The following is a 60,895-nucleotide window of genomic DNA, read 5'->3' on the forward strand; positions in this document are numbered from 1 at the left end:
CCTTTTTTACACGGAACCAGGACAATTAATAAACAGGAATTTAAAATAATTAATAGTCATACCTGGCTGGGGTTCATCTGAGAATGTGCAATGATTAAGGAGAAGAAGGAGGAAAGAAGGAAAGAAAGCAAAAGGTCATGCTTAAATCAATTGATAATCAATATAAATACAAATTCTAGCTTCATGTGAGCTTTTAGATTCTTTTTATGATTTTTGAAGTTAGAAATTTAAAAAAATATTAAGGTCTGAATCACACTTAATCTGATCTTAAAGCATACCATGCTTTGGTGAGTGTTTAGGAACACAAAGCTCATTCCCATATTGCTATATAACAAACTATATTGAAGACAGCAGAAGTCACGTTTGAATTCAGAGCACAAGACTGGACATAGCTAATGAATTAATCAGTCATCATCACAATCTCCTTTCACTGCAAGCAAGTTCTAATTAGTAAACTGTCCTCTAATTTCAGTGTTCTTACAATTTCTGCTAGAAACATTGCTGCACAAAACACAGCATGCTGAATATTCCCTTTCTTTCTGAAGCCATAGCACATAGTAGGCTGTATTAGATGCTTGAACAGAAACTTACTGCACAACGGGGATTCATCTGCTCCATTAGGACAATCAGCAGAATTATCACATACTTTGCTCAGATTCACACAGATACTGTGACCTGGACATTGCCACTGCCAGCTGGGGCACTGGAAGGGTTGAGTAGGACAATCTCTCTCATCACTCATATCCCTGCAGTCATTATCACCATCACAGATCCAGACTCGATAGACACAGTTGCCATTATCACAGCGGAAAAGAGATGGAGGACAGGTCCTCGCAGGACATCTATGATGTTCATCTGAGCCATCTGCACAGTCAAGATGGCCATCACATTCCCAGGCAGCAGGAACACAATTGCCATCTGATTGACACTGGAATTCATCTTGGTGGCACATCCCTGGTGGTCTTGTAGCTGAAACAGTGACATTCAACAGTTCAGAAGCTGTTTCAACTTCAGAGAAGCAAAACCACTATATTCAGGTCACCTCCTGCCTGAGTGGTCACAGTATGACTAAGAACCATGTTATTTTAGGTCAAGCCATAGAAGCAAAATGAAATTACTTTCTGAAATTAGTCTTCATGGCCCTGCACTACAATGTTTTAACTAACTTAAATGTAAAAAATGACTCAAGGAAAGGTTTCCATCTGACACTCATGGATATAAGGTTTTCAGTTTTCTAGATGAATAGACTTCTTCATTTTACTTTTAAACCCTGCGAGTAAGATACCAAGTAAGAAAAAAAACTAAAATGTTAGAACCAATAGGAACACAAATTCGACTCTTTGCCAGAAAAATCTACTCCTGAACTGGAACTTCCTGCGTTTGAAATTTCTGCTCAGAAACTATTTCTAGACAAGAAATTTGATATCTTAAGGACAGTAGTGCCAATTATTTGATAGAGCTGATAAAGGAAATTTTCAAGAAGCATCACCTAATAACTGAAGCCTTTCTTTCAGCATAAATATACTTACGGCAGTCAGTCTCATCTGAGTGATCATTACAGTCAAAAACACCATCACACTGGTAGTAAGTGCTGATACACTGGTCCCCACTTAGACATTTAAACTCTGTAGCACTGCAGTTATATACTGCAAAATTTAAAAAAAAAAAAAAAAAATCTATGTTATTTATGTTACCAAGTTAGACTGCACCAAAGTTTTCTACACGCGCTCAAGTCAGATATGCTATCACGAGTCCAAGTTCTACTGAAGACCATGATTTCCCTGCAACACAGAAAATGCAGTGGCCCCGGAATCTACAGAAAAAAAAAGAGGAAACTCATTTCAGCCCTATGCAACCAGCATAGAGATCAAAGGGGTTACTAAAATGCTAAAACAACGTCACAAACAGGGGCAATTTACATATAGGTTTCTTATGCATTTTGTTGTCTTGGAGCTGGTAATATGAGGTCACTAAAGACCCCTCAGGGGGCAAGAGTGAGGAAACCATAAAGAGATGTTCAACAAAGAAAGTTACACTTACTGCAATCACGCTCATCAGCACCATCTACACAGTCTTTGTCTCCATCACAGACATAGAATGGGTCAATACAGCGATGGTCTGGACACTGAAATTGCCTGGGTTCACATGTACCTGTGAAAGCTATTAGTAATTACAATAAATAAAGATGTTATTTTCTCTCTTCTGAAATCAGTGTAATACTGAGACAGTAGAAAGACACTACCGCTAGCTTGCAGTGTGTAATGCAGCTACTAGTAATCACATACGTTACAAGCACTAATACTTCAGTATCTTGTGTTTATTCATATGTAGACTTGGACTCAAGTAAAATAAGCAGAAGCTTCCACTCAGTAGTAAATGATGCCAAAGAAAGTGTATGGAAAAATTACTGTCTTACTTCTGGCAAAAACTTCCAGACTGGATTAGTTAACTACACCACTAGTCATTACTGAGATTGCTCATGAAGTAAGTGCTAAGGACACCTAAGCTTTAGCTGGTTTTTGCTGCAAATTGCAGTGGATGACATTATGATGATGACATTATCAGCACTATGATTACAACTATCACAGTTGCCGCTTTCCATTTATTTTTTTTTAATTACTTTTCTGCATGTTACTTGGCTCTCGTAGTTCAAATTAGATGAGTTTTCCACATCTCACAAACTGCAAAATATTAGTCTAACTTAGATACTAGTTTTTTCTTCCCAATTTCATTTATCATCCTTACACCAACAGACATATCTATGTAGACATACACAGTTGTTTAAAAAACAACAGACAGTTGTGCTACTCACTGCAGTTTTTTTCATCTGACCCATCACCACAGTCATTATCAGTATCACACAGCCAGATCCTAGGAATACATCTTCCATTATCACAGGTGAACAGGGTTTCAGGGCATGAAGCGGGCCCTTGTGTAGGACAATGCAATTCATCACTGACATCAAAACAGTCATTATGTTTATCACAACGCCAGCGACCTGGGATACACTGACCACTAGCACAGATAAAAGCTGATGAAGCACAAGTATTGTCTAAAGAAAAAACAAAACATCAGGATCGTGTTACAAAAATGTCCAAAACTTGACTTCTTTGTCAGAGTATTCAATACATTTAGTATATTTACTGAATATCTAAAGTATGCATCAAATTCTAGAATGCACATTGCTTAAAATGGAAATATCTGTCATGCTATCATGTTGGAGAACTGAACAGAATACTTTGAAGCTTGTTTAAACTGCAAGAATCCATAAAAAACTAAATATTTAAGCACTTGAAAACAATCTAGAGAACAAGAAAAATAAGTTCCCCAAGCAGCCATTTGCTTTATACCTCCCTTTTCCACAAAAGACATTCTAGTCATTCTAAAATAGCCCTCTAATACGAAAGAGCTTATACCTTAGTCATACTAGTTATTCCTGTGCATTAAAGGAGCACATTTTACTAGTGTGTCCTGTTTCCTAGTTTGTGACTTAAAAGAAAGAATTAACTCTAAAGAAGCACCAAGTATGTCATAAAAGCCAAGAACTCTTTAATATCTTATCAACTATAATTATCTCACCATTCTATTTGATCAAAATATTTTGTTCAAGATATTGCAGTAAAACCAAGAAATGAATCAGTGCTTTTCATTTCACTTCACTGTAAAAGTCCAGATGTAACCAAAAGTTCAGAAGTGCCCAAATATAACAAAAATCATATAAGTTCTATTAAAATGTTAAATGAAATAAAAAGTGCCACTCTAATCTTAGAGGAAGGTTAAATAATACATATGATTTTATTTTTTTTCTCATGGTGCTATTTTTCAAACATTTTAATCTTTATTAAGGTGGTTTGTCCCCCCCCGCCAGCACCAAAATAAGACAAGCAAGTGATATTCCAGTATCTTTCAAAATTTACCAAAAAATAAGTACAAAGAAAGCTTTTTCTCCCTTAGAAGATAAGTTTTTGTTATTCTGTAAATCAAGTTTTGAGAACTACTGAGATATGAATATTTTTGTGCATTCTTTAGGTGGCCAGTGTTGAATCTGGTATACCCATGAGTTAGCTGAATCATTTCCCAAGTAATTAATCTCCCAGGTCGATTTCAGGATTTTATGCACAAATGCAACTCTAAAAAACTGGGGCTTATTCCAACGAAATCAGACTGACCCATCAAACTTTCTGAACTGCAAACAATAAATACTAACGGTAAATTACAGGGCTTACTTACTTAAAGAACCACAGTTTTGCTCATCACTGTTATCGTGGCAATCATCAACACCATCACACTGATAGTATCGAGGCACACATCTTCCATTACCACAGGCAAATGAGTAGGAGCCACACTGCAAAGTAGGTGGCTCACTGGACGGATCTTCAACACATGTCAGCTGATTTGAAGCCAGCTTCATGCCGTAAGGACAACCACAAACTCTTTGAAAATTTGGTACTGGGAAGCAGAAATGGCTGCAGTCTCCATTTGGATTTGTTCCTCTATTACAGTAGTTAGAGCCTTAAAATGTGATAAAGATCAAAGTATATGCTTATAACAGCTTGGGAACTATTAAAAGCACACAGTATAAAAGAATGTTTTGGAAAAAAAAATGCTGCACCAGATCCTTGTTTTGCATATACTACAAAACAGGGTCAAGTTCACTGACAGTAAGAGTAGTAATACGTCATAATAAGTCCCAAATTCCATATACTCTTCGTTGAAACAAATGTTTATGGAAGCAAAGAATATACTATCATGCTTCTGCCAATTTTCTGTCAATTTTCAGCAACTGACTGAAAACAAGTGTACTACCACAAATGAGAACTTTTGTTTGAGCAAGGCTGGGATTGGCTGACCCAATCTTTGTACACCGAATAGGTGGTGAGCACAATTTGATCATATGTTCAGTGAATGAACATATGATCATTGCATTGAGTTTTATGAAATTAACTACAATACAAAATCCTTAGTTCAGATCATACAATTGCACAGAATTCAGCAGTGAGAAGGAGAAAAATGAGATATTTATGCACATGATTACTTTAAGAATAGTAGTTTAATTAATAAATATTTACCCAACTCCTCAAAACAAACAGTTCACTTTAACACTTCTACCATAAAAAGGTAAATACAAGGTTCTAATTGGTGATACAATTATACAAAACACAATGGAATAATTTTACAAGGTTATTATATAAAGTAACAGAAGTAGCTGAAGAAAATTACACTGTGTAATTTCAAGTGCCTGTGCTGGCTCCCCTGCATGCCAGTTACAATTCAGTAAAGCCATTTCCACAACTGAGAGTGGAAACCTTCCGTGCTGGTATTTTGTCTGATTCCTGATTTCTTATCTTCAATCTGTACAACAAAAGAGCTCACCTATTTGGGAATGAGCGTCATATGCTTTAACGTGCATAATGTTACTAATGCCTCTTCTAATAATCGTCATTTCCCCTCCATCAGACTTCCTCACTCGAACTATTCCACCAAGTCTCCAGTCGGTGAAATAGGCATAACCTATTTTGATAGACATTTAACATATAACAATCACAGAGCAACATGACATAAAAAAAGCAAGCATCGTGAGAAAAAAAAATGCAAGGTTTTTTTATGTAAATTTAATAACTTTTCATAACTGTTTCAGGAAAAAGACAAAAGGACATTAACACAGTCAAAGCAATTCCTTCAGTCATAGGCAGGCATAACTTCAAAGAACAAGCCCTCTCAGATTTCACTTAAGTTGAAATACAACAGACTCAATCGACATTTCAAATTCCAAGACAATTTTAAAAGTAATTCATTAAGACAACTTTCAAGAAAATTTTGGAATGTTTTTGAAAATATATTTTACACAAAATCAAAAGGGGTTAGATGCTGACATCCTTCTTCACACATAACATAAATCTAGTGATAAACTCTACACATAATTAATAAATTAATGAAATTGCTGATCATCTCTAGAGAGTTGATTTACTTTGTCTGTCCAGCATGAGTAGCCCACCTTGGAAGCTATAATTAGCACATCTGCCTTGTTGCACTAAAGGAGCTACCTGATCTGACTCAATTTAAACGCAAATATACATAGAGACAGTCCTAAAAACAAGCCAGAAGTACTATTTTTTTTCAATAGAAACTTTCAATAGTGCTTTTTATAGGAAAAGCAGTATTACAAGGGCCACGTTACTTTATCTCAAATATTTACAGATCGTATGAAAAAAATATGTGATAATTATAGATAATATTTTTTAATGCCAGTCTTACCTCCAAAAATAGTAAGGCCAAATGGGTGAGTCATCTGAGTAATACGCTCAAGAGTCCGTCTGTCCAGCCCGTCAAAGGTGCTGTGCTCAATTTTATCAAAAAAGGCATCCACCCAGTACAGCCTTAGAGAACTAGAAATAACAAAAATGTCATATCTCTTCAAATGATATTACATCCATTAGGAAGCACTAATATTTTCTCAAATAATAATCTTAAACCTGACAAGAGGCTATTAGGGTGTGTGAGGAGAGACTCTGAGAAAAATCGTACATTTTACAGGCTTTTCAACAAATTGAAAAATGAAGTGCCAGTTCTCACAGTCTGCCACAAGTACTATATTTTTAATCCCTAACAGTTTAAAGGAAGAAACACAGTTTCTCAAAAAGCTTCTCTGCCTTCTGTGTTGTCCTTACCTCCAATCAATGGCTAGGCCATTAGGCCAGCCTAGCGTTGTGTTCACAATTGGCAAGGCGTGTGATCCATCACTCCAGGCCCTCATGATTTTCGCAGGACGGAACCAATCTGTCCAGAATATATACCTGAAAGGATACGTGTCAGAAGACACATAAACCCAATGCTATAACCTAACCAAACAGAGCAAAGGTTTCAACAGCATTGACACTTTTCTTTGTACCACATCTTCACACACCTTAAAAAAAAACACTATTTTGTGCTGACCCTCTCTCTCCTGAATTGGTAGTGGTACCAAGAATTAACGTTTATCCTGTGTACAACAGCTTCCACAATCTTTGAAAGCGTTTGTCCTTTTAGTCATAAAATATCTGCAACTTTATTAGAATTGTTAAGGATTTCATTTAAGTACTGTCAGGGAAGAAGAATCAAGCAAAAATCCATCTCCCATGTAAACTTACAAGTAAGCATAAATATTACAAAGAATTTTCACCTGATCCTTCTGACTCATGCCTATGGTCAAAGAATTGAAGCTATTGTTAAATAACTTCACAAAGCAGCAAACAAGGATTCCCAAAGATTCAAGTTCAACACTATTCTTAAGAGATTACTTCCAAAATAGTATATTTGCTTACTAAACAAGAAAATTCAATATGCAAGAATTAGGAATTAGTGAAATGCTGTTTTGGTATGGCCAAATAACTAAAAGCTTTGAATGTGAAGTTAAGTATTTTCACCAAAGAAAAGCAGAGCTTCATTTTACGTACGCAGAATCACATATTGTAAGGTCTATATCAAATACAGCCAGTAGTAGCTAGTGTTTCAAATAAAGAAATTCAGAAGAAAAAATAAAAAACTAAGGCTAGCATTCTAGAATTAAAAGTATATTAAAAATAGTTTAGAAAACTTTGTCATTAATTAGATACATAAAATGGCTTAGAAACATAATAAGAAACATTTAAAATCAATTAGAAACATAGAATGGCTTAGGTTGGAAGGGACCCTAGAGATCATCTAATCCAATCTCCCTGTCATGAGTAGGGATGCTTATCTTTCAAGTAAAAGAAATAGCTTTCTGAGTGATACAATGAAAAAAAACTTCTTCTGACTGTTTATCAACACAGAGGCATCACAGAAAAAATGAACTGGTGCTTTTAAGATGCTTTTTTCATGTGGCATCTTTACCACCTTGCCCTTTCCTCTTTATTCCTAAGGCAGAATAAAACAAAAATTCAAGAGAACTGAAAAGAGATGGCATTTTGAAAGAGAACACACATCCAAACAGAAATCCAGAAAGAAATGTAAATCTAATCTCACCAACTCTGGTTAAATCATAATTTTTTTTGTATCGTTTCAAGTGAGAATCAAAGCTAAACTTACCCAATAACAGGATGAACCACTATTGATCGAGGATTATTTAAATTCTGAACAATAGCTCTCCTAGATTTATCTGCCAGCCTCATCACACTAATGCTCCTGTATTGAGGGTCTGTCCAGTATAGGTTCTTTGAGATCCAGTCAAAGGCCAAATCTTCAACACTTTCCACTCTATTAGCTGTCAGAATTTCTCTTCCTAGAAGAGAAACATTACACATGTAATGACTGTAAATGTTTAGGAACAGAGGATTTAACACAAATGCAATATTCTGTTCACAAAACTAGTGGATTCCCTTGGTAAAAATTCTACCTTTGTGCTACTTAATATAAACACCACTAACCAAGGGGAGGGGGTGCCCTTTGTACCAGGCGAGGAGCACAAACCCAAAAAAAGGAAAAATAAAGACAAAATGAGAGTAATCTGTCACCAAGTTTACACTGAGAGGAGTTCTATGAATGAAGGTCAGTGCAGGAAGAACATTTTGCTCAACAGCCAGTCCTTACCTCTTTGTTGCACAGATGGTTAGCTGCAGCCTACCATTTCTCTGACCCAAGGCAGCAAGCAAACTCGGAAGACTATATGCCGAGCTAATAAATCTTTGATCAATATTACAAAATGGAGAGAAACATTTTTCACTACCACAAATAGGACTTCCAAAAATCTCACAACCATAATGTCCCTTTTCTATACTACAGTATCATAATAAACATCCTGCTCTCCAGATAGGGAAATAAAAAAGTTGAACTCAATTTCATACTACAGAAAGGCATATGAATCTGCATAAGCAGACTGGGGATGACAAATACTAGTAGTAAGAAATGCTACAAATAGTTCATTCCCAAACACGTTCAGCACATTTGTCAAAGAACAGGAGACTTCAGTGAGCTTATTTTGAGTTGAACACACATTTTTGCAGAAATGTTTTTGAGATTACTAGAGTGACATTGAGATTTTTCCATATATCTCACAGTGTGACTTTTTGTGCTTATTCTTATATATATAGATATATATATTCTACTCTCCTTACCACAATTACTCTACAATCCCTGCAAATGATTCTCACCTGAACCATCGGTTTTCTGTTTATAGATCATGTCTTTACTTGTGTCTGAAAAAAAAATGGTGTCATCCTGAGCACAGAAGTCAATTCCAACAAAGTATGAAGGGCTCCCTGTTACAGGTATGATCACATCTTCCTGGGTGGAGAGATTGAATGGGATCCCTCGCACTGCCAGCTGGGATGAAAACAGCAGGAACTGCTGCACAGCTGCAAAAGAAAAGATCAGATACAGTCTTTACTTATTCAAAATACAACTGTAAAGATTTTCCTTTGGCAAGGCCAATATCTTGATAATAGAAAAAAAGGAGAAAACAGGAACTTAAATAAACACAGACCTAAAAGATGAAGAGGAAAAACCCAAAATATTGGGTGATGTGGTCAAGTATTCCTTTTGCATTGTTATTATGGTCCTAATACACCCTTACAGAAAATATTATCCCTATGGAAGCAGAAATCATCTTCTATGCTCACCTCTTTACAATCATCTATAAAACAAAAAATTATCTCACAGGCTTTGTGGAGTCACCATATAATCAGATCATGTCTGAGCTAGGCACACAAACATATGTTCAAATAGCAAAACTGCAGACATCACATGTGACTTAATTTGCCCATAGATACACATAGTAAACTTCTCATCGATCACAATTCTGCAGTCAAAGAAGCAGCAGATGGTTGATGGAAGCCCACAGGTCCAAAACTGAATCTTTTCTTCTTGTCATATGTGTTCAAAGGGAGAAGACCAACCTAATCTGCATATTACTGCACAGTAAAGCAGGCTTACCTGTTTCAAATAATGCAAAATCTGCAGATTAGCAAGGATCTGTGCTTGATTTCAGGATTAAGATCTTAAATCATACATCTGTCAACACATATTACATATCTAACTCTCCCAAAATGCTCATAAAAGGTGATGAGTTTAAATTGATGTGGATTGAAATTATTACATTTAAAGCAGCCAACAAGGGCTATGATGGAAAAACATTAAGTCCTTGGCATATTGAACCCACAAAGCTATTGAAGAGAGGAAAGATGTTCTAGACATAACTCTAGAGCTAATGGAATTATTTCCAGCAACCACAAGGCATTTTCTTACCAACACAACGTCGCCCATCTACATGTAGATCAAAGCCCAGTATGCATCTACAGCGATAACCTAGTCCATCATTATCTGTTTTGTGGCTGAGAACACAGATCTGTTCACACCCTCCATTATTACTTCCACAAGGATTTCTTACTGGAAAATAACACAGACAGGATTATAACTTCACCTACTAACTTAATGTTATCATTATCTTGATTTTTCAGGTTTTCAACATCCACAATAAATCAAGAGGACTCTGTGGGAATTACATCACATGGAAATCATACACCACCAGTTCTAGCCTGGAATACACCAAAATCACATCAGAGCTAACCAGCATTCAGTGAATTCAGCTCTATACAGAGATACTTAGCACCCAGCACTGAGGCCATAATCTGGGCTATAGTTTTCTGCATATAGATCTACTTCGGAATTATTTCTCACAGAATTCATTCACACCAGTAGCCTTTTGCAACTGCACCCTTATTGCAGTGTTGGGGAAGAAAAGTCCCAAACACCAATACTGCTTGTAAGCACAAGTTTCACTCTTCCAAATGTCAGTAAATTTAATAAATCCCTCCACTCTTTAATGTTGCATTTGACAGTCCATTAGCTACAGGAGCTGGATGAAACCACTGTATGATAAAAACCAGTCCAGTTTTACAATACAAATTTATGTATGGTAATTATTAGTTCTTTACAGCAAAGTAACAGTGTCTTATAATTTTTGCCAACTTTTGGTAAGATAGTTCCTAAACCTCTTTTAATAATATACTTACTGTCTTACCATATGGCTGCCTGGCAGCGTGGTAAACTGTCACTCCATAAGGTCTCAGTGAAGACTGGTAGATCACTTGAGGGTTAGATTCTGAAAATTTGTTAGCTTTCACCACTGCCATTTTCGTCCAATCCGTGAAATACACATTGTGTTCAAATAAAGTGATTCCATATGGATGAGGAATCAGTAAGCCTCCATGAGCTACTGTTCTCCTGTTATAAAGATGGGGTTTAGATTATTTACAAAATATTATCTAGAAAATAACTTATGAACAGAGGAAAGGATACAAGTTTATCAATTCATTCACTGGCTTTTGCTTCTATGTAGAAGCTGTCAAAGTACAAACGAAGAAGACCAAATAAACTGAAGAGATGAAGCTAAACATACAGGGTAGATAAACATAAGAAATATAGCAGTGAAAACAGAGCAATCAAAAGTGTTTAGCAATTTCCAAGAAAATACAGTGAGTAAAGATGATGACTCACAGATGTAGGAAAACATTCATAATTACTAAAAGAAAATTAGAGAAACAGGACAAACAGAGTAAATCAAAGACCTCTGTAGCAAACTGAAATATTCAATAAAACCCAGTTGTAAAAAATATGTTTGCAACACCCAGTGGCCAAAAATAAAATCCTATATATGCAGTAAACAAACCAACCAAACTTTCTTTGGCTTGAACTAATCACCCAACTGAGAAAACCAAATGTTAATAAATTTTACGTATTCTATGCAAGATATCGTGACAATATTTTTCCGTATAAATATTAGGAGATAAAGAGAGATATTGAAGACCTCACACAATACCTAACAATAACACTAAAATACTGTTTTCATGGAGTCACGAAGAAAGATCTACAAAATCAAATTACTTCTACAGGTCTACTCTTAACAGTTTCTCAAATGATTTAGGTTCAGGCAAGGGGTGACATAAGTGGACAATAAGCTGGATTTTAACATTCTTAGCAGACTATGCCATTGTCTCTTGCCTATTTGCACATCTACAGGATTTTTGCTGGTTCTGTAAGTGATAAGCTTTTATCTCCAAAAACCAGAGATTTTACTGAACATATTTTTGTCTTACAAAACCCTGATAAAGGAGTAAAGATCAGGATTATTTTTATAATTTTCTAAGTGAAAAAATACATGGAGCAATAAACCTGTCAAATGAGCAGAGGACTGTTTTTCAAGTGAATATGTGCCATGATAAAGGGGACAATTTTTTTTGCTTATATTTTAGTAACATAGACTAATCACAGATGCAGAGATAAGCAGGCATCTAAACACTATAGTGTAAGACACATTCCCATAAAAACTCCAGGACTTCTTTCTTGCATGCATATAGTTTCCCAGCATGACAATAGAGTGAGTGATGATTTCATTTCTGACACTTAATGCCCATTACACAAAGTGGTGCTTTGGAGTAGAATATTTCAAATAAATTTATTCATGTAAAAGATGCAAGGAAATTATGATGGAAGATAAAGTACATAATTCAAAAGAATAAAAAGCAAATACTATAAAAACGTGTACTATAATGGCAGACTATTAAAAAAGAGCATTATAAAAGAAGTGCAATAGGCATTTAAGGTAGAAAAAGGATAAAAAATGATGGAGCAATTAAGGATTGTCTAGAAGCAGCATTACACCATAGATATCAGGTGCATCAGATTTATTCTTCTTTGAACTAGATAGAAAACACACAGTTGTATCTGTAACCTCCAAGGATTAATATTTCTCCTACCTTTGAAGGCCATCATAAGTTACAGTCTCAATGTAATCAAACCGGCTGTCAACCCAGTAAAGTCTCTTTGATACAATATCCAGAGTTATTCCAGCAGGCCACCCTAATTTTGTTTTTATTAAATCCTGACGATTTGTGCCATCCATGAAGGCCCTTTCCACTTTAGGATCACCAGACAGACTATCCCAATCTGAGAAGAACAAATAACTATAGAGAAAAAAAAAAAAAGAAAGAAAAATGTCCCATGTTTGAGATTTTACAAAACCCCAGCATTTTACATGGAATTTAAAACTAACACACTTTTAGTAAAGAGATTGATTCTCAGCTGGCATACTATGAAAACACATCTTATATCTCCTACCCAAGAACTAATGTGCTTTTTTTTTTATAGAATGAATCTAGAAAGAAACATGCTTTCATCCAAAAGACCTCAGAAATACTGAGTCTCCTTAGTAAAATACAGACCTAAGTGTACTGCTGGAAGTAAACCAGTGACAAATACATGCACAGTGAAAGCAGCATCCATCACTACAAATTGCATGAAATTCCTCTTCCCATTCTCTGAGGATGTGAGGTTACGTGGCTCATGTGCATTTTTGAAGCCTGATAGGGTGGGAGAGACTAGCTTCCTTGGCTTCACTCCACTTTTTTTCAGATAGTAGGTGGTCTGTGGGTGGTATCACAACAAAAACTTTCAGGACAACGTCTAGTCTTCTACAGGGTAATTCCACAGATCCCCTGTTTTCAGAGCTGATCATGCACATTCAACTAGCCATAAAACAGATTATGCACATGGCAATAAAAGTAACGCACAGCTCCCTCCAGCAATTTAATCTGTAGAACAGATTAGGATAGAATGCAAATGTTTAAAACATTTTATATCTGAGTCTAACATGACCACCCTAACTATTTCTTAGTTCTTTTCTCTTTGGGAATAAAGGAACTTTTGACATCTTTACCAGTACCTGACATGTATCACTTACCCAACAGTTGGATCAAGTGCTATTCCTCTAGGATTTCCAAGATTTTCAGCAATAAGAGTCACACGGTTTGTTCCGTCCAAGTTAACCATATCTATTCTGTTCACACTGGTCTCCACCACATATAATTTATTGTTAACCCAATCCACAGCTAGATTTTCAGGTGTGTCAACTGAAACATTTAAAACTTCTTGAAAATCAGAGCCATCAATATTAATCGAAAAAACCTGAAAACAATACAAATATTGTCAGCACCCACATGATGTTTTGTTAATCCCATGACACATAGCACTTATCATTTATCACACTGAGCACAGATCCACAACAAGCCACTAGATACAACCTAGTTACCTACTACACTACTCCTTAATTTAGGATATTTTGAAAAAATTCAGAAAACAATGGAAAAAAAAACTACAGGAAGCTTGCCTTCAACTAGCATCTCTGCAAAATGGACAAGGTAATGGACTAAACAGCCTTGTGCCTTAAAAAACATGACAAATTACTGGATTAAACACACACCCCACACATCCAAAAAAACCAAACCAACCAAACAAAAAAAAGTAAAAGGAAAATTCATCTTGCTTTCCTGGAATCTAGCAAACCCCATTATTTTAATTAATTGAAGACAAGTGAACATGAATTAGCAAAGCTCTCATCAGTGACAAGAAGCAAGAGGGGGAGCTCTTACTGCACCAACCACTACGGGGAAATTGCACATTGAGGAAAGAGAAAACTTTGTCCTGACTGAGAGGAGAAGGCTCCTTTATTTAAAGCTAATTTTGACAGCACTACAGTCAAGAAGAAATAGTGTTGTTATCTTACAAGCAAGCTCACAGCTACATGAAGCAAACAATATAAACGCAATCATTTTATATCTACAGTAATTCAGTGATTATAACACTGGGTTATATGAAAAGCTAGGAATCATTATAACTTTTTTTAAACAACAGCATGAGGTTCGGAATGTATTAAGAAGAAAATACAGACTATAACAAGTAAATATATACAAGAAATATATAAGCTGAAATAGTTGTATCATTATACATATTCTTCAGGTCCAGGTAAGAATAAGCAAGCAAACCATTTAACTGTCTATTCTGTTCTTTGGAAACCTTGCTGACAGAATTGCTTATAGGTATTAGCTTATCAAGCAGTACACTAAGTGAGAGAAAGATGACAGAACAACCTACAATTTTCTGGTTTAGCTCACATCTTAATCTTAATAAAAAAAAAAAAAAAAAAAAAAAACCCAACAAAAACACCACAACCAAACCCAAATCCCCTAATAATACTTTTATTTTAAGACATCAGGTGGAAAAATGCATCATTTAACAAAATTCTTAATATTATTGTTTTCATCTGGGTGTTCTAGCTAGAACATAAATTAATTAATTCTAATTGATTCATTAGGATTTAACTATTTTGGGACAGATAAAAAAGGCAGTCCTGGTCTTCTGGGCTGTGCAGTGAAAAAAAATCTATTATCTTTTGTTCATAACTTTTACAGAGATAGCATAAATCTCTTGTTTCATGAAAGCTCAGATCTGACTCTGACTTAATTCAATGGCAGTAATGGGAACCTACTGCAGTGAAAATAAACATGCCAAAACTGTGAAAAGGGAAAAAATTGTGCATACAAATCCTGTCGTAGTTGACAACCACACAGCATGCTTTCCAATAGAACCACCGTGCCACTGTAGTAGAAACTACAGTTTTCAGCTTAGGTGTAGGTTCAGAATAACTGACAGTGACACCAAATTGATTCCCTACATGGTGTCAGCAGTAGGCAGCCACAGATTCCCCTCCACTCTGCATGACAGTCAACACGGGGATGAAGACTGTGGAGTTTCAGCATTTGACGTAGGAATTCTTTTGTTACAGTAAGTTATGCACAGAGAAAAGGAACAAGGGTGAATTCTAACTAGTTTTTAAATTCACTCGGGTTTACTGTATCTTAAAGCTAAAATATTTCTGCTTTAAAAAAAAAGTAAGAAAATACTGGCTTATTACACAAAATACTGTCAATATTTGTTATCCAAGCTCAATTACAGTGCCATTTGAAGTATATGAAGAAATCTGATTTTTATCATCTTGGAAGGCACACGGCTTTTACATTTTTAAGTGATCATGTTTCAAAAAATTACCAAGAAAAATGCGTTCAGTTTTGAAAGTATGTCTACTATTTCTCTTAATTAGTTTTTTGGACTCCACCTCAAGTAAAATCAAAGTTGCTCAAGACATTCCCATATAATAGGATTCTTTGTTTAATATGTCACATGTAATAGTATAGCTTGAAAAATGCAGTTATTAACATAAAACATTTCAAGGAGCTTTTTTGTTAGGAAACAAAAATACAGCCAGGTGCTGCTCTCAGAAATTAAGGCCTATCAACACTTTCTGACTCTTGCAGTTCTCCACTTGCATACACACAAAAATTCATCCTTCCTGAAATTTCTACCCACCTTATCTTGCACTGTATCAGTCCAAAAGATTCTGTGCAGGTAAAAGTGAAAGTCCACTCCAACTGCAACCCCACGATTCTGCGACCACACCAAAGTACGAAAACTTCTTCCATACAGATCCCCGATGAGTATATCACGGCCATTGGAAAAAATAATTGATGCAACACCAGCTGAAAGCAGGAGTGACAAATATATGATTACTATTTCAAAAGGACATTAAAATACATACATACTGGTTCATACACACTGGACACAGAGGTTTAAATAGATGATCAGATTACAGTCTGTATAAATGTTTCTATGTGAGTAGTTATCTTCCTTTTGATTTGCCTTTGGTTTCTAATCTTGGAAGAAAACAGGCAGTTATATATATGTATTTAGAACTCTACCAGGTAAAACCTTTACAAAATCCCTGTGCATATAAACTCCGAAAGACTACTCTTCTATTTCTTTGATTTAGCTCCCTTAATCAAAGTATAAACTTTAAGATTCTCATGCCCCATGAGATTCAGATATCGCTTGATTCTAGCAGGAATATCTGAATATCTGAGGCAGGCCATGTTTCTTATCCTTTTATGTACTGTTCTATCCTATCCACCTTCCTTATTCTCTCACCTCATCCGATCTTTGCTGTATCTTACAATAGAAGAGAGACTCCAGCAAGTCTTTGAAGGAAAGCACATTGTCGAAGTAGGTAACTGTTGAAAGGCTTGGTGCAACTCTTGCAAGAATAGTTCAAATCCAATTCTGCCTACACAAACTCCTCCCATTAAAGTAAAAATTAAGCCTGAGAAACTGATTTAGAGCAATTCCCACATTAATAACATAGATCATCAACATTTTACAAACAAGTCACTGGCCCAAAAATCACACTCATTTGAATGAAACGCTTCTTGTGAAAGACACAGAATTTTTCTGGAAACAAAACAATCTTTCCCAGAACTGGCGTATGCATGTCTTAATACAGTCAAGCACGTTTCATTAGCTCAAAGAATTCCTTATTTTAGGAATACTTAGAAAATTGCAAGATAACTGCTCTGTAGATGTTGCTGAAGAAAGGAGGAAGGGGGAGGGAACTGGGCAGTTCATGCTTTTCAATTCTTAGCAAAACCGCTAATCACCTGTACTAAGCAGGGACTCCCATTCCCACCGAGTTCCTGCAGGCAGGAACACCTGCCTCACACAAAAGCCAGTTTGGCTATTACTTCTCCACAAAGACGGGCTTCCCAGGGCCTGCTTTCCTAACAGAGGAGGTGGTGAACAACCAGGCACAGCTGATGACTGTCGATGGGGACCCTCACTCTGCAAGGCAAGCATTCTGGCAGAGTTCAGACTCTGGGACACTAGAAAGCAGGAGCATGGTTCCTCTCACAGGCGAGTGTTTGAGTTCACTAGTTAGCAAAACAATTTTCTTGCATGGCACAGTCCTTCTAGAAAAAGTGGCGCTTCCCGATTTCTTGATCCCACTGAGTTCCACAGACAGCAGGTTAGGAAACAGTCTCCCACAGGAGCAAGACTCTGTTAAAGAGGGCTCTGGCAATGACTTCCTGACTCTGTATTAGTCAAGAAGGCTGTGAAGGTGCTGCAGCCTAGAAGACACTGTTTTGAGGAGAAGCAAACCTGATATGGCAGCCAGCTTCACCAGTCTACAGGTGTCAGCAGGTGCAGAATCTCCTGACACTTGCTGATATTCTGAATGCTGTCCTAAACATAAGTCCTTAAGCCAGAGTTCAGTTAAAAATTGAACAATTGTATGGCACAGCCATGCAGACCGCCCTATCTTTTCTAGCTCCACCTATTTGTCCAACAACAGTGATAGACTCACACTGCTGCACACTAACCTGAAGTGTTGGCCCGACAATGCCGATGGTGCTCTAGGAAATAACCTTCCACACAGTGGCACTGGTGATGTCCCACACGATCCTCACACAGCTGGTCACAGACACCCCACATTTTGCAGTCATCAAAATCTGTCAAATGAATAAAGCATACATGTATATACAATGCTTCGCATAAAAGGGATGTCATCGGATCTGTGAAGCTGCAAGTCTGTCCTCTCTACTTGCTTTGTATCTGACAGAATATGTCTCTGCAGTACTTTCCCTGCAACAGATCTGAACACCTTGCACACATACTTAGCTGGATTTAAGCCCAATCTGAAGGAGAACCCTGCCTTCACGTTAGTGCAGTGCTCAAGCTAAGATGCCTTGGCAGAAGGCAGTGTTTATTAGCTCAGACTTGGTACCTTGGCTAACAGGTAACCTGATGTCCAATTAAAAGTTGGCTGTTCACCAGAACTAGCCAGCAACAAGTACAAACACTCTAACATGCAAAATGCCACATAAGTAGAGTCTGCAGCTAGGACAACCCTGCAAGTTCTCTCAGATGTGCTCTATAAGCAATTTCCAGGCTTGCTATAGAATCTTTTACTTCCAAAATCATGAAATATTTAACAAGCCATCTTTTAAAACCAAGGATTTTTAAATTCTGATTTTCTTAAGAAAACAAAAAAAAACAACCAAACAAAACAAAACAACAACAACAACAACAACAACAACAACAACAACAAAAAAAACACCAGACCTTAACACTGGTATTTCATCCTATCTGTGGTCATTTAAAACCCAGGAGATTCCTTGACATTAATGAACACAGGGCTTTGATATATAGAAGTCTGACCTCCTTCACTTGCAAATCTGAGGAGAATCAGTATATCAGCATCACTGGAAACTTTTAATTCCATGGTTAAACCAAAAAAGGAGAAAATGTGATCTCAAATATTCTTCCTACTGGAATCTTTGGTTTTAAACATTTATTAACACATAAGTGAAAATAAAATATTTCCTAGACAGTATATTTTAATACTGAAAAAAATGTTGTTCTCAGTAGCTTTCTAGCTTCCATATGTGTTAAAAACCTTCAGTATATAATGAGCCAGAAGCAAACAAACAAAAGACAAATTGAAAAGGTTATGGTTTCAAAAAGTAATACACTTTGCTAACACTACAGTTTCATTCTTCTGGTCTTAAATCAATAACATTCATTTAAACTAAGATCTGGAATTATACACTACTTACTGTGAACCATTCGCTCATGACAAATCTTGCTCCCACTATAAATTACATGCCTAGATCTCAACAAACCAAAATACACTGACTCAGATTTACAAGCTAGCATCAAATAGCTAGGTTTATGGGGCAGTCAAAGAACAAGAGAAAATTCACTGAGACTGCACCAGGTTTGTGAATGTGTCCTTCATATATTTCCCACATGAATGTGGAAGAGTGGAGTAAATTTTGTGCCTGGAATCGGTGCACTGATTCCTCCTTGCTATTAAGAGTAACCATGCTGTTACTGCAGCTCATACAGCCATAGGCCATGCAGTAGTCTTGAAATGACAGAGATCTCATTAGAGACTAAGCACCTGGAATACTTCTAAGAGCACAAACACAATAGCCTGGGTTGAAAAACCATGACAGATATTTACCTTGTTTCTTTTATTAGACAGCGATTCATGATTCCAGAGTTATCTATTTCCGGTTACCAAGATAAATTACATGTACTACCAAGAGTTTCTGCTACCATGTTAAAGCAGCTATAAAACAGAAATGCAACATCAAAACATCTCACTTTTAGATTCCTGCAAATACTCCTCAATTTCATGTAAATAATTTGTATACTGAACTGTCATAGGAGATACAGCCATTCCATGGTGCAAATACAAAGCACCCTTTTAAAGGGCAGTGTTCTACTGCCTTCATAAAGAGCCACTTTCTAAAAAGTATTGAACACTTCACTATCATTACTGGTTTTTCCAGGCATACAAAAACACGTACCCCTGGAGCAGAAACAAACTCTCCCTATCTAACTGCTGAGAGACCTGTAAAAAAGCTTGATAATAAAACAGCCATCAAAAAGTAAATCTTTTTAAAAATAATCATGCCCTCCTATGTCTTTAGAGGTGTTATTTAAAGAGATCTTTATGTCTCTGGTTTGTTTGTGTCACCATGCTGCCATTGTACTGCTTCTATTTTCATTCTCTTGCTGACTTTTGATATTTTCTATGTGCCAGTACATCCACCCATTTGGAAATTACTTGTCTTCCTGGAATCCAAACATTCCCAATGAGCTATGAGACTGCACTATACATCTGCAATCTCTATACTTCACTTACCAATACAAGTACGACTGTCATTGCCACTTATTGTATATCCTGCAGGGCAATAACACATCCCTCCTGATGGAGAAGAATGACAGCGATACTGGCAACTCAGAGCGGCACAGTGTGATATGTCTAAAAGTGAAATAAAATAGTTCAGAAATACAATTACACATATTACCAGAAAAATAATTTTTTGCCTTACTAGCAGTTACAAAGCTATTCTTTTCTATGACGAGTCTACAGTTTCAGGAACAGATGCTTAAAACAACTCTACACAACAAATTGTCCAGAGTTCCATGAAATAACATACGCTTACGTACTCACAGGTGTAGTGGTTTAGCCCCAGCTGTGAGCTGGGCACCACGGTGCCGCTCACTCACCCCCCAAGTCCCCACATGGGACGGAGAAAAGGAAGGAAAAAAAAAAATACAAACCCCTGTGGGTTGAGATAAGGAGAATTTACTACAAGAATGCAAAAGGAACAACAAACAACAGCAGTAACAATGGGTATAACAGCATATAACAAATTGCACAAAGGAAACAGATCACCACATGGGCTCTGGACAGCAAAACTGCGGCTGCACGCCCTGGGCCAGGAAACCCCTGGCCAGGAACCCGCCTCTGCCCCCAGACTGCTCAGCCCCAGACCACCTGGCCCGGCCCTGCTGCTCCAGGCATGGTGTCAGCATGGCAGCGAATAACCTCCTGGCTGGTCCTGGGACTTTATCCCCTTCCACAGCATGTGGGAGTTTTGATTGGGCAGGGCCAGCTCAACTGGCAGAACCTCTTGTGTTGACCAACCAGGTGGCCTTTCCCAAGTTTGTGTCCCAGTGCTTAAAAGTTCCTCCCCTCAAAGCTTTCAAAGTAATTTTTAGCAGTCCATTGTATCTTTCAATCTTCCAAGTGGCCGGTGCGTGACAGGGGATGTGACAGGCCCACTCGATGCCGTGGCCCAGGTGTCTATGAGGCTGTTTCAGAAGTGAGTCCCATTGCCTGACTCGATTCTCTCTGGGGTGCTGTGTTGCCACAGGACTTGCTACTCAAGGCCCAGGATGGTGTTCCGGGCGGTGGCATGGGGCACTGGGTAGGTTTCCAGCCACCCAGTGGTTGCTTCCACCATTGTGAGGACGTGGTACTTGCCTTGGTGGGTCTGTGGCAGTGTGATGTAGTCAACCTGCCAGTATATTTACATTTCAGCCATTGTCCTCCATACCACTGGGGCTTTAACCTCTTGGCTTGCTTGATAGCAGCGCATTTCTCACATTTGTGCATGACCTCTGTCATAGTGTTCATGGTCAAATTCACCCCTCAGTCTCGAACCTGTCTGTATGTTGTGCCTCTCCCTTGGTGGCCTGAGGTGTCATGAGCCCACCAAGCTATAAATAATTCACCCTTACCTTAATTCACCAGTCCAAGTCCACCTGAGCCACTCGAATCTTGGCAGCCTGACCCACACACTGTTTTTTGCAATGTTCTTCTGTGGCCCAACTCTTGGGTATGCGGGCATCCACATGACGTACCTTCACAGCTAGATTCTCTACCTGAGCAGCAATATCCTGCCACAATCCAGCAGCCCAGATGGGTTTACCTCTGTGCTGCCAGTTGCTCCACTTCCACTGCTGTAACCACCCCCACAGGGCGTTCGCCACCATCCATGAGTTGGCGTAGAGGTAGAGCATTCTTCCGCTTTGCAATATCTAAAGCTGGTTGGATGCTTTCACCTCTGCAGACTGGCTCGATTCACCCTGTCCTTCAGTAGCTTCAGCGACTCCCTGTGTGGGACTCCACGCAGCAGCCTTCCACCTCCAATGTTTCCCCACAATGCCACAGGACCCATCACTGAACAGGGCACATTGCTTCTCGTCCTCTGGCAGTTTGTTATGTGGTGGGGCCTCCTCAGCATGTGTCACCTCCTGCTCTGGTGACATCCCAAAATCTTTGCCCTCTGGCCAGTATGTGATCACCTCTAGGATTCCTGGTTGGTTGGGGTTCCCTATTCTAGCCCATTGTGTTATCGGGGCAACCTGTTTACTCCATGTGGCATCAGTTGCATGGTGTGTGGAGGAGACCCTCCCTTTGAACATCCAACCCAGTCCTGGCAGTCGGGGTGCCAGGAGGAGTTGTGCTTCAATGCTGACCACCTCTGAGGCAGCTTGAACTCCTTCATATGCTGCCAGTATCTTTTTTTTTTCCGGTTGGAGCGTAGTTGACCTCGGATCCTTTGTATCTGTGATTCCAAAACCCCAGAGGTCGGCATCGGTTCTCCTTGGGTGCTCTCTGCCAAAGGCTCCAGGTAGGACCATTCTCCCCAGCTGCACTGTAGAGAATGTTTTTAATATCTTGTCCTGCCCAGACTGACCCGAGGGCTACTGCATGCACAATCCCCCATTTAATTTGTTCAAAGACTTGCTGCAGCTCAGGGCCCCATTTGAAATTGTTCTTCTTCCGAGTCACTTGGTAGAGAGGACTCACAATCAGACTGTAGTCTGGGATGTGCATTCTCCAGAAACCCACAGCACCCAAGAAAGCCTGTGTTTCCTTTTTTCAGGTTGGTGGGGATATGGCTGATATCTTATTGATTACATCCATTGGGACCTGGCAATGCTCATCTTGCCATTTTACTCCCAAAAACTAGATCTCTCATGCAGGTCCCTTAACCTTACTCTGTTTTATGGCAAAACCAGCATTCAGAAGGATTTTGATTATTTTCTTCCTTTTCTTGAAGACTTCTTCTGCTGTGTTGCTCCACACGATGATGCCATCAATATACTGCAGGTGTTCTGGTGCTCCACCCTTCTCCAGTGCAGTATGGATCAGGCCATGGCAGATGGCGGGGCTGTTTCCACTCCTGCAGCAGTCGATTCCAGGTGTACTGGATGCCCCTTCAAGTGAAAGCACACTGTGGCCTGCACTCTGGTGCTACAGGAATGGAGAAAAACGCATTAGCAATGTCAGTCATGGCGTACCACTTAGCTACCTTTGACTCCAGTTCGTACTGAAGCTCCAGCAAGTCTGGCACGGCAGCACTCATTGCTGGTGTCACTTCATTCAGGCCACAGTAGTCCATTGTCAGTCTCCATTCTCCATTAGGCTTTTGCACTGGCCATATGGGGCTGTTGAAGGATGAGCGAGTTTTGCTGATCACCCCCTGGCTCTCTAGCTGGCGAATCAAGTTCTGAATGGCAATCAGGGAACCTCAGCTAGTGTGATACTTATGCCAGTGCACCATTGTGGTAGGGACTGGCAGCTGCTGCTCTTCCACCAGCATCAACCCCACCACAGAAGGGTCCTCTGAGAGTCTGGGCAAGGTGGGCAACTGCTCAAGTTCCTCCAAGGCAGCGATACCAAAGGCCCACCGGTACCCTTTTGGGTCCTTGAAATAGCCTCTCCTGAGGTAGTCTATGCCAAGGATGCACAGGGCCTCGGGGCCAGTCACAATGAGGTGTTGATGTCACTCCTTCCCAGCCAAGCTCACTTCAGCTTCCAGTACAGTGAGCGCCAGGGATCCCCCTGTCACCCCGGCAATACAGAGCAGTTCGGGCCCACTACAGCAGGATGGCATCAGGGTACACTGTGCACAAGTATCGACTAGAGCTTTGTACTCCTGTGGGTCTGACATGCTGGGCCATTGGATCCACACAGTGCAGTAAATCCGATCGTCCCTCTTCTTCACCCAGCTGGATTAGAGGACTCCTCTAATCCTCATCGTAGTCACTCATTTCTTGTAAAAATGACTTCAAGGTCTCCTCAAGAGGGTCAGATATAAGACCAGCTCTTCTGTCATGTCTGGAGAGTTTCCCACTAGATACTGGAGTGATATTTTTCTTGGATGACTCCCCTTTCACAACTGCTTTCCCCCGTAATTCATGTAACACGTGCAGCTAGGGTTGAAGTGGGTTTTCCATCCCACCTCCTCATGTCCTCTCCATGGTCACATACGTAGAACCACAGGGTGCCACGTGGGGTGTACTTTCCATATTCTCTTTCTTTTGGGCAGGGAAGCATCTGCTTCCAAATGCTAAGACATGGGTCCATATAGGGGGAGAGTAAGAAAGGTCGTCTTCAATTTTCTAGCTCTTCCAGGCCAGTTCCTTCACAGAGGAAATGTAGGTCTGTAGGGAGAGGCTTCCTTCATATTGCTGGAGCTGGCCAGCCAATTCATCCACCCTTTATGCCTGGCCATTCTCCCAGGACACTACCATGAAGGAGCTGACATATGATGGTGGTGCACCTTGCAGGAACTTCCGCCACATGGGTGTTGCGCATAGGACTTCATCTGGATCTCTGGGCAACTGCTCATCATACTAGTCATTGTAAATCATCTCTAGCACAGCCACTTCTCTCAGGTACTGCATGCCTCTCTCCATTGTGGTCCACTTAACAGCTAAGCATGTGACATCTTCCTTGAAGGGGTACCTTTCCTTTACACCTGACAGGAGTCACCTCCAAAGGCTGAGGGTTTGTGTCTGTTTCCCAACTGCCTTATCAATGACCCCTTCTCTAGACGGGGATCCCAGCTGCTTGGCCTCCTTCCCCTCGAGTTCCCCACTGCCAGCCCCACTGGTCCAGCATCGGAGCAGCCAGGTGAGGAGCTGCTTGCCAGGCAGACAGCTGAAATCCTTTCGTATGTCTCGCAGCTCACTCAGGGACAGGGATCGGGTGACCACCTCTGGCTCTTCATCCTGTTCCTGCAATGGCCCTGGTTCATCATCATCCGTCATTATGTGGGCTGATTTCTTTGTGTATTTCTTCTTCTGTATTAGGGCAACTGATACAGGCACGGGTTGGTTCTGCAGGTCAGCTGTGGCATCTGCTGGACTGTTTTCAGGTAGAGAGACCTCCTCTTCCCTCTGAGGGCACTGAATATGTTGAGAAGCACTCTGTTGGGCAAGGCCCCAACACATCGCTGTCACTTGCATTTCTCAGGGATTGCCAGATTTGCCAACACACTTTTTGTAGTTGCCTTACCAGTTTGTCAGGACTCTGCACTTGTTCGGGGTGAAATTCCAGAACAGTGGGGGTGACCACTGGCCTAGGCGCTTGCCGATACTCTCCCACACACCCTGCCACTCATAGCTATCCAGCCCTGGGACAGATCTCTGCGTGATGTTCTTAGAGATGAATTGTGTAACTCTAAACAAAACTTGGCAAACATTCAAAACACAAAGCACTGAGATCATACTGACCTGGAAGTCCCAAGGATAGCCAAAACTCTCAAAACCTGAGGTGGTCTTCTCGCCCGTCTCACCCACAGATTGGGTGAGATCACTGAAAAATGACAAGGCTGCGTACACGTACACATTTAACTGCATAGCCAGTGACACAATCATATCATAAGTTGCTATCACCCAGTAGCACAGGACAAGATGCCTGACCCACTTCCCAGAGATGGCAAACACCATCCCAGAGAACACAGACAGGATATAGGGATTAACACCATGCAAGCAAGTCAGTTAACGTTGTGGATAGACACTATTTAACTTATGCCAAAAGAGGAAAATAAAATTTGTATAACAAGATTGTTATAACAAGAGATTTTCAGAGCAGAGTTAAAGGATAATCATCAATCTTATGTGAACCATCATTCCTGAGAGGGAATCAATGTTCATATGAGTGACCTTAACGGGAACTATGCATGTCCATTGCTGCCAACAGAGAAAACCCAGTATACCACTAACTGGAGAACCAGACAACCTAGGTCAAAAGACATTTTGGAAAACTCTAATCCAAGTGACTTCGCCAAGGTTTCGGATAAGTTAAACTCAGTCTTGTGTTCCACTCAGTACAAATCATTCCTTTCTACTTATGAAAAGGCAAAAGACAGATATTTAAACTAAAAATGCAATCAGCACACTGTTCCCGGCCTTCTTGAACACATTTTAGGGTATGGAGATTAAGCTAAAATCCTTATTTGTGAAACTTCACATACAGATTTACAAAAGGAATGCCTCTTCACAGCGTATATGCCTCTTTCAGACCATTCAGTCAAAACAGTGCCAACAAATACAGCGAGCTTGGAAAATGTCAGTGTTGTTTCAGAGATAAAAGGTGAATGAAAAAGATATTGATGCTGTTTCTGGTGTTCTGTGTATGCTTTGACTGTAATACATACTGCAATGTCTGCCTGCAGTGACGTTAGTTTCGTCTTCTCCTGCAGGGCAGTCTGCAGCCCCATCACATACTTTCCCAATTGGAATGCAATGCCCTGACCCAGGGCAGGCCCACTCTCCTGGATAGCATTCATCACGACTGCTTTCTGTGGAAAAGAAAAACCAGAAAATTGAGGAGTATGTTTCAAATACTTAGAACTTCTTCCCCAACCGCTACCTAAAGCATCTCTATCCTTCATTATTCAGTTTCCAGTTTTCTCACACAGCTGGGAAGGACTATAAAAGCAGCAGCATCTGTACTTCCTTCTCATGCTTTCTTTTATCTTCAAAGTAAAATGCAAACAATACTTGTGCAAACACATCAATCCTTTTAGCTTTCTCTGTTGTTAGAAACAGTAAAATCGTTTAGATTTAGACTAACTGGTGCACCAAAAATGGAACTATAGTTCTGTGGTTAAAATGAAAATAACTTAATTCCTGCCAGGAAGCAGTTTCCATTTCAGCCAGTTGATGATGGTTATTAGTAGCCTCATATCTCTTAACAGCTGACCCGAAAAATTTCCACGGGGGGAAAAAAAATTTACAAGATGATGTAGAATTAAAATAGATGTTGCTATATGCTAAGCTTACTTTGCATCATACTCAGTATCACAGCAATAACTCACAACAATAAAAAATACAGCATAAGTTACAAAAAAAAAAAAAAATAAAAAGGTGAAGATGGAATTCTGAGATTCTCACAGAATCAAAATGGATTCAGAACATCTTGACTGGTCAAAATTTTTAGAAGTAGCTTTGTGAGGTACTCCTTCTGAAAAATGTCATCATTAGAAGTTAGCATTAGCACATACCACATCCTCTTTCATCTTCATTATCTTCACAATCATCGTCTCCATCACATATCCAGCTCTGATGAATGCAACGGCCACTTGGGCAAGTGAAGAAGTTGCCTCTGCATGTCACATAAGCTAAGGAAAGAAGCATGAGAAAAAGCAAACTGCTCTAAGTGACTAAAAGGTTAGAAATAGTAATGCTGTTGTAGACTACTCGTTTTTTATAATCTCTCCTGAAAAACTAACCCAGTTCTGTATCTTTTATATATTGTAAACATTGCTGGTTTGCTCTGGTTTCAGGTATGAACTTTATTTTAGAATACTCTGGTTCTTTACAGGAACAAAAGGAAAGGCTAAATTTCTCAACTGATTGTACAATTAGATGCACAGCACCTTGTCAACAAGATTCCTGAAGGTGGATGTGACATGGAGATGATAGTCAAGACATTGGGAGGTAAAATATTTGTATGTCTTGTACTCAGAGAAACAGGGTGAAAATTAAAAAAAAAAAAAGAAAATTAAAAAAAAAATTTTAAAAAAAAAATAAAAAAAAAATTTTTCAAAAAAAAAAAAAAAAAAAAAAAAAAAACACCCACATTTACGTCAAAGCCCTCCATGGTTGGGAAGCATTCCCTCCTAAGAGTTCAGAAACATTTGTGGATCATCCAAAGGACAGGTATTGCCAAAGAAAAATATCAAAGGGATGGGGGTTGGGGGAGTGTGTGGAATCATACTGGTGTGAGATCTTTGGTAGGACAGAGCAACTAAATGGCAACATGTGTCTTTTCTGCAATGCAGAATACAAATCCTATAATCAATAGGGGACCTTTTTGAATACGTATTTCCACACAAGTGAAAAATCTATAGCCGTGATTCTGGCTGGAGATGCAATACTTTGGGATATTCTGATCATGAAGAAAAGAATGAGTAAGAAAATTCCAGAAACGGAACATTCAATTAAAGACCTTATGTGAACATCTAAAAGACAACTATTTTTAGTTATCTGTGTGTGAAGTACATTATAGTCACTATGAATATTTCTAGGCTATCCATTCCATCTATTGGAAAATAAAAATGTGAAGAAGAGCCAAAAAACAAACCCACCCAACAGCATGCTATATCTAACTGATATTTCAGAGTGAAGGAACTACCTTTCAGTCATGCTGAAATGAAAATTACAACATGAATAAGTGAAACGGTATGTGTTAAGAAGCAAAGTGCCACTGAATTCCGCAAATTCAAATAGTAACCATACACCCAGGTACTTAGCAGCAAAGACAACATGAAAAAAGTCTACCAAAGTAGCACATCAATTTTCATCTTTTTATTAAAAAAAAAGTCCTTGTAGAATAGTGGCTAGGCTTCTCATGGCTGTACAGCAAAGCAAGCTACTTCCTGCTATCTGCTTGAGCAAGTTCTTAGTAAAATAGTTAGAGAAAGTAAAAAAAAAAATATCATACTGCAAGAGTTTTCATCACTCCTATCTCCACAGTCATCATCATGGTCACAGATAAAGGCTCGAGGGATGCATTCTCCATTAGCACACTGAAACTGCGTACTGGTACATCCATGTGCTGAAAAAGATTTTAGCACGGGAAGACACACAAAGTCTGTCAGAAAACTACAATCTTTAACTTGAAAAGAGGGTCTATAAAGCATATTTGTTTGGGATCACTATGCATGTTGTACTTACTGCAATTAGCTTCATCAGAAGAATCTCTGCAATCAACTTTGCCATCGCATCGCTGGCTTGCATTAAAACATGCTCCATTTGCACAGGATAACTGTTCACACCTTGGGTAGTCTAAAATAAGAAATCCTTCAGTATTAGCATGAATGCTAGACCATAGCGTATCACAAGTCATTCACATCCAGTGTCATCAGAATGTCCAGGAAAACAAAAAAAAAAAAAAAGAAATACAGAACTTCCTGTACTACTACTGGCAAATAACCCATTTATCAGGTATGCTGTCTCCTATAGCAGATATTTGAGAATATCCAATAGATAGATGCTACAAAATCTTGCAAGAAACAATGGAAAAACCAGATGCCTCCACACACCCCAAAGATTTGCAATCCAATTAATAGTATAATAGAACAGCAGGATGACCATGAGCCAGCAATGTGCCCTAGTGGCCAAGAAGGCCAATGGCCTCCTGGGGTGCATTAGAAAGGGTGTGGTTAGTTGGTCAAGAGAGGTTCTCCTCCCCCTCTATTCTGCATCGGTGAGACCGCTTCTGAAATATTGTGGCCAGTTCTGGTCACCTCAGTTCTAGAAGGACAGGGAGCTGCTGGAGAGAGTCCAGCGAAGGGCTACAAAGATGATTAGGGGAGTGGAGCATCTCCCTTATGAGGAAAGGCTGAGGGAGCCGGGTCTCTTTAGCCTGGAGAAAAGGCGACTGAGGGGTGACCTCATCAATGTGTTCAAATATGTAAAGGGTGAGTGTCAGGAAGATGGAATTAAGCTTTTTTCAGTGCTGACCTGTGATAGGACAAGGGGTAATGGGTGCAAATTGGAGCATAGGAGGGTCAAGGTGAATATCAGGAAACATTTTTTTACTGTGAGGGTGCCGGAGCACTGGAACAGGCTGGCCAGAGAGGTTGTGGAGTCTCCTTCACTGGAGTCATTCAAACCCTGCCTGGACGCCTTCCTGTGTGATGTACTCTAGGTGACCCTGCTCTGGCAGGGGGGTTGGACTAGATGATCTTTCGAGGTCCCTTCCAACCCCTATCATTCTATGATTCTATGAACACAAAAGGACAGCAAGCAGTGAACATTTTACTTACTTGTACCTCAGTTTTACACTTTACTGATCTAAAAAGTAGAAAGGGAGTTTGTGAAATTTACAGTTCCTAGGTCCTCTTAGAAGGTCATGAGTTCTCAAACTCAGAGTTTAGGTTATGGTTTTGTTCTAATTAAGCCAAGGATGTTAAACTTCCAAGTCCATGTCCAGCTTTAGGACCTTTGTTTTTTGTTACTCATCCCCTTCCCAAAACAAACAAAAATTGCACAATGAATGGGGTTTTTTTTTTCAGTTTTTAACTGTTCTATTTGTGTAGATGGCTGACAGGCCAAAACCAGGAATTATTTCAAACAAGTTAAAAGCAGTTCTGAAAATATATCTGTATACAAGCACTTAGTGAGTTCAGTAGAACTATTCAACAAATAAACCATGTGCATGTGCTAGAGAATGAGAATATGAGTAGAAGAATATAAGCTTAGTTTAGCTCATTGCCATGTAGACAAAAGTTACTTATTTCAGGCAAAGGGAAAGTATGGAAGAAAATAATTACTATTTGTAGAAGTGACATTTATTGAGCCTTTACCTCCATATGGAAATGCAGGTAGATAAATGAACCCTCACTGGAACAAATTATTTTAAAAATACCAAGCAGGGCAATAAGTAAAGATGTTTTGAAGATATTTCAAAATACACATTCTGACTACACTGGTGGTTTACTAGAATGTGAACAAATACTTCTTTTTCCTTATTTTCTTTTCAAAACTGCTTGGTATACAGATTCTTTATTATAATTACAGTTGAAAAGCCTGACAAATGAATTTAACTTTTAAACTCTGTACAGGTAATCCTATTCCCAATCCCCTGTCTAAAGGCCAAGATTAGTAAATTACAGTTCTGATCACAGCTTTCTCACTGATCTGAAAGAAATTTTTCACTGCATTGTGCATTGAACATTGTACTCTTTGTACCTTATAGCATATTGTTTCAACAAAATAGTTTTAGTTATTTGGGAAATTAAGAACTAATCCTCATAAATAATGGCAAAGCTGTGAGTTATGTTAAAGGCTGTAGCCAACGCACTGCAGGGTTCAGGTGCATCTGTGCTATCAGAACAATTCCACAGTAGCTGGGATAAACATTCACATTTTTATGAGAGGAGAAGTAGCAAAGATACAAGAATCAGGAAAGAAATGCTGGCTACTGTGAGGGCCAACCACTGTGCTACACTTGGCTTCCATCTAAGGCTTCTGTGGAAATCAGACACAAGAAGCACCTATGGCATTGTGTTTGTGGCACTGTGTTTGTGGCGGACTCTGTTGATGTTGCGAGTATGAAGGAATTTCATAACAACACTAGGATATCTGAAAATGATGGAGTGCCTGTCCTTGCAGTTGTGAAAAAAACAGGTCTTAAACTCCCTTTCTTTCTCTCCAAAAATTAGAAAACATTAGCAATGAATTATCTAAATTCTACTCCCTATCACCAAATGGAAAGTTCTCAATAGGAAAATAAGAATTTGGACCTTGGCAGTGAGGATGGCAAGAATGGAATAAACCCCCTAAAACTAGAAGACTAAACTAGCTTAAGGTCAAAAGCTCTCCATCAACGAAAATCTGGAAAGTGAGTATCAATACTTTGAATTTAACACTTCCTATGTTTTGACTTTAAAAAAAAAAAAAACAACCACAAACAAACCACCCACTAAGATTTCCTGTATGCACCCGTGCACCCGACCCTAGAGCAATGCATTTGGGTTTAAAGAAACATAACTATGCAAGAACTGATGCTGAACAGAGAAGTTGATATCATCTGTCTCTGTCCTGTGATGCAAATGGAAAAAGAGTCAGCACTCTGTGAGTGTTCTGGAACCACATAAAAACCAAAGAAAGGGTTCACTCCCAGGGGCTCAGACATGTAGGGTTTAAGTCAGTGACAGACAGATTAGAAAGAAAGAAAAAGGAAGGATGAGGTAAATTAGAAGTATTACAGGGTAGGTAGTTTGCACTAAGGAAGTCTGAGATTAGAGCTTTATGAGAGGAGAGAGTAAAAGGAGACAATAAGACTGAGCATGGAATTAGGAAAGAAAAGTGAACAGACCAAATTATAAACCATTTTCTTTCATCTTGCTTTTAACTGTGAAGAGCCTCCAACATGAACATTGTTTCCTTTATCTTTTCCTCCCAAAAACCTTTGGCTAATTGCAAAAAAAATGAAAAGAACAGGTCTATTCCTAGTGATCACAGTTCCTAGAAGATAATATGAGCTTTGTGAAAAACAGGGAAATGCAGCTACATTCATTCCAGTGCTCAGGAAGAAAGGGAACTCTTCCTTCTTTCCCCTTCCTCCCAGGCATCTCTTTTCATTAGCCAAAATACTTCTCCACAGTCCTTCTCCCTGTGGTCTGCCAGCATTTCAGGTGCAAAATACAAACAAGTTGCAAACACCAGCATAAATGATAGATGAGACACCTTGGAAAGTGGTGCTTGAAAGCTAAGTCACAGGAAGTGCTTAAACCTACTTCATTTTGCTCACTGCCTAACACTTTAGTTCTGTGAGCTGGAAATAAATCCATACAAAACCAGTAAGAGGGAACAGCTGCAACTGGTATTTGATTCAGCAGACATGGATTTCTGTCACACAGTCAGGAAATGTAACCTTCTGTAACCCTAACCTATGTTACAAGGAGAAAGAAGAAAACGGGGCTATTTTGTACTTCAAAGTCTCATTCTTTTATTGCAGCAGCATTTCAAAACATTTTACAAAATAAAATTAAAACCCTTTGACTCACTGCCATGAGTCACCACCTGACAGTGGGCAACCTTTTGCCCACACAGCTCATAGTTTATCAGACACCAGTAGGAGGACTTAGCCTAAGCTCAAGAGTCCTGTGAGGTATGTAATATCAGGTAGTGTTCACAGCAGAGATGCAGAGCTGGCAGACTGACCAGACCCTTATTCCAGGCCTTAATTCCCGATTTTGATCCCTGTCTCTCTAGTCTTTGGCTGTCTTCCTTACCTTGCTCCAATTTTGCTTCTTCCCTGTTTCAGACTCTCCCTTGTAGAGATATTTTCTTCAGCCTGAACTTGTGCCTTGTCCTGTAGCTGTTACATGTAATTTGTTCAACACCAAGAACATTAGCTTTTAATTTTTCTTCCTTCTTGGACTATATCCCTTATGATCTCTTCAATTCCTGGTCTTTGTTGATTTTCACCCTGATCTCCACAAATTCATCCCAAATCTTACTGCCCACTTCCTGGCCAGTACAGCTATTTAGAGTTGCAAATAAGAAGCAGGAATTAACATGGTAGGCATTTGACTCATGGCAGCAACTTAACATCAAAAGTAGAATAAAATAATCCAGAGTTCCTCAGCCTGCACTCAGCCCATCGACAATACATTTAAAAATATTTCCCCTTTCTCCCTCATAGCCTCAGTGCAGTGCTCAACTGCCCAAGCTGTATTCAGGAAGGCTATTGTGTCAGTTCTAACAAAGCAAAATGGACATGATTGGGATTTTCATTTTTCAGCTATGAAGCTGAAGCAGGAGAGAGAATTCTACCTTGAGTTGAAAGAGAATTCTACCTTGAGTTCAAAGAAATAAGGTATGTAACACAGAAAAATAACACCCAGTATTGGGTGCTTACTCCCATAAAGTACTTGCTATCCCAAACAGTCTGTCATTTCATTTAATATTTCTGAAGTTTTAATATGAATGTATTTTCATGCTGCTATTAAAAAAGCTGGGAAAACAACCTTATATATATATGTAAAGAAAAAGCACAATTTTATGAAATTAAAATAACCTCAATGCACTAATTACATGACCTGTAGCTGAAACATTGTTCTGATGTGTATTTTATCCTCTGCATGGGTAGTTTTCTCTTGCTGTTAATCCTATTAGCAGTAAAATGAACTAAGGCTTTGAATTCCTTTGTTCTATTTTTTTACGTTTAATTGCTGAGTTATTTCATATTTGTGACATTTTGCATTTGACTAGTTTCTTAAATAATGTAACTTATTCAGCAACAAAACTTTCTTTTTTCCAATCTAAATCTGCTTTCAGATAGAACATTGTGTGCAAGGCATAAGTAAATGGACATGGTAAGTTTACATTTTGTTATACTTTCTGAAATAACAGACTCAATTCTAAATAGCTTTTTTTCTTTCATTGTTCATGGATGTCTTAATTTTTATTTATGATAGCTTTTAGTGTAAATTAAATAAAGGAAAAATAATGACAAAGGAAAATGCCAAAATCATTATATTCCTCTTATAATTGTTTGTGTCAGATAATATAGAAAAGGAAAAGGATGAAACAGTGGGGAAAATTACTGTTCAAAGCAAGTATTAGAATCTACTGCCAAATAGTAACATCTAACACACTAATCCCTACTGTATAGTCAATCATAAAATCACCAAATCGTTAATCTTATGGTTTGTTTGAATTTCCAGGTCTTGAAAAGCCAGAGAGGCAGTAAAACTGATTGGCCTCTCTGAAACAGTCTTGTCATTACATTCTTCTTTGTTTTCTTGTCTTCAGCATCATCACATTTCTTTAAACTAGTCCAACTCTCCTACTTTCAGTGTTCCAAGTCACAGTCATTCTTGTCTTAGAGGGACTGTCAACACATATTCTAATACACTAGAGTAGAGGCCGATGAATGATATGAGGCAGTGCCTCTCCCTGGACACTAATATGGGCACTCCCTGCGGCTAAATATGCTGTCTTCACAACAGTCATGGGGCCTACTGCCTGATGAAGCAATGACTGGGTTTCCCACACAGCAGTGAAATGCTACTACTGTTAAGGTATCTAGAGGCCCCTTTCCAAACTGCCTTTATTAATTTACTGAGTTGAGCATGTTAAACATGAAATAAAATATGCACTTGAACATCACAGAGGCTTCTCATCTGGAGAAAGAATTGTGAGAATTGTCTTTAGGACTTCACTCCCAGTTTGCCACCGATTTACTGCATTATAACAATCACAATATTTCATCTGTCTGTTCCATACTGGATTCAATGACTAGTTAGAGATTTCTCAGAGGTGCTGAGCAGTTTGGGTTTTCTAATTTCACAGATAATGCATTTTTTAAGCAAGTATCTTCTCTTCAGGAATTTTTTAAAATGTGTAATAGATGTGCTAAGTAAAGTTACCCATCTCTTTTCTTCCTCTAAACTGTAAAAGAAAAAAAAAATGCCAAGATACAGAAGATATTCTTCCAGCAATGATATAGGGTACTTTGGATCTTGGCTCTTAGCTGTCTGTGTTGGGGACTTCAGAATTGCCTTTAGGTCTACCAAACAGAAAAGTTCCAAGTTGGTTATCTCAGCAACCTTTTATTCCACAGCATCATATAGTTCTAAATCACCTTTCTTTCTACAGAGCATATATTTTAGCCACCTGTGAGTCAGTGATAAAATGCACTAACAGTTGGTTGAGCGTGTAATATGCTGGTTTTCCTTTACACAGCAGGTACATATGTACTTTTTCCCTGTAAGTGCAGCCAATTAACAAATTTTTATTTCTTCCTGCTTTATCCATTCCTGAGCATCCTAGCCTCTTCCCCCACCTCCTGCCCCACTTCAGGCTGTGACTGAGGTTTACAGTTATGTCTTTTTCCCTGAATCACACAAGTTCTAACAGCTGGAATAGCAGCCCATATGTTATATGTTACCCGCAATGTATAAAGCTTTTCCTTAATACTAACAATAAACAGACATGCTGTTAACCATTGTCATGTAGGTATTAGACAAAAACTTCTCTGAAATACATGGTCTCTATTCAAACTTAGGCCGGGATCTAGGGAGGCTGTCACCAGCCAGCCAGCCTCAACTCTGGTGAAGCTAAACTGAGGAAACCCACTTATCCATCTGCAGTTTTGTTGGCACAATATAAACAGCTTATCTGAATACAATATGACCCAATGCAGCTTCATCTCCACAGAAATCTGCAGTGTAGAATACAAATGCTTTTTAAAGGGTCAAAGTCCCTCAAAGAAGTGATTTGGGGTCAAATTCTACTTTTCTATACAGGTTATAGTTGCCACTGATTTCATATGGAGTATGCATAAAGAATATGAAAAAAATTGGCAACGAAATTTAGTTGCTTTTTTTTCCAGAGCAATATTAGCTTTCAGACAATGACAGAAAAGAAGCCCTGATCCTATGGCAGCAGTTTGTGTTTGAGTTCTGCAAAAACAAATCTCTATCGGAGCATCAGCTCTAATACACAAAATCTGAAATTAAACTCTCATAAAAAGAAGCATATTGTGGTCATTCTGTCCATCAACGAGCCCTTTAATCTTACAAATTTATTAAAATGCCACAGAGAGATGAGATGAAAATGGTCTAGTGCTAACTCACGGCAGACTCTTTCATCTGTTCCATCAGTGCAGTCCTTCACTCGATCGCACCAGTACGCACTTGGGATACACTGTCCGTTTGAACACGTGAACTGCTGACTTGAGCATGTTCTGCCCGCTGCAAGAAACAGGCACCCAATCAGTCTTTTCCATCAATAAAGATTTTTTATACAGAAAAATATTTTCCCTCTTCTTCTAACTACTGCATCCTTCTCACAAATATTAGCATAAGACTTTCTCTCCCCGTATCTTTGTGTACACAAGGAGATTAAAGAACACTTGACAGGCACATGGCAGATAACACAGCTCTATGAGGCCTTCTGTAGCCTGCAGATCACTGCTTTTCTCCACTGAAGGGCTTGACCTCTCAGTTAAATATTACCTCCCCATAACTGTTCAGTATAAAAGATTAAAAGACCAATTCTCACTGCTTTAAAGTTTTCTCTATTAACTTGTTTACTGGGATAAAATCTGTCAGTCATAAGTTATTTGGTCAACTAGAATGTCACAATGTAAACATAGCAGAGCTGGAGGTAAGGCACTACTTCCTAATACAGCCAGGGCCTCAACAGTCAGGAATATTTTACATTCATAATAAAGGATCAAGAATGATTATGTCTCCTCTCATGACAGCTGTGTTAGTGAAAACCAACCACATAAAAGTGTGCAATTCCACTGTGATTCCACTACAGCTAAATTAAACTCTCTGCTCCTCTTGGGCAAATTAACCGAATTTATGAAGCTATACCTGAAGGTTGAAATTAGTGCTAACTTTACCTTCCTTCCGCCATGTGCATATTTATTTCTTTTCTTTCATCTATTTTTATTTTATTTCAAATTCATGCTATATCTCAACACCACCCCTGTCTACACACCGGTGTCTGGTCTGGTCTGCTGCTTTACAGGGCCTTTCTGTTGCTTCATCTGTCAGCAGTGTTCCTACACTTAAATCAGCTATTCAGATACTCATATCACAAGGGAACAGAAGAACAGCAGCACCAAGTAAAAACATTTTGTTTTAATTCCACACACGTGAATTCCAGAGCTGTCAGCCCCTCTTCTCAGGAAAAATTTCTAACATTTCAAGAAGGAAAAGCTCCTCCAGGACTCCCAAGCACGAAGATAAAATGTCCCTTTAGAAGAACAAGGACAAATACCAAGAGATGGCTCAAAACCAGCAATAGTCAGTAATGCTCATGATTAACCAGTTCATGGAGAATAATGTTACAGTGACCCCGTTCAAAAGTCAGCTCAGAGCTGTTGCTCATTTTGCAGTTTGCATCTACAGATTCCTTAGTTAACGCATAACTAGCAGTTGTGCTTGCACCTTCTTAGAGGAAGAGGGGAGCAAAAGGCATGGAACCTTAGTTCAAATTTTGCCATCCTCAGTGGGAACAAGTGTCAAGATACAAAAGCACAAAGTCTGTGAGCAAAATCCTTCCGAAACTTAAACCTGTGAATCTGCCCAGAATCAGGGAGGTGATTAGTTTAAAGAGCTGTTCAGTTTAAAGTAGCTACCCAAAAATTATACATAGAATAAAAGGAAAATAAATTAATCTTATCCTCATCAATTAAAATAATTTCTAATACTGGAAGTAGCAGGAAATTGGTTCTTTAGAACACTGTCAATGCTTCTTCTACCTCTCTTATGCAATGACACAGAGAACATAATGGAGCAATAATCATCTCAGTTCACTGTTCAACCCTTCGGCACATACTTAACTGTATAGAGCCTTTAAACTGCTTAGTCATGAAATTCAAAACAGAGTAATATATTTCATTATTATCAGTATTTATCTTGCTATCAATACTGAAAAAAAGGAAAGAGCCTATGGCTATGGCAGTTACACTGCTAAATGATTTGTTTGCTCTGAAATATACAGAGAACATTAAACTTCAGTTTAAAACTGAAATTCAAACGTGATTAATACATTGGCTAGCATATTAAAGTGAAATACGAATAGGAATTATGTCCTAAGTTTAAGTTAACTTGCCCAAAGGATACTGAAAGACTAGACTTTCACCCCATGCTAGGGCTTTTGGTATTTCTCCTATCTGCATATGAGAAAGAACAGCTCTGGTCATACTAAATAATAACGCTATTCAACAGCATCACTGAAGATGGTACAAAAGTCTTTAGCAACGTTTACTTCAACGTACTGATAATTCCTCCTTTTACATACATAAAATTTTCAACATATTCTAGAAATAAAAGAACTTTTTGGTTTTTTTGTATAATTCTGAGATGCCAGTGTTAATTTTGTTACACAATGAATAAAGAAGCTTTTTCTGTGACTGAGACCGCACGGACATCAGAGCATTACATATATTTCACCATTTTTGGAAGAACTACATTTTGTATCGACTGTAAATCTAATAGGCACTGTATAGTTTTCGCCTTTTTTCCTCTTACATCAGTAATTTTCAGATTTCAGGAGCTGGAGATGTCTTTTTGGACACGTTTTCTGTAATTTATCTATTTCAGATTATTTCATTCCTAGAAACTACTTTAGAGAGACTCTTCTTATAACAGCTGTACTTACAGAAGGCTTATGTCTGTATGTTCTCAATATGCTTTTATGTGGATTACCTTATTTCACCAAACTGGTATAACATTAGAACTTAAACACTTACGACATTGATGCTCATCCGAGCCATCTTCACAGTCTTCCTCATCATCACAAACCCATGAATGTGGGATACATTCACCATCAGTCTGACACTGAAATTGATTTCCCTCGCAGGTAGGTTGTGCTAGTGTAAGTAATGGAAGAAAAAAAATGTGATTTCACAGACATCTGGAAAAGTACTTTCAAAGAAAACCAAAGAAAACAGACAGAGCAGGGAGGAGAAAGTGGGGAAGCACAAGGATGCTCAAAGACAAAATTTAGTTTAGTTAACTCCGGCGTATGACTCTTCAGTTTTATATCCTCCCTTGGAGGCAGAAGCTCCTCCAGAAGACAAGTCACAGAAAAGCTTAGGGCTCTGAGCAACTCTCTGTCAGAGCCTCTTTTTTTTTTATCACTTCATATATGGAATCACACTAGCTTCTCTAATTTCACAATGGTCTATTCAACTGCTCTCATTCCACCTCAGGTGCTCTATCCTCATTAGAAAGAATGTCTTTCAAACAAGCTCACGACTCTTCTCTGTGAATTCACAAGCCAAAAGTGAGGGTCAGGTCAGAACAATCTGAATGTCATTGTCCCAGTTGCACTCTGTACTTTTCAAAGAGCCAAACAACTGGGAGCCATTAGAGATAAAGATCAAAATAAATGTTTGAAAATGCATTACAGCTTACTCCATCTCTAGTTAATACTTCTGGGAAGAATCACTAGCACAACACAGTCCAGTAGACAGGACCCTGATCTTAACCATGTTTTTTTCCTCAGGATCATGTCTTTGCAGTACTGCAAAGTCAGCTAGAAACACTTTGTACTTGTGGGATGACATACAAGCCTATCAAAGAATAATCTTGTAATATAATTTTAAACTTACGCCAGTTTAAAATAGTTTTAAAACTATCTTCCTAGACATTCCAACAATTGTTGTCCCTGAACTGCTAGCACTGAGGATAACACAACCAACTCTTGACAGTAAACCAAGACACTACTTAAGGTGCAGTAGGTACAGCTTGTTTATTGTCTAGAGCCTGAAAGATCCCAAGATTTGAAGTCCAAGTGATGCTGGTGCTAGCTGTATGTACATCAAATATTCAGGATTACTGCAATAAGAGAATACAATACATTTCTACATCTCATTAGAACATTAGTAATCAAATTAAACTGCATTATCGCACACTCACATTTTTAAGAGATGGCTAAGTCATGTTAGAAGTTGAGCACCTTGATTTTCTATCAAAGCCAATGGACTCAAGAAGCAGATTCTGCAGCCATCTAAAGACAACTTGGAGTTTTCTCCCCCTCCAGTATTCGTTTTTGTACCGCAGGTACAGTTGAGAACAGTGGGATCTCAATATTTCTTATAGTACAAAAAAAATTGTTCCATAGTTATTTCACTTACGACAGCCAGCTTCATCTGTATCATCCGAACAGTCTCTAGCTCCATCACACCTCCAGTCTCCAGGAATGCAGCGACCATTTCCACAGCGAAACTGCCCCCGCTCACATCCTGTGGCAGAGCAAAGTAACAAGCAGGTTAGCAGTACCAACACATAAAAACAGACAGTAGAGTGTATTCTTGTCAAAAAACTGTAATCAATCCATCACCTTGGGGCATAGAAAGGAGAGAAAATAATGTGATGATACAAAAATATAAATAAGTGTGTGTGTGTGTGTGTATATATATATATAAACATCTCTACACAACCAGTCAATCAAAAGAAGAAAATAATCAGCTCTAAAACTTACAGAATATTTCCCAACTAAACTCATAGAAAATTCCCATAATTTTAATGCTTTTATACTATTTTTTAAAAAAAAAGGTGAAGACGTGGCGGGCAATAACCCCAACGAATCTCAGACAGAGAAGCACCCACACTACAGAAACCTATTTACCAGGAATGTATGAATTTTAAATTCACAAGCAGTATGGACTTAAATGAAGGTAGGGCACAATCTTCCACATTACTTTTAAGAGCTAAAAATGTCCAAAAAAATAATTATAATGATCCTTGTAGTTGATGTAGAAAGTTTGACTTTAGTAGTGACTGTTTCAAAGTATAGAGGGACCTCAGTTTTGTTTCAATTTTTAATTATGCCCTAATATTTAAAATCTTCCTCTAGCATATAGGAAAGCATCTCTTCAGTAAACATTTGAATAGCAAATAATTTTTAAGGAAATTAAGCTTTCAGCCTTCTATGGCTGATCAAATGCTACCCTGCTGTCATTTCCTCCTGTTTGACCTACTAAGGATTAAGAACTGATAAAACAGCATTCATTCCCAGCTGTAAATGCAGCTGCATCAGGCCTTTATTAGAGTCAACTAATGAAATCTCCAGACCCATAAGAAAGTGAAAACACACTGTTTATGGCCTTTCCTTGTGACTATAGCCTCATAAAAATGGAGTGAACAGTTTTATAGGTTCACAAAACAATGAACTATAACATAACTGAGTCCCACAGAGCTGTTCCATGTTAATCTGTTGTCAGCACTTCAGAAAAGGGAACACTAAAAAAAAAAAAGTAGTAGCAGCAAGGCCCAACTCTGAAGAAAAAAAAAAATCTTGTTTCCTGATTTCATTAATAGCCATATAATAAAACTACATCTTTCAATTACTCTGAGTGATTTGTCCTGAGAAGATAACTTCATAAAGCACATATACATAAAGCACAACCACCTACTTTTTAAATTCATGATGACATAAATAACACGCTACCCTAACTTTCATGTAAAACCAGGTGTATCAACACTGTCCCATAAACACAGTTAAGTGGTGTACTCCTAAAGGATATAGGCAAGCTACTTTATGCAAGGAATGTTCAAATCTGATTGTCTGGTAGTGACATTCTGATTTATAATGTACCACGCAAATGGTCAAAAATTTCACTTGGATGAATGGTGGTACAGAGTGGTACAGGAGTGTGTTCACTCAAATACCTTCTATAGACTAATGCATGATGGTGGTTGGTGGTGCAGGTCTGGGGTTGGTGGTGCGCGTTTCTTATCAACTACCTTTAAAACACAACAACCTCCCTTGCAAAAATGCCCTGCAGGAATGTACAAGTTCACTCTGGAATCCTAGGCCCTCTCACTGAATTTTGCCCTACAAAGCAACATTTTCATATGAGATTAGCAGTTAAATCTCTAATAAACACAGCACATAAACCACCATTTACCAATTGGAATTACTATACAAAGCAAATACTAAATCTGCCTGTATATTTAGTATATTATTGCTATTCAAAACCAGTGGAATATTCAAAGCCCCTTGCTTAAAAAGAAGTTACCATACAGAATTAAAACTGCATCCATGAGATTAGAATTTCTAAGGAAACAGATGTTTATAAACAAGCAATATGAGCAATTTGTATATTATTCCAAATAATAACTAGCCAAAAAAAAATTCAAGCACTATGTACAACACTGTAATTTATTTTGCCTCTCTTGTATTAAGTTACCACAGTTAAACATACCCTTATAGCAATAAAAACGAGGTGATAACACTGATAAAACCTTTTAGAAAGCACGATGAACATAGCAGCCTTTATACACTTTAAGAAATAGAAACTGAACATTAACAGAAAACCTCCAAATCACACAGTTCTCCTACACTCTTCAATACTTTGCAGAATTATACTTTAAATTGCTCACACCTACATACAGTAAGTGCTGCATTAATGTCTGTTTATACAACTCTTCAGCAGACCTCTTACAACTCATTTAATTATGGCATTAGGCTTCTCAAATGTTATCTTCCATGCATACTTATAACTGAAGGCAAAGAGCTCTGAAATGTATGAAAAATACAAAAGAACGGTACTTCATTTATTACTGGTTTATATTATCTTTAGAACAAAGAAAATTACACAGCAAGTAATGATGTTAATTCATCAAAAAGACAATCTTTGAAACTAAGCAATATGGAAGTAAAAGTGATCTGCAGCATCATGGGCACTTCTCGCAAAGGCTCTAAGAAATTTGTCTTTCAACTGTGTACAAAACCAATCCTAACTTTGATAAAAGAGAAAGCAGCCAAGGGGAACACACATGATTACAAAATTACTGTTATGAATACCCAAGAGAAATATCCAGAATAAGAGAAAAATAACCATGTCAACAATAACCAGGTTTGTTTCTCCAGCTAATAATAGAGACCATTTTTTCAAAACTTAACTGTACATATTCTGCTAATAACAAGTACTGGAAATCTATGAGATTTGAAGAACTGTGATTTAGTTACAGCTTTAAAAGAGTATCAATTTATGCAAAACCGTTGCACGCATTACTCACACTGACTAGCAATGATCCACATAGCAAGCATATGAAGTCCAAAAGGACTATTTCCATTGGTACATGCTCTGCAATATGAACCTGCAGCACCTGGGTTTGAGAAAGGGCAGGGACTGTCAGAAGATAAGGTGTATCTACTTGTTTATTGCTGTTATCTGAAACTTCAATTTGCTGAACTAAACAATTCATTAGTAATGTTTTTGAAAGCTATGCTTTCAATAAGATGTTTTTTATTTTAAATGGCAAGGCAATGTATGAATCAGTCAGACATTGCCAAAAATTAATACTAATGAGCTAATGTCCATAGAAATTCTTATTTACTCTGACAAATGGTGATAAAACCAGACACCTCTTTCAGACAAACAGCACCCTGTTAACAGGATTCCTGGAAGGAATAACCACCATGCTTAAAATCAAGCGGTAAAACAATCTTCACTGTCGTGCTTAAAATTTGCTAATAGAAAAGAATCTGAGTGACTTTTGAAAGTTCAAAATTCAAAAGCTATTTAATTTTTGGTGTTGCTCTACTTTTCCTATAATTCAGTTTTAGTCTTCTGACTGTGATACAAGCGCTGCTAAAATATCTACTAAAAAATGCATGACAGACCTTATCAATCCCCACCAGAACATACATAACAAATCCCTGGGCATTAACAAAAAGAATTTTGAAAGACAAGAGCTGTTTCAACTGTTCAATATTCAGGAAAACGCCAAGTAAAGCATATAGATACATAAACTTTAATATAAACCAGTCAAGTACTGAAAAATGCAAACCAAAAATCAGAAGCATCACTGGAAAAATATAGCTCAAGGCACCATTTTTAAACTTCTTACTACATTTACTATCTTTGGGCTTTATGCTAACTTTGTCACTAGACTTTCTGTGGTTCTCAGTGTCTGGGATTCTCTACTAAGAGAACCCCAAGTGGAGCAAAAGCAAGAAGGCTAATATTACTGGCTCTGGGTAAGCTACTTCCACAAAGATTATGCCAGGTAGTCACCTTCCACTGGAGTAAAGCAACATAATAGTGATTTTGTCAGAGCAAAGACTCAACAAAACACTAACCAAATTAAAAGCAGAAAAAAAGTGTCTCTTTTTTTTTTCCAAATATATCTCTTACCAAAGGAAATAATGCAATACAAGCACTATTCAATACAATTACCTTATGTTCAGCAAGGTAAGTTTTGCCCAACAAACGTCACCTGCATGGGAGTGGAGTATCCTAAAGCTAAACCACTGCCAAAGAAAAACCCCACTGCTGAGGATGGTAGAATATTACTCAATGTCACATTAAGTCAAATGGACACCAGCAGAAGAGAAAGAGGTTAATAGCTTCGGGCATTTCACAGCACAACGGTTTAACTTGCAAGGCTACAATCTTCAGTAGGAAGGCAGTCCATTACACACTCTCAGTCTCCTTTGTGCTTCCTTTGCCCAATACATTTGTGCAGAAATATTTAGATTGAGAATTAAAGCCTAAATTCAACCCTCTTGTATTAAAACCAGAATGTTATGTTTGGCTTGTAACAGAAACAAATACTGCCTTATTCTCTGCCACTTTGCATTACTTTAGACTCCTTTCAGTTCCTCTCTGAACAGTTCTAGCCTTTTCTAATTCTTTTCATACATTTTCCACCTGCCCATTCAACCTTGAAGTCCCTCATACTTTTGATTAAAAATATTTGGAATTACATTTGTCATTCACAGATTAAGGACACCATGATTGTCTATTCTGCCTATACAGAATAAGTCAAAAACCCCCATTCATCCCATCTTCCTTATGCCTACAATACCTTTGAGAACTGCTAACATCTCTTTAACAGTTAAGATTGATTTAAAATAATGAAGAATGTACTAAGCCCAGGGTAGATTGTCCCACTCAAACTGTCCATTCAAAAATGAAACTTAAACTGCAAGTACTTTACACTTCAGGAACATTTCTTTCAATGTATTTTTTGTTTAAAAGAGTAGTTTTCTTCGAGACAGTATTTTTTGAAACTGAACATTTGTTTTGCCAATTACTACGCCTAATATAACTGACACAAGCAGCAGAAAGAAAAAACAGTAAGTAGACTGTATTGAATATAGAAAAGACATTCCATGAGCAATCGCTGAGGGTACAAACAAGTCAATTAGTACACATGCAATCGACATTACCCCCAACGATCCCAACAACGACATGGCCCGACCGACAATAGGTGGAACAAATAAGGAACTGAGGTTTCCCATAGATGGAATGGGAAACAGCCAGGTCAACAGATTAAACATGTAAGATAAGGGTAGCCACATAGCCATCTCTCAGCCTCCTAGCCCACATTTATAAAGGTCCAAGCTGACCGGGGCCCAGTTCCAGGAGAGTCAGGAGATCTTTCCTCAACCAGGAAACTCTGTGAAGTGCATCCACTCCACAGACAGACACTCCTGACTCCCTGCAAGTGGTCCCAGCTTTTATCCCCAAGCGACACCTGACCTTTGTTGACTCAATGCAGGACCCCTGGGGCTCATTTCCCTTATGGCTCTCCCAGCAGGGCCGGCTGCACCCTGGGGGGAAGCTATAAGGCAAACTCACCACCTCTTTATGAAGGGCTGTGGGTGAAGACCCATATGTCAACATTAATTCGGGGCTCGGGGCTCAAACCCCAGCATTTCAGAGTTTCCACCTTTAACACATCTGCAGTTTTTCAACAAGTAAGTAAGTGCAAACAAACTGTACATTACAAGCCACATAAATTTTACAACAGAAAAGTGACAAGCTCTCTTTTCTCCCTTTCTGCCTTCCAACAAAGGGTACTCTTTGTTCCCATTCAGCCCCCAAACAGAACAGCCCAGTCCAGTGGCATTGCACGTAGAAGAATAATCCTGGAGATTCACTTTCCATATACTTTGATGTCAGATTTTTGCCTAGCTTAATTACATGTCAAGCAGCCTGAGGTTTTGGAATGCTCAGGGAGGGGAAGCTGAATCTCTGGAAACGCCATCTCTGTTCTGTCACACTAATGAAGAAAGAAGTAAAACCCATCATTCAGAAAACACCTTTGCTTATTATGGTAAAATGCCCTGTGATACTGAAAGGTAGTATCCCTGCTAGAAATTGTAATAGGCAAATGAATTATTAAAGGAAGCAGTACAAGATTTATCTTCAGTCTTCAAGACCTTGAAACACAGAATATCTTTTGTCCCCACATCTCTAAACTAGATTAGTGAAATAATGTTAACTAACAACATCGACAAAAAAATAGTACAAATGTAAGTCTGCCCACCTCACATGACTGCAACGAGTCTGCATACAGATTGACAGGTGGACTGGGTGGACAGGTTATCTTACAGGCAGGATGTGGAAGTGATAAAGGACTGAACTTGAAGCAGCAAAAGTCTGTTGAAGAACAGTGTCTGACTCTCCACTGACACTAACTGGACTAAGAGACTTGGCTCCCAAATGCCAATTGCACAGCTCCCTCAAATTAGCAGAAACCAAGTGATGACAATAATAAAACAGCTTTTGCTCCATGGAACAGTAGAAAACTATACATCTAGCCCTTCTCCCCGAAAATTCACACACACATAGACCTTTATATATTACTGGATTATAAATAGAACTGTTATCAGGAGGGTGAGAGGAATGAAAACAGAAGAGAAAATGTAATCTGTGCTCATTTATTTCCCTCTGTAAGCTTCCTTGGATATGCAGAGTTTATTTCCAGCTTAGACAAATGCACTGTTTGATATTCCATACTCACAGGAGAGGGAAATTTGAGTAAACCATGTCCTGAGTTTAGTGGAATAATGGGTATCAAAAGTTGCAATAAATGGATCTTGCCTGTCAGAGTAGACACCAATACCTACATTTTAAAATTTTACTCACTAATTTTAAATAAGAAGTACCTTAAAATTCAAGAACAAAAGTGAAAATTTTGTCTTTCAGTATGGACTTAAATACCACATTTCACTGTAGTAGATTTTCACACATTCTTTTTCAAATCCACTTGCCAATGGTCTGAACACAGCAAAATTTACATTATGTTCTGTGCTTTGTGGCTGCATACTCTTGCACATATAGACACTTGTCAACTAAAACCATTGTTAAAATTAAAGCATCTCATTTTAATAATGCTCACATGCAAAACCTTTCTTTAAAAATACATCAAATCAGTGTATTCTATGTTAAACTATTTGTTGTCAGTTAATACAGTTATAAAAGGACTATAGATTCATTTCTGTTAATGCCTCAAAATAAATCCAAGAATTAAAGAAATTCAAGATTTTAATCTACTGAAACTAAGCAGGAAAGCTTTCCTGCAAAGAAAAAAAAGGTTCAGGTCTGCTGCAGACATCAAGTTCAGAGGAATGACACTGTAAATGCCTTGTAGCAACATTACAGATATTCATGAACCTCATCCTCTCTACCTTACCTGAGCTTTATTAATTGAAAAAGCAACAAATGCAATTACCCTGATAAAAATAGAAGTTCATTTATAATAAATTTTTAAGAAATCTATTCAATTTTATTTTTTGTAAACATAAGCCTTAACTCACTATTATGTTCCTAACATTCTGTTAAAATATGGACCTCTTAGAAAAAGTTCTCAGGTTTAAATTAATTTTTTTTTCTTAAAGCTCTGGTGTTCAGAACAAAATTACTACTGTTTCTAAAGTTTTAATAACTGAAAGTTTAAATAGTTTAAAAACTATTGTTTCTAAAGTCATCACTTTAAAACCATCCATTCAGGAAAAAGTAAAAATAAATTAGCATATACAAGATTTTTAAATTATTCACATTGATTCTAAATGTAAAAAAAATAAACTCCTTAAATTTAAAATCATGGGAGTTTATTTACCACAAACAACACATAACCATACTATGAATCTTTACAGATACTACCTTTACTGTAGCACTATAAGCAAATTAATCAAAATTAAGTTCCTTTATAATTTTGTTTCAACTCACTTTTTAAAAAGCAATGAATAAACTGTTACTATGTTCTTAGTCCTGTAACAAGACAGGGATAAGAAGCAATCCTTTTAAGCAAGGGCTAATTCTAATAGACAGGAGATGATACTCATTTCTACCGATCCCTGATACTGAACAAGATCTGGTTCTTTTTTCCATTTAAGTCACTGACAAATTTCTTATGCCTCACTGACAACTGAGTATCAGCCATTAATTTTTGTTGGACACTTTCTTTAACCCAAAGGTATATAAAGTATTTTCCAAGGTGAGACTAATAAAAACTATTTGTATTCCCTTCTTAGAGAATTTAGTAAAGTTATCTGTAGGGCCAAATCCAAGAGAACCAGTATTTACAGTACTTAAAGATTAGTCCTCACAATATAAAAATACATTTCAGACACATTACACATGAAGAACATGTTCTGCACTAAACTGGATAACCTCAGCCAGTTGTCTCAACATTAGGTGTCTTAATCCACATAAATAAAATGTGATTGTGTTAGCTGGGTAAGCGAAACAAGCACTGTGGATCTCTATGGAAGCATACATTTCTGAGCTCTCCTAAGTTCTAATTGAACAAATGACACAAAGAGGAAGAAGAACAAGCAAACATAGTAGAAATAAAGACAGCCACAGTTACTCAAAGAAGGAAGCATCTGAAGTATTTTCTTAAGAACAAACCTTGCTAATGGCCCCAAGGCTGCTGTAGAATAGCAAACTGGGTAAGAGAGTGAGGGGGGGAATATGACCAACCAGGAAAATCTACAGACTACGTAGTATTTACAACTACACAATGTGTGGAAAATGGAAAAAAAAAAAAAAAGAAAAAAATGCTTAAACAAATTAGAACAGGTACACTAAGAAATACTGGACACTAAGAAAGTTCGGTAGATGCAGTAGCAGATGATAAACAACCTTCTTAGGAAGATAGTCTCATTTTGAGAGCTGTACTGTTTTTCAAATACATTTTCCAACCAATGTGCTGTTTGTTCTCAAAATTAAACCTCATGCTGAGATGGTGAGCTGCATTTAATTCAGTCATGCTCTCCTGAAAGCTGATGAGTCATTGTAGAAATAGGAATCAGCCTCAGTAAGAGCCTTGCAATCCACTTTGTGGCCGTGAAACTGTGTATATTTTTATATTTCACTTATGTATTATTGCTAGATTGAAAATTGCTATGCGACTTATAACACTTTGCCAAATCATAAACCTTACTGGAATATTCTATCACAAGTTATTAAGTGAAAAACAAAACTTGTCATGCAAAAACTAAACTGCTTTCCCTTATAGATAATAAGCACAGTAAGCACACAAAGCAAAAGCTATTTCTCTCTTCCCACCAGAGAACCCCTGTCTATAACAAAATTCACTACTTGAGTAGCACCATCATTACTAGTGGGACTCTAGATAAAAAAGAATTTCAGCTGTGTCCCAAAGCTTCACAGGGCACTAGTCATCATTTTGCACTTTTAAATGTGGTATAAATGTGTGCTTGGCTGCATCCTTAGAAAAGCAAGAGCACACAAGTACTGCAGGTACTTATATAGGTACTTATATCCAGCACCAAGCACAAAAAAAAAAAAAAAAAACCACACCACAAGGGAAAGGCACACATCTCCCAAGTTTCACAGTAGTAGTATGCACCATATAAATAACACTGCCCACCGAACTGTGACCTGTAAATCATAATCTCTCCCTTATAGCAATAGTTTCCAACAGTCTTTCAAATTGCCTGCAGCCACAGAACAAGACTGCAACCACACCTGATGTATTGCTGGCCAGAGAGTCAGTATCTCCATATAGAACATTTAATAACTGAGATTTTTTCCCTCCATGGGATGATAATGTGGGTCTCCCTCTCTTTCTACCACCTTATGAAATTTCTTGGGATTTAAGTCTCTGATAATTCTTGACCTTTATTAGAAAAAGCCGAAAAGGCCAGCAAGTCTTAGAGTATTGCACACCTAAAAAGAAAAAGAAAAAGGAAACCAAACAAAAAACAGGAAGGAATGGGTTTTGTTTCCTAGTAGGTGCTGAAGTCTTAGTATGGACAGAGTACTTCATCAAGCTCCGAATTTTTAACTCGCTCTTAATTCCATTTTCCTACCCATTATTTTGTAGAATGATTTGTCTTTTAGTTTTTTTTTCCCCCCAAATAAATCCGAGAGATACCCAAATTTCTGATGTTCAGCTTTAAATTTGGGTATTTGTGGAGATTTGGTCTTTTGTTTTTTGTTTCTTTGTTTCTCACTGTAAGATATTCATTTGACAACACAATCTGTGGCAGTCTTAATAAAGTTAAAACTTGCGAAACTAATAAAAGCTAGTAATAAAAGTATTTTTGTGTTTCCATTGTTAAATGGCCACTTTTTTCAATTGCCTACAGTTGGAACACAAATTCCATTACAAGATACCGTGACCTCAGCGAGTGCCAAAGGAGCCCGACTGTCATTATTGCCCTGGCATCACTCGGGCAGGACTCCTGGTGAAGCAGATGGCCACCCTGCCTGAGCAAAACAGGCCACAGCTCAGCTATGTCCGAGTTCAGATTTCCTATTGGTTCAGCCAACAGAAATTTGTCAAGGCTCAGATTAACAGACACAGTTTAATTACCTTTCATGTAGTGCAGAGGTAACAAAAGAAATTTTAGTCCTTTGCTACGTTTACAGAATACTAGGAACAAAAATTCATTTTCACTGAGGCTTTAAAGCACATTCTGTGGCTGACTTCCTACAGAAAAGTAAAAACCACAAAGCTAATAATACCAGTGCATATATTCCTACAGAAAACACCATAAACTTTTGTTACTCATTTCAGATACAAACTGGAGCTCCTTTGTTGCAAACGAAAAGATTTAAAAGCCTTTGAGACCTCACAGGAGTAAAAGTTATATCTATTAACACATCTAGAAGGCCAACAAAAACTGCACCAGCATTCCACGTGCTTGGTTATTGTCCAATTCATTTATTGTATTGCAGGTTGAGAACAGCTCTGCAATCCTGCTCAAAAGTCAACACGTGAGCAGTCCCATTCAAGTCAAGCCATCTGTTTACACTAGACCACTTTACAAAAGGGTTTCCTGCAGTGGTTACACTGGTTCACTATAGCCCTGACAGGACCACTCTTGTAACTAGCATGCTAGCCAAGCATTTCCTATATATTCTTAGCAGTAGCTTTAAGCAGTGCTTGCTTGGCCACCTGAGCCAACCCACTGACTTACCATAGGCAAACGGGGGGGCTCTCTTTCCACTCCTTCTCCCACTTGATGCCAAGGTTCTCTTTCTTTTCCAAACTCTAATAATTACCAGACCTTTCTGCATGCTGCTCTAACTCACTAAACCACCTAATTCCCTGGTTTAATTTTCCTCCAGATTTGCAAGTGAAAGCAGCTCACAGACAGCTCCAATGAACAGTGGTACTAGCACAAAGCAAGCAGCAAGAACTCAAGGCTGGCAGCAACATGGGAATGGGATACTGGAGAGGAGAGGGAAGGAGAGCATGGCCTTCTGCTGGAAGCAGAAGTGAACTGCTCAATTGGCCCATCACTTCTCAGGAAAATGTACCCTTAGATGACAAGGTATGACAAGGGCTTGATCAGATATAAATGGGGTCTCCCACTGGTGTCAAATAAGGTGAACTTTACATAATAAACTTCCTTCTGGGCAAACCTGGGGAGAATTATTGACATATGTATGAACTCCAGTTCCGCAGGTCCCCTTCCTCCAACTAAACCAAACAATCTGTAGCATATTTATCTGAGTTGGTAATGTGCACAATGGTTTCTGAAGTAAAAAAAAAAAAAATTTAAAAAAAAATTACCTAGGTTCTAATTACATCAGTGAATGTATCAGTTCCTGGGGCATCCTAGGGACTCTGCCTTGAGTGTGTTTGGTTTTGTTTGTTGCCTTTTTTTTTCCTTATAGATGTTTCAGACCTCATCCTCCTTGTTCCACAAAAGCAGGAGCCTGAAATCCCCATCAAACGGAGTCCCTATTGGAATGGATGCCCATTCTTCCACTCGACTCAGCAGATTGTAGCATCATGACCTGCTTGTGCAAGAAAATAATTGGGCAGACACATTGCTGTTGTAAACAGGGCCCTTTTGCTGGATACTTACCTTCTTGATGGTAAAACAAAGACAACTTACTCATGTTAAAAGCATAAAATAGAACGGGTCATAAAGGAGAACAATTTCAGTCAACTCTTACATGTCATTTCATTAATCCGAAAGAAAACTTGTAACAGTGATCCTTAGATCTCTAATCCACTTTAAGCATTGCAAAGCAAAGAAAACATTAAAAGCCTTGAAACAAACAGTAAAATCTTATGGAATCCTCTAAAGGCTATCCATTCAATTAAACATTTCTATGCTTACTCATTAAACATCATTTTCTTAAGCTGTTCTAGAAGTGTTCTGAGATAAGGAAGCAAAAAGCAGTTAACAAAATGAACATTAACATAAGAAAGTGGACTTCAACATGGATCTCAAAAAATAATAAGCTATTAAACAAGATGTTTACTCTTCACTGAACCCTATTTTCTATTTCTTAGATCAGTACAACTCAGGGATGATTTCTTTGAAATCAATGGAGTTCCACTGGGATGATTCAAAAGATATTTTATTTCTTCATCTAGAAACAGCTCAAGGTATCTTTAAGAATAAAGTATAATTATCAAATTACATGAAGAAACACTTTAGTCTTCAAATTAGTTCAAAACCAGCTCTGTCCTTTGTTTGCCACATTCAGTGTAAGCTATCAAAAAGCAGCTGACAAATTATCTGATCATCACTAATTAACCACAGTAGAATAAAAACATGAACTTCTCTTTACATAGATATCAACCTGCAGACCATTAATTGGAAGGGATTTTTAATGTTTTACAACAAAAACTTCTAGACAGTGTCATTTGCTTTGAAACATTGAAAGTGCTTTGTGGTCCCAGCACTGTTTAAGCAGAGCTCTAAAAGAAGAGAAACAAACTCTTGCTTTAAAAAGTGACAGTACAATGTGATTCGAAGTTACATATTTGTCTATCTGAAGAGATTTCAAAAGCTCTCAGATCTAAAAATAAGTATTGCAGGAAGATTGAACTGCATTTGATCCAATACTCATAAAGATAAAATGAACTATCTGTTCAGTGTGCCTATTTACTGCTCAATTAGAAATCACAGAATCACAGATTGTTAGGGGTTGGAAGGGACCTCCAGAGATCATTGAGTCCAACTCCCCTGCCAGAGCAGGACCATCTAGTCTAGGGCAGGTCACACAGGAACCCATCCAGACGGGTCTGAAAAGTATCCCAGGTAGGAGACCCCACAACCTCCCTGGGGAGCCTGTTCCAGTGCTCTGGAACCCTTACAGTAAAGAAGTTCTTCCTCATGTTGAGGTGGAACTTCCTGTGCTCCAGCTTGTGACCACTGCCCCATATCCTATCACAGGGCATAAGTGAGAAGAGGTTGCCCCTTCCTTCCTGATACCCAGCCCTCATATATTTATACACATGAATTAGATCCCCCCTAAGTCTTCTCTTCTCCAGGCTAAAAAGCCCCAGGTCTCTCAGCCTCTCCTCATAAGGTAGGCATTCCAGTCCCCAAATCATCCTCGAAGCTCTTCTCTGGACTCTCTCGAGTAGATCTCTGTCCCTCTTGAAATGGGGAGCCCAGAAAAGCACCAATACTCCAGGTGAAGTCTCACGAGGGCAGAGTAGAGGGGGAGCAGGACCTCCCTTGTTCTGCTGCATACACTTTTCTTAATGCATCCCAGGATACCATTGACCTTCCTGGCCACAAGGGCACACAGCTGTCCCATGGACAACTTGTTGTCCACCAGGACTCCAAGGTCTCTCTCCATAGAGCTGCCCTCTAGCAGATCACTTCCTTTTTACTCCTGCCCAGGTGCAGGACTCTGCACTTACTCTTGTTGAACCTCATTTGGTTCCTCTTTGCCCAGCTCTCCAGTCTGTCCAAATCTCACTGAATGGCCACACAGCCTTCAGCTGTATCAGCCAAACCTCCCAGCTTCGTGTCATCAGCAAATTTGCTGAGAAGACACTCTATACCTCTATACCATCATCCAGGTTGTTAATGAAGATGTTGAACAGGACTGGACCTGACTATTCAGATTAAAAAAGAAAAAATCTTCACAGAAGAACCTCCAGGTTCAGTGCTAAATAATGAGAAGTTAAAAAAAGCGTCATTAGTCTTTGATCTGGCAATAATCTAACAGTGCAAGAAGACATTTGGAGGGGGAAAGGCTCCAAACAGTGTCATTGATTTCATGTGAATCAAGGAAGCCCAAAAGGAAAAGAATTAAAAGGCTTTAATGAAATTGCATTCTACCTCTCCCCAAAATGAATCTTTGCTCATTTCTTGCAAAACACATGGAAAGTAAATCTGGATTAAAATAGGATTTCATTGCTCAAATTTCCAATCAGCCTAATATATGAAAGAAGGTTTTGGGTTGTCTTACAGGGAAATTGAAGCATCATACACATCACACACTTATCTTACTTGAAATCTCCTTAAACGCTTTGTCTTATTCGTCTTGGCTTCTGTAGCTTAATTATTTACTGTAATCTTAGCATTTGGCATAGAACCTAAATCTAACCGGTTGTCATCCAATTACTTCTTACAATTTTTAACTAAAATTCTGAGGTTTCTCCCATTCTTCACTTTAGCTGTTTACTTTGCAAATTCCTGATATGCTTTGCTGAACAGAATACAGAAAAACAGTAAATTATTAAGAAAATTCAAGATATGTACTATAAGAAGGCTATTCATTAAAAAAAAAAAAAATCTGTCAGTGCACAGAAATACCACTCATTAATTAAAATGTGAGAAGATTATAATTTGTTTCACTGATAGGTTGTTAGACCTCAGGAAATAAACCAGTTCAGAGCCAGGCAGATGGTCCATTAGTGGGATTTTTGCCCGTGATCTTGTGAGAGTACATCTCCAAGAGAAACCAAGAAAATTACACTACTGCAGGATTACAAACACTGCAGCCCATAGCTCATGCACAATACCTATTAAATTGTATGTCAGGATTGCATTGGTATATTAATTTTCTTTGTCGTCCTTTCTCATTACTCCTAAATACTCTGTCCCCAAGGAAAGTTTTACTCAAGTTCTTCAAACACTAGGTCTTGGCAGGGGCATAATCTTAGAGACAGACTTCTCTGTCATTTAAACCTGCACCATGCTGTACAAGGGAGTATGAATACTGACTTGGGCCTGTTGCCTACAGCAACGTCCTATACATCATCCTACAGACAGATTAAATAGATTTGAGTGAAGGCAGTGTCTAAAAACCACTGAATTATTAATTGAGACTGAACTATCGCAGTGCATGATGGAAAAGCATGCTTCTCCTTGGCATTCTGAAAGAGCTGCTGTAGCTCTTCTCTACTTGGTCTTGTGATTCATATTCATTACTGACCTCACTTCATGCAAATATTCATATCTGTGATATCTCAGATATGTCATCACATCATATAGATTCATGCTTAGACTAATAGCCTTCATTCTCAGACTAATAGAATCCTTATAGTGGTAACAAATTTTAGTCATATTGACCTGGGACATGTTTAAACTGATGATTTTTTTCAGAGATTTAGTGCATCAGATTTTATTTATATCCTAACTTCTGCATTACAGCAAATTTTCTGCACAAATCACATTTTGCCAAGATGCCTACAGAACAGATAATTGGCTTTCATTTAAAAAAAATCCCCCCCCAGAAACACCCAACATATGTTAAATTAAGTCTTCTGAAAACCTAAAAAAAAAGTCAGTAAATTTATAAGTTATTGAAAAGAGGAGCAAAAAGTAAATATTAGAATTCAACATAACTGTGATCTTCTGGCTTCTTAACTCAATACAGAATCCAAAAATTTTTTAAAAGTTAGCATATATGTAGAGGGAAAGACCATTAATGGAACTGCTCAAGTTTCCAGGTGCATTTCCCAGAATTTGAAAGTTTACACAAATATTATGATTATCAGCAAAGAAAGCATATAGCCTAGTAAAGCAACCATTGCTTTCGAGCAAAAAAATTCACAGCAATCTGAATCTGTCATCTTTGATTCTATACATGAAGTAAGCTAGGTAAATAAAAAGATCCTCAGAAGTATCCACTAGAAAGACAGGTCAAACAGCAATTTAAACACTGTAAATTATTTCACAATACAGTGAAATCCTGACCTTTACATAGCAATTTGGTACTTTGCAACAAACCGTAGCAAGGCCAGAATTTCTGTGTAAGTACATGCAAATCTGAAAAAAAGATGATAGTGGGACATTATCCAGGGACATGGTTTAATGGTGACCTTGCAGTTCTGGGTTAATGGCTGGACTTGATGATCTTAAAGGTCTCTTGTTTCTTAATTCCGTATTTGATTCTATACCATTATTTTGTATCTTGTACAAATTTCACAGAATTGTTGAAAAAAATTATTATTAAATAATACATATTATTTTAATACTAATTTATTTTCTGGAAGATTTACATCATCTCTGTTGAATGCAGGTCATCAGGACCTAAGGGACACCAAAAAGCAACAAAGGAAATCTCAATTATCTGAAATACATGTTAAAGAAATACTGACTGTAGTAGATTTATGAAAAACATTCTTAATATTTTGAGTCTAGAAAGAAGGAGGTTTTTATTAAAAAAGCAGGGTTCTGTGAATGATTTATATATTTTACATATATTAAAGATTTTACAAAGAAACTAAATTAATAGTTCCTCTGGTGCTGAACCATAAACAACACAAAAAATTCAAACACTGTCAGGTACTAAATCCTCATTAAAAAAAGTAGACCAGGCCTTCCATGTTAGATAAGGTGAGCCTGATAACAGACACTACATGGAATACGGCATGACTACGTAGATCTGCTATGTTTTGCAGTAACATTAAAGACCTCATTGTTCAAATGCAAAGTTGTCCTGGTGATCTCATTTGCCCTCTGCAAAACTGCTGAGGGTACAACATCCAGTGTCTCTAGTTTAGGCTGTAAGCATTGAGATCACTTTGAGATTCCTCAAAACAAACATTAGTCCTGTGATGCTCCTTCCTGACACTACCTTCACTTAAGTAGTTTTTTTAGACTCCAGTTGCAATTTTTTCTAGTAACAGCTACCCCACAGGCAACAAGGTTTCTAGAGTAAAGGCTGCAGAAACAGGCCCTGTACTACTGGCAGTTACAAGAGGCAGTATTTTTTTTAAGTTTATAAGTGCAAGTTATAAATTTAATTCCAGTAAATCCAAAATTGGATAAATCAAGAAAGACTCATGGTACTATAACCTGAGCAAATGCTCAGGTGGAGCTACTTCTAGAAACATCCAGCTTATGCTGGGAAAAAAAACACAGAGTACCTTTGAAGATAGTGAGGATTAGGCAAGATAATACGATTTTCAACTTTTTCCTTCTGAGCCTTGGAACTGCTCTCATTATTCTTTTTTTTTTTTTTTTAAATTAGAGTCTTACATGATCTCAACACTCAAGGAGATGGAAATTAGGGATAACAAATATTTCATAATAATCATCACAGTGTGTCCAAGATCACTTTCCAGAATTTTTACTGGTATTGGTTACCAGTTACTAAAACTATACTGTTTCATTTGCTGTTATTCTACTCTGAGGAGGGGGGAGATGGGGGCACGGGACAGGACACCATGAAAGTAACAACCTTCTATATTTCTGGGGCCTATGGATGTTAGTTCAAAGCTTCCCTCTGCTTATCCTGTCATGCCATTTACCAGGCACATCCTGATCAGCTAAAAGTATCTATAGAGCAAAGAAATAAACTTTTAGATGAGCACTTCCTTTCTATCCAATATAAAATAACAGTGCACAGGATTAACTCTGCCCAGTGTGACCTCCTTGGCTAGAGCTTTTGCAGGTCTGCGCCTGCACATTAGCTGTCTTCTATTTCCCTGCTCTTAAGCAGGAGCTGCTAGCAGCAGTTGCTGTATAATTACTTACTTGATTCTGTCTAAGGAGCTTAAACTAAGAGTTGAGCAAAGAAAGGAGATTAACAATTTGAACGCACACGTAATACACAGACACACACAACCAGCAGGTCTGCTGGGTCAGCACATGAGGGCAAGAAAATGCTCTTCAGCCACTCTTGTTCCAACAAGACAGGCTTCATTTTCATTGCAGGGCAATTAAACAGCACGAAGAGGGGGAGACAGGAAGAGACGGGCTTCAGTCACAAGCTGGGGAGAGGACTGGAGACATGGCTGCTCCATCCCAAGCAGCCAGATTAGTACCAGAGGAGCGGCACTGAGCCTGCTCTGCGCCTGTCACATGCTCCCAGATGTCGCCTAGCAACAGCAAAGCCCAGAGAAAAAGTTCTCCCTCTCTCAACTTCAAATCTGTGTCTGAGACTGACTGAGGGGAGCTTATTGTGCTCCAGACTAAGCATCTGTTTCTTTCTTATAGCTTTCTGTAAAAGACTGCATACACGCCATGTACGCAAGCCTGTCCATGCATAACACACACACCCCCGCACACCCCGGCACAACCTGTCTCCGTGCGAGTGCCGCAGCCAGAGCACTTCTCATCAAAACCAACTCTAGGTACAAATCCAAGGGTCACCAAACCTGCTCTTGGAATGCAGGTGAACTCTACTGTGCAAAAACATCTACACTTCAGTAACCAGAAGGGCACAGAGATTGCAAAGGAAAAATGCAAAAATTCTGGAGTGATTTTTTTTTTTAACCTTATGTACAGCGAGTAAGCAGTACATGCTACAGGAAAAGCTGCCCACTTCCATCTCTATAAAACTGAGTTTTGACACAGAGTTGCAAAGTCTCAGCTGTCCCTCCAAATTTAGCAACATCTGTTTTGCTGTCCTGTACAACCAGAAAAACAATCACAAAATAATATCCTGGGATAATTTAAAAACAAGATGAAATTAAGCTAAAGAGCCAGTGGTGTTTGCTGTGGGTTTTTTTAAGGCACTACTTCCTTTTCCACAATAGGAATCGACTCCATCAAATGATTCTTGGAAAGAACCAACTGTCTGTCTTAGCTATGAGAAAGAACTCCCGTTAACCCTTTCAGACATTTTGGTCATTTTCTCACAGAAGTTCCCAGGAACTGTGCTTGCGGTGCAAGTCCCATTCCAGAGAGGCTGGAGCATAGGCTTACCTTGGCAACTGCCCTGCATTATGCATGCAGTGAATAATATCAGCAGTTTGCAAACAGTTGCTGCTTTTCCATCCATCCGATGGTTTGGTCCCATCCGGGCTGGGATGCTCCAGCTCCCTCAGAAGCTGGCTCCTCGGCTCCGGGGTGCTGATCTGCACAGCAGCAGCACAAGGAGCCTGGTGTCTTTTTCTTATCCCGCTAGTTGCAGAAGAAAGGCGTGTTCGCCTGTTGAGACATCACGTTTTCTATAAACTCCCACCCTCCAGACATTGCATAAAGCTCTTTATACCCGGCGGCCCCGGAACTAGCATGAGGGAATCAGGCACTGCTCCAGGCCCTGCAGCCACAGGCTGGCCTTGCCCCCCCCTGGCTGCCTTTGCCCCTCCTTCCACACTTTGCAGGACAGGCAAAGATGCTTCCAAGTCCCTCCACTTTGCAGACTTTGTATGTCAGAGTCCACTGGTACAACGTGGCGTATTTTGAGTAGATAAAGGGAATTTCAGATTGCAAGTGAAATGCGTCCCTGGTTTTAGTGTCCCAAAGGCATGCTCCAAACAAGAAAAGTATTTTTGACAACTTTTAAAAACATCACATCTGCTTATCAATGCAGGGGATGAAACTTAGAACTTCCATATATTATTAGCAATATTATTCCTCACATAAATACTTCTAAAGGAAAACTGTAGGAATTAAACCTACTTCTCTTCCTCAGCAGATAAAATCAGTTTGGTAAAGTGCTTTAGCCGTAAATGCCTAACGTATCAGCTGCTCCAGTTCTAACTCTACAACAGTGTGTGTAGCACACATTAAATGTCTGCCTGAGCTCCACTGCTGCGGTTTCGGCAATCATGTCCCTCCTAGCAAGGGCAGAACACTATACAGGATCATGGCGGAAAGATACAGACACTCAATACCTCAGATCTCGAACTCAGTCTTGGGGAAAGGGCATACATTTTGAAGGCTTTGCTTGCAGGATCAGAAGCATCATACAAACTGTGTGAAGTTAAATCATTATTTGTTTCATATTAGGCAGAAATAGCCTTCTACGTAGAAAATTATGTCAAGCTATTCCTTTCTCTGTATGTGTGCATGCATAGACACACATGAACAACAACTACTGTGCATACATACCATGGGAGAAAGATGGGTTTATTTATTGTGAAAGAGGCTTTGTCAGATTAATTTTAATGATACCACCTTTATAAATTCCATATACTGTTTACATTAGCTTCATATTATGTTCATTATACTGCAGCGGGTGTTTGCTGATGCTGCCACAGAATTTAAGCAATATTTCAAAGCATCAGCTGTTCTTCTCTTTCCCATGGACTGTAATTTCAATTAAGAGGTAGAGGTGCCTGCATTATTCTTGCAAAAGTTGCAGAGGAACATATTGCTGTTTATTAGCAGATTGTGATTTTTCTCCAGGTCCTGTAGGAGCTAAGCCCTCTAAACCTTTCCATAAAGGTTTTCTATCTATCCAGATATAAGGGGGGGGGGG

The 60,895-nt window shown here is 38.5% G+C and overlaps 1 protein-coding gene across 1 annotated transcript; it reads right to left on the reverse strand.

The window, feature by feature from the left end:
- Positions 1-15,739: 15,739 nt before the first annotated feature.
- On the reverse strand, positions 15,740-59,592 carry LOC103780805 (low-density lipoprotein receptor-related protein 2-like; the record flags this gene model as incomplete). Its single annotated transcript, XM_008948497.1, has 11 exons — positions 15,740-16,325; positions 17,997-18,125; positions 20,330-20,449; positions 26,430-26,573; positions 27,279-27,395; positions 28,721-28,834; positions 28,954-29,064; positions 36,372-36,488; positions 39,005-39,124; positions 40,394-40,569; positions 59,395-59,592. Coding segments are annotated over 11 exons (1,591 nt in total), but the record flags the coding sequence as incomplete, so codon positions are not given.
- Between the last annotated feature and the right edge of the window lie 1,303 nt (positions 59,593-60,895).

Source organism: Merops nubicus, unplaced genomic scaffold (assembly GCF_000691845.1).
Source record: "Merops nubicus isolate BGI_N331 unplaced genomic scaffold, ASM69184v1 scaffold1301, whole genome shotgun sequence".
Lineage (NCBI taxonomy): Eukaryota > Metazoa > Chordata > Aves > Coraciiformes > Meropidae > Merops > Merops nubicus.